The following is a 72,089-nucleotide window of genomic DNA, read 5'->3' as shown; positions in this document are numbered from 1 at the left end:
TGTCAGGCCATCTGAAGTAGTGCTGGAAGCCTGTATCAAAGCATCCAAAAATGCACTTTGATATGTTATTTTAGGGAGAGAAGAATGTCACCTGCTGAAGTATGCCATGTGCACCCTGAAGAAATAAGAAGCTGTAAAAATACAGGCACAAGACAGAAACTCTAGTTTCTGCTTCCTGACCTACTACAGCTTCTCTCTGAACTCACAAGGAATGTGTACCAACACAGCATCTAGCAGGTGCACCCTGCCCTGCTGGTGGACTTGTCTCCTCCTGCAAAGGATAATTATGAAATAAGACCCAAGACACTCTGGGGCTTTGGCATGCTTCCAAGTGCCTGCTGCCAACCATGCCTTCCAGCAGCACTACAGCTCCCTGTGGCGGGAGGCCTGACCGTGGCTGTCCTTCACCGCCTGCCTCCATTCCCACAGGAGACCTGCAGCTTATTGCAGGAGGTTAGGTTCGACTAGGGAATTAAGATAGCAGGAAAGGTAGTTATGTTTGCTAACTGCTCAATCTAAATCCAGCTAAAATTACCCACTGAGGATTGTATCTCGGAGCTATTCTACAAACCAACAAATCTGGATAGAGACAGAAAAGCTGGATTTCACTTCACATTGGCTTCTTCTGTTTCAGGTACGAAAAAGCCACTGCGTGGCATCTGGTTTGTTGTTCCATTGATATGCACTTGTCTAGCAGAAGTTAATATTTCTACTCCAACCTCTTTTATTCCTATTCTCACAGAGCTGCCTCACCACACCTGCAACATAAAATATCTGCCATTCCAGGTGGCAAAAGAATCAACTCCACAACACAGGCAGTTTGTAAAGCCTGTTACTGTGGACAGTCAATGTAGGTAGAGAGCAAGTAGAAAGCCAAGTGCAGGGTCTTATCTGTTTATGAATTTTCAAGAGAACAAAAAGCAGTACAAGGAACCAGGACTCTCAATTCAATTTTGTTTCTCTCTCTGGCCTCCCTGGTAACCTTCTGCTCTCTGTGCTTCACTTTGTGAAAAACAACTCTGATATCCTTTATACAACACGGCCAGAGGTATTGATGAAAACCACCTGCCATGACTTTCCTGATTCTATAGAAAAACCTCCATTTGTGACATTTTTACAGAAATCCAGACAGCAGAAAATATTTCCTGAACCAAATCTTCAGACTTTCCGAGTGCATGCAGCAAAAGAAAGGCAGAAGGAGAACAAACAACTCCCCAAACCTTCCTGTTGCAAATACAAAAAAAAGACATACATTTTCTATGAAGGTAAAGGAGTACTCTTGTTTCAGTTTGGGGCTGTTTACTTGAAGATAGGAGGTTGCTTTAATAAGACTGTTGTATTTTACAGCTTTCACTATAAATCACTGCAATTTTTCTTTATATTCTTAAGCCACATACACACAATTCAAATTAAAGATGTTTTTGCCTTGACATCTTCAGTATAATTGTCTCACAAAAGACGTGAATGGGTTGTCATCAGGCAAAATCAGAAATTCTCATTATTTTGATTAGATGAACCATTAAGATAATGTATCTATTAACATCCATATAAAGAAACAGATGAAACTGAACTTTTAGCTTTGTTGATTCTTTGTATGTACACATCACTATGAATATAAGTGGTTTTTCTTAAAACACACCTTCCAATTTATTGTTGGGGATAGGGCAAGGAAAGACCAACCAGCCTTTAAGCAAATTTATAACCCAATTAGAATGTTCTTTTATAGTTTTGTTCTGTTTCTTTGTAATTCAGCTCCCTTTAATTGGATGTCATCCAGTTTAGAAATATCTATGAAACAAAGATGTATTTTAGATAGAGTTTGGGGTTTTTTTTAGAACTCAGTGGAAGGTATCATCTACTACTATTTGTCTTTATAAATGTATAAAATACTCCTTTTTCAATATTTGTAGACTTAAAGGGGGCTGCTTAGTTAAATACTATTCCATTAAAAGATGAAATAAAGTAAGAGTTCAGTGAAAATCATGTTTCTGTAACATGTATCAATTTTACAACTTAAGTTTGTAGAGAGAGAGGTTAGCATGTCAATATTGTCTCAAAATAGAAATATTATTTATACACTTGTTAATTAATAAAAATCAGAGATCTATTTTATAATTAGTGCTAATTAATCAGATTCCTCATGCAATAGTATTTACATAGTCATTAAATATACGTGCCATTCACTTCTTAAATTCTTGCATTTTTTCCCTCTCCTATATCTGTTTACCAACAGAAATGGCGAATCAGATGATACTTACAAGACAGCCTGGAAATTTTAACATGATTTTTCTGTAATTTCTTTTTTCCTTTTTTCCAGTCCTCCTTATCTTTTTTCTCCTAATGTTCATTTACTTCTCACTGTAAAATTGAGAATTAGAATCTTTGTCTTCCATACCATTTTAGGCTTTTGTATATAAATAGCACTACGAAACGAAGGTGCTGATTTACCTTTAACCACAGAACGGGCAGTGAGAGTCAAAGATGATAGGAAAAAAGTGTGTAGGAGGAATCAATGACTTTAAGAAGGAGATTAACTGGGTCAGTCATATCTTATGCATTAGAACATCATATAGTGATCCTTAGAGACATACTAATATGGATATGAGTTTCTCACATCTCCTCAAGGCTGCTTTTGAAGCACAGTTGTTCTGTTCCCTCAGCATATTTGACCTTTCTACATTATGATCTTTATGTTTTCCAGAAACATTAAGTCGTGTCTGGACAAAGAGTACCATGAGCTAGTTTCTCATGCATCACCACAGAAAAACAGACATTTAATTTACTTTCAGAATTCTTCCAGCTTATTAGGAATGGCAACAGTGAAATAAGAACCCACAACAAGCACCTTGTACCTACAAGACTAATATCAGTACCTGCTACACTATTCTGAGCAAGTGCTCATGCTGCAATGTATTGCATGATCCACCCAGAAGTATCAGATCTGAGTTTGGAGATTTACTGAGTGATACTTGTAAAACTGGAGAAAGATACCTTCTACAACCTTTAGTCATGCTGGGAAGAGAATGATATTCTTTCTCAATCTCAATGTAACAGTTTACTGACACTTTAAAATTTTCAAGGGGGACATTATTGATATGGTAAAAAACAAACAACACCCAACATTACCAAGAAGATCACCCCAATTAGAAAACTGCAAAATTAATATGTCCATTTAGAGAAAACTGTGTATTTGCCTCCTTGCCCCTGAGAAATGAGGACATGACTCATCACAGAGGTAGAGATAATTCAAACTGCAAATACATCCTTAGTGAACCACTTCTTATTGATTTGACCATAGGAGTGGAACGATTAGAGGTCTACTCCTGCTGCATCCGAAGGTCTTGGGAGGAGGCAGAACAAAAAGAAAGAAAATGTGGGACATAATTACCTCTGTGTTTCTTGCAACATGAGATAATACAGCATAAAAAAAACTTTCATTCTTTTAATAGGAGAAGTTATTACTGGGAAACATATAACGTAGATTGAGTGAAAGAAGATTTATTCAAACAAGAAAACTAGGCAAAAAAGACTAAATCCCTTAAGGAGTAAAAAGGAAGAAAATTAAAAACTTTCAAAACAAAACATAAAAAGCAGTTCAAGAAGTTCTACTATAAAGCTAAGCAATGGTAGCGGTGTCCCCTCTATTCTCTTTCCACAATCACTGCAGGACTCCTTGGATGCCTTACTGCCTCCATTAAACTTTATGACCATCAGACATGTCAACCACTTTACCATATTCCTCATTTTCAAAAGCAGGAATCTTAGCACTGTTCAGATATGGTTCTGTTAGCTAATTGTTTTAAGGTAGTGGAGAAGGTGTTAATACCTATGGAGAACAGGCACAGTGGTAAACTGTAGAGGAGGAACCCAACATCCCCAAAAGAAAGCTTCTCACAGATTACTTTCCTCTAAACCACACAACTGTACTGCCTGGTCACTTGAGGGGAAGACGGGGAATGGTGATATGTATGCAATCCTCTGCACCAATTTGTTCTCTTTTCACTTTTGGATAGACAAGTAGAGCCCTACAGAGGTTCCTTCCTCATCATCGCTCTGTGGATGGAAGTAAAGGAACATCTCCCCAGGAGAGATTACATCTATTGTGAGCTACATTAAAACCAGAAACTGTTACTGATTTATTTCAACACTTGAGTTGCAATAACTGCATTTTTTCCAGCTATCCGTAGCTTATATTACCAAACATCCTTAATTTATATTAACATATCAAACATTTTCATCTCTAAATGGGAGACATTGTAATTTTTCCTTACTCAGTAGTGCCCCATGCACTCTCCTAACTCTGCACTCTTGGTGTTATTTTTTCACTTAATGTAGCCCCTTATTGAAAGAGATCTTTTGCTAGTCTACTAATAAGATTTGTGCGATACGAAAATACATTTAATTTTCATGTCAAGAAATTATATTGATTAACCACATTTTTTTTACTTGCCAAACCTACTATTTAGCAGAATGGTCAAGGTACTGTCTAAACTAGTACTGTTTTTTTACCATTAAAATTCCCAGACTGTAACAGTGTAGACATTCTGAAGACAAAAGAACCACTAGACTTCTACCCTGGAAAGGTGTATGACATAATTTTCCTTAAAAGTCTCTTCTTTTAGAAAACTTAATGAAGTCAGAATCTTACTTGAGATGGCATTTGCAAACAATTATCCAGTGCTGGTTTCTAATGAACTGTTTATATTTGTCCAAGAGCAGATGGTCCCAAAAATATAACTGCATTGCCTTCTTGTGCCAGGTGTATATCTAGCAAATTTCAGAGCTCTTTACTAGCTTCATTGTCCATGTATTTTCACTGCTGCCTCTCAACAGGAGAAAGTCGACTCTTATTTCTATCCAACCTTGTACCAGCATAGAAATATCTGCTGTGTTTTTTGCACGCAACCCTTTTCACAGGCAGCTACCTATCTTGCATGTCTTGCAGTATTCTTTCTAACTGGTACTCACTAGAGCTCAGAGAGGAAGAGCTCCAAAAAATACTGATTTTCCTTATCTTTTTATTTTTTAACTAGATCCCCTTATCCTCTTGAAATTCCTGAGGCCATTTCCCTTCTATTTACTTGCAGGTCAGTCATTCATGGTCATCTCCTTTATGGAAAAACTTGTCTCTCTGTCTTTCAGGAAATAGAGTTATTTTGAGATTTTTAAGGTTAGAAAGACAGACAACCTTCAGTTTACAAAGAGAACCATTCCTGAAGAATACATTATTAAATGGACTAATTCAGATATGATATTACAGTTATACCATAGATAAACAGTGACTGGAATCTTGTCCAAGTTTTCAAAACAGAAAGTCAAAATACCTAAATTTGTACATCAAGGCCAGGCAGGACCTTTGAAAAGGAATACTGTCATCAAGTAATTTCACAAGGCCACTTCTTTACAAAACGTGGGGAAATGAAAGGAGGTGAGAATGGAGACCAAGCTGACAGCTGAACTGTTAAAAGCTGAACATTCATTCAAACATGATTAAGTGGTAGTATATGCAGAGTCACTGATCAAATGCGTGATTCAGTGTGCAATTTTGCCCTGGATTAATATTTAATAATAGATTAATATTTAAGCAAAACACCTATGGCAGTAGGTACTATGACAAACAGAACTGTGATGATTAAAAAAATTGTGTCATGGAAACAGGACTCTTTCTCTTGTCTTAGAGATGAGTTCCTAAGTCTCCGTTTGATGTGTGCTGTTGCAATTCAAATACAGGGTAAAATCACAAATAATGAAGTAACGCTTCTGTCCTACCCAAGCACAGTAAAAAGTTAACTATGACCTTATGTGTTGGTGACACTTTTGACAAAGCTTTGGGGGGTTTTCCTTAGTCTATGACAAACTCATGAGCAGAGCACATGTACAGTTGGAATGCCATAAGATTTCATTAAATATCTACTACACTTAATTCCCTTATATTCTATTTGCTTTTTTGCATCTCATAGCAGAAAAGGTTATCCATTTACTCAGTATGCATGCAATTTTCCAATCTGACAGCCTAGACTTCAATTCACATTAGACACTCCAAATAGAATGTAACTTTCGAAGATACAAAGGCTTCACAGCTTTAGTTTCAAGAAATAATTTCACGATATTGAGGCAGAAACCTTACTGAACCCCCCCCCTTATATATTGAAATAAATATTTTTAATATATAACGAGAGATATATTCAAAGAATTGAAAAATACATTTTTTTTTCACAAGCTCACTGAGTTTAAGTTTTCTTTTTCCCTACCAAAGAAGGTGAGGAAAAAATGAAATATCAAAAATTACCGTGAACCAAAATGACAAGTGGGAAATTACTCAGGGTACTACAAGTATTTACTCGTAGCCATTCTAAAGTGTTTTGTTTTGATTTCTAGATTCTTTTGCCTATTGTGAAGTGAAAAGAGAATTTCAATTCAATAATGACTTGGAAACAGCTCTAAAATTATCAGAATACCCATATTCTAAACTGAAAACAATTGTTTAAATCAAAGCTACCCAAAAAAAGGTTTGGCTTCAATGATTTGGTGTTTCATTATGAAAACTTTTTTTCTCCGAAAGCAAAACAAATACCTTTTCAATATACTTGTTTTTCATACCTTGGAAAAGTTCCTTATTTATCTATATTCCAGTTTATTATCTCCACTAATTTGTGAAAATGTAGATTTTTCTTTCATTTGCAAAAATAATGTTAGATATTATTCTAGCTATTTTACTCTATATAGGAATTCTAGCATCTTATATCCAAATAAGTTTCACTGTTCAAAAAACTATTTCCAAGAAAACTCTGTCTTTTGTGGATTAAAACCTGTCTGAACTCCATTTTGAATAGTAAAAGAAGATAAGTCCTAGGATATTACCTCTAAAGAGAAATAAACAAGACAATTAAGAGTTATTTGGTAAGAAAAGGACGAAGCATTCAAAGGCTGTGAGTAGCCTAAGTAACAAGATCAAACTGATAGAATATTCATAGGACTTACTAGAAGGTTTTGCCTGATTTCTTGGTGTAATTTTTTTCCGTTGTCATATCCTCTTTGTTTCTCAGTCGCTCTTTTTAAGTGTTCACCTTAACCTTTTCCTGGGTAACACCCTCACTGTGCTGCTCTCAAGCATTGTACTAGTAGAGCTACTCCATAACCAAAGCCAACACACAAGGAAGCAGCAATGGGAAAACAGCTTAGGTATGGTCATACCAGATTTAATATGCTATTACATAAGAATGGAAGCACAGGAGTAGTATTTTACCACCAATAATATTGAATGTAGGTGAGCATTTCTTTAGCCAGACTACAATAGACTTAATGGGAAGTCATGCCTCAAATCCTGTGTTCAATTTTGGGCCCCTCACTACAAGAAAGACATTGGGGTGCTGGAGTGTGTCCAAAGAAGAGTAACAAAGCTGGTGAAGGATCTACAGAAAAGATCTGAGTGGTTGAGGGAACTGGGGCTCTTTAGTTTGGAGAAAAAGGGGCTGAGGGGCAACCTTGTCACTGTCTACAGCCTCCTGAAAGGATGTTGCAGCAAGGTGGGGGTTGACCTCTTTTCCCAAGAAACAAGCAACAGCAACAGGACGAAAGGAAACAACCTCAAGTTGCATCAGGGGACATTTAGATTGGATAGTAGGAAAGATTTATTCATGGAAAGAGTAGTTAGGCATTGGAAAAGGCTACCCAGGGCAGGGAAGTGGTCTAATCACCACCCCTGGAGGTATTTAAAAGACATGCAGTTGTGACACTGAGGTACATGTTTTAGTGGTGGACTTGGCAATGTTAAGTTAATGGGTGTACTTGATGATCTTAGGGGTCTTTTTCAACCTAAAAAATTCTATGATTCTAGAGGATTTTATGATCACTTTAAACATAATTTCCTTGTTCAGATGTTGCAGCCATTTGTGAATGGTAGTGTCTTGATCCCAATGCAATTATCTATGGACTGCAGGGGTTCACCATTGCATAATCATCTTTTCGTTAAGTCAGATACAGGATTTGGAACTTCCTTTTAAGGAACATCTCAGAAAAAAGCTGATTTTACTTTCTCTAAATAATCTTTTACATTTCCAACCTATTTCTCTATACAGAAACTGAAATTTTAAGAATGAACTTCCACTGAATTTTTCGAGACAGTACTTAGCAAGGCTGCACTCCTCCACCTGACTGAGTTCTTATGTGTTCATAAGAAATTATTTGCTCCAGGACTGTTGCTTCCCTCTTTTGTAACTGTAGTACTAGCCAAGAGTAATTGAGGTTATCTGACGCTGGGATACTCAAATGACTGTATGAAGTGGGTAAGTAACTAGGTCACAAACCAAGGGACAAGACTGATAAATTTGAACATTATATGAATGTTTCTGTCATTCTTTTCTTTTTTAATACTCCTCTGCTTTGTGTAAGTAGTGTATCTCTCCTAAATCTTTTTACTTTATTCAGAAGCTACATAGTTTACTACACATGAGCCTTACAGAAGATTGGAATATGGATAAGACTGATTCAGAAACATTTGCTTATCAATTAATTCTGCATCTAGGTTCTGTGAGTAATATAAAATAGAATAAAATCTATTGTTATCTAGCCTTAAGAAAGGGGTACACTGCAGAAAGAAAGAGGATTTGGTGAATAGTGAAATACATCAGCAGTCAAGAGATCTTATTTTAAGAGTTTATTGCCTAAAACTGCCTCTAGTACCCCCAATATTTACATTTTATAAGAATGTCGTTTGATCTATGCCATGTCTCAATTTCCTATAAGCAAGTAGGAAATCCTCCCTTGCCTCTCACACATATTTTAGTTACACTTCATCCAGAATTGCAAGATAACCAACTATTGCAGTAGTGAGAGCAAAACAGGTAGAACTATCCAATTACTCATTCCAGCACTGTAACTTATTTAAAGACATTTAGGCAAAAATTATGACACTACCATGGATAGCAAAGAGAATGGCATTTCTTTTAACCAGATGTTAGCATTATGTTACTGTTATACTATTTACATATCATTTTTAAGGACCTTAAGCCCCCTTTTCAGAGAAATGTCTACTAAAAAAAGGTCTCTGGCTTGCAAAACTGTTGCTATTGCATCAAAAATGCTATAGCATGATACTTGCCCATTGAAAATATTTTTACATCCGAAATGGTAAGATAGGTAAAGTGCATAGGAAAATGATTTTTTGGAAATCACATTCTTGTCCTACTAATCAGACAACCTGACTCTATGAACAGCCTAAATTCCTCATCCCTATTTGTTCCAAGGCAGTAAAATATCCTTACATATTTGCAAGAAAACCAAGCAAAACTATCGTATTAAAATAAATATGATGGTGATATTTGTATTCCCTGACTGTAATCTCGTCTCCCTCTCAGTGGTCCAGAAAATTAAAACCACCTGTCAAGTCTTACATTACCAAATTAATTAAATAGCTGGAAGCTAGGAACAGGGAGCAGTAAAAGAAGCTATAATGTACGTGAATGGACGTTCATGAGCACATTAATTACCATCTATTGACAGGAATTATGCTGACTCTTTCTATGAAATACATTAAGATGATTAGGTATTGTCCTGAATCATAATTGAGTATTTACCTTTTTGACAAGAGGTATAAACTACTTTAGGAAACCATTTTTTTAGCCAATCTTTTTTAAAAGGAATGGGAGAAGAAAAAGAGGACAGGTAAATAGTTGATATTTTTAAAATATTGGCCTGTCTTTAAACATTTAATTCCCAATAAGATTTATTCTCAGGCAAGGTTGGCTTTTTTAAGCATTGAATTAATTAAAAAAAAAAAAAACCAAGAATGAGAAATACCCGTTGTTAGCAAAAAGAGAGAGAACCAATGATGAAACTATCAGTTATGGTGCTGCAAATGTTAAATCCAGTGGAACTGCTATGACTGGTTAGTATGAACTTCAGTATAAAAAGGAGAATCAAAATAATATTTTTTTAACATTTGACTCATCAGATCGTACAAAAAACACTACCCACAGAGTTAAAAACATCAGTGGGGTGTAAAAATAAAGAGGGATATTTATGTGAAACTTTAATTGAGCTCATTTATTACAATAATTCTAAATTAGCTGATTCTAATATAATTCTTAACATCTTCCTAACAAGTGTTACCTTGGAGTTTTTTGATTTTTTTAATTTTTGCAGATTTTAGAAGTAGTTGTATTATATTCCTCACCCTTTAGCACAGTAGTTACACATACTCAACCCTATTAACCCATTCTATATCAATTCCCCCAAAATTCTAGTAACATATTTAGTCTCTTTTTCAAGGTAGGCCTTCATTCTGTTTAAGAACATCTGCCTGGACAACAAAATATAACCCAGGCAAAGCAACCTTCAAACTCAGAACTTTGGAAAACCTTCAAGGCCAAGGAAGAAGAATATGAGGAAGAGGGTGTCCCAAAACTCCCCTAAACTCAATTCCTGAGGGGTGGGTTGGGGGTAGAATGAGGTAAAGACTGGGAGGTAGATGAACAGGGATTGGATGGACATCATTATAAAAATTGTAACATCTGGGTCAGGGGGTATGCATGGTTTGTATTCTCAAAGCCTGAGAGCCTTCATTAAAACCCTCCCTTATCTTACCTCCTACTTAAATTTTCCTGGAGTTTTTTTCTCCCTGAATCATTTAGGCAACACAAGCATTATTTTATAGTAGGGGGATGTCTTTCTGGTCATAAACAGTGGGATAGGGATGATTTGAAGCTTCTGAGAAGGGCATTTTCAAAGGGTACAATTGCGAGATGTGAACACTGAATATTTAGAAAGGAATAGTGAAATAAAAGAGTAGCCTATCAAGAGTTCATTTCCAAAATTATTGAAAGTCCCAGAGGTACTAGTCAGCAATGGTGAATTTCCAAAATGTCACAAACTTGCATATAAAAAAGAGAAATTTCTGAAAATTTAAAATGATAATCAGAAACACTGTTTCCTTCAACTCTGTAAAAATGGGAGCAAAATATTCCAAGACTGCCAGCTCAGTGTCACTTGAGCTCCTTTATTACACTGCAACAACAATAACAACAAAAATCAAGTTTCTTTAACAATCTTATTTCAGGGCTGGTTAATATTCAAGGTAAAGAATGATTTTTGTTTTGTCTGGGGCACTTTACATTCAAAATACATGCATATTCTTCTTTTAGAATAAGAGATGTTTCTGTTGCTAACTCACAGAAATTCCTATAAAAGTAGTGTCTTGCTCAGAGCCCCATCCAATCTGGCCTCGAACATATCCAGGTAATTGTTTTAAATACAAAAGTTCCTTTCAGTACACATTTCATTTCCTGGCCAAAATGAGTATACTCTTATCTTTCTATACCTTTTTACAACTCCACCTAGTGAAACCAGGAAATTTTCATATACCTCATACTTTCTACCTGATAAAACTCAAGATCCAAAGGTAACTTAGAGCAGAGTGGTCAGAACTGCAGAAGGTCCCCTGAGCAAGGACCAAGGAAATTACATTCTTCTGGAGAAGAGAAGGCTTAGAGGTGACCTCATCGCTCTTTTCAACTACCTGAAGGGAGGTTATAGCCAGGTGGGGGTTGGTCTCTTCTCCCAGGCAACCAACAATAGGACAAGGGGACATGGGTTCAAGTTCTGCCAGGGGAGGTTTAGGTTAGATGTTAGGAAGAAATTTTTTACAGAGAGGGTTATCAGGCATTGGAACGGCCTACCCAGAGAGGTGGTGGATTCACCATCCCTGGAGGTTTTTAAAAAGAGATTGGACGTGGCCCTTAGTGCCATGATATAGTAATTGGAGTTGGATCAGGGGTTGGACTTGATGATCTTGGAGGTCTTTTCCAACCCAATCTATTCTATGATTCTATGATTCTATGATTCTATGATTCTTGCTCGATAATCAGCAAAAATCCTTCCTATAAGAGCTGAAATCTCTCAAAATATTGTGGCACATATGCCCTCTCCTGAAAGCAACTTTCTAAACTTCTAATTATAATGGTTATACCATACACATGACCATTCAAATAAAAACCCATCACATTATCAGTGACATGTATGGGATTGACTTAAGATCATGGGACAATTCTACACATTGGTTCTGCACAGAGATTTTCCAGATGTTCAATGGCAGTCTTCAAAATTGCATTTATTTTCTTCTTTTTCCAATATCCTTTTAAAGAAAAACAGGTAATTCAGCTCAGCTCAAGTTCAAAAATATTTAATTTTAAGCAAAGACTAATTATATGATAAAAACTAATGTTTCAGGTGTCCTGCCAAAGAAAATAATGAAAAAAATGTAAACCAGTTTTGACAAGGGCAAAGTTGGCTCCATTTGCAGGTTGACATTCAACCAAAAATTTCAAAATTACTTGCTATAATAAAAGATTTCCTAAACCCTTGTAAGCATATAATACTTTTTGTAAACATATTGCTGCTAGATTTATTTCCCTAATTACTTGATATTTACAGACTCTAAAGAAATGTTTGACACTTAAAAGCTGACCTTATATTTTCCTGAATTTACTATCCTGACATATTAAAGGGGATAGTAATTGCTCTGTATTACAATCTAAAGTGCTAAAACTCCACCTTAAATGCTAATATCTAACACATGCCTTCCAACCATGACCAGCCTTGCTTGTCACCAGTGGAGAATTAGAGGCCATTAGTAACTGCTATTGAGCAGATGATGTATTACGAAGCTGCTTAAACGTGGAAACCTCCTACATAACACCACATTTGTCATAATTCACTTGACAAAAACTGATAACATAACTGAAAGTTATTATAAGAAATCACATACTGCACAATTTTTCTTGCATTGTATCAGTGTGAAGTATTATTTTCCAATCTCAAAATTTTATTGATAACTGAAATGAATAAGGTGTTAACAAGAACCAATATTACAGTACAGTTCAGTTTCATTCAGTTCTTATTAACATTTTCCATTGACACATGTAGCAAGGAGAAGAAGGAACCAGACCAATAAAGTACTTGAACCTTCTACTCAGCCTCAGAAATGCCTAAGGAGCACCATCAGACGGAGGAGGAGGGGCTGGAGGAATTCTAGTGAAGAACAAAGCAAATGACTGGAAGAGTATAAAAAGAGGAGAAAACAAAAGAAATGGGGTTAGTTTACAGGAGGAAAGACTACAGGAAAATAACAATGGCTTTCAAATTAAAAGAAAAATATGCACGTGTTTTGTATTAATAACTACATGGATGACAAGTTATAATTCAAAATTTGATACAGATTGAAATAGATTCTTTCTAGTGGGTATTGCAGACAGTCCAAGATGATCCATACTGCAATTGTCAAAGATTCAGGTTTGGAACCAGATAAGACTTCCAATTGCTAAAGATTAAGTCTTTACTTAAAATACTGGAATATCAATAGAAAAATTTGCTGACCTTGTCTTGGAGGTCTTTCAAAAAAGACACGTCCATCAGAAATAATGTGAGTATAAAAAAATATGTTTTAGGGAGGGAAATAGACCGAATGAATTTTCGATGTCCTTTTGTCTCCTTAGTTTTAGGGGCAAAGATTTTTTAAATCATATCAGATTTTGCTAAGACTACTCCTTCCCTATTCCTAATTTAGTCACAATTTAGAGTCAGGTTTTCTGACTTCAGCACATAAAATCAGCCCCTAATTTGATAGGGAGGTAACTAAACAAAATGTTTGACTCAAAGTGCTCAAGTAACCAAGAACTCCTCACAGGACTTACGCAGCACTGAGCTCCTACCATGTTCTACAAACATACTCGTGCAAATTAGAACAGGGCACCAACGAGTCAACCTTAAATCAGAATTCATGATCAGAATCAAACTGTATATCAAACAAGATTCATTGCCTTCTTCCTGCATTGGAAAAGCAAAGCTGAATTCTTCCAACTACACGAAATTCCTGTAATAGGAAGTAAGCAAGTGAAAGCATTTTCCAAAATCAGTACAGACATCTACACTCACTTGTTCACAGGAATGTGAATGGAAGAATATTCTGTAATGCTTCCTATTTATTGCACAGGTTCTTCAAAGGGAAATAAACTTTAAACTAAAAAATTATATTTTTAAGAGACAAACGCTGAAGCTTTTCCAGATCTTACTGATTCATCTCACCTTACTATGTTTGACTTTTTTTAGTTCACACAGTGGTCATGACCTATTTACAAAGATTGACCATTTCTGACCCATAGGAAAAAGACATGTCTTCCAAAAGGATTTGAATTAAGAGATAGGAAACATTTCATACAGGGAACAGAAGGATTTTTCAAACATATAGGAAATTACGGAAAAATAATCTTTGACCACAGTAGGAAAAAATCCCCACTCCAAAGCCTGAGGAGTCAAGCTTAGGTAGAATAACAGAGGAGATAAAGGACAAGGAAGTCAAAGTTCATGTGATGCTCCAATAAAAAAGCTGGACTTATTTCAATAGACCATTTTTACCTACTTAAGGTTTTGTAAACATATTCAACTCCTTTGAATTTGATATCTCAACTAGATTAATGATTTTTTTGAGAGTAATCATCTTTCACTCTCCTTTTACCTCTAGTTATAAAATTAAGAAATAGTATGATAAAAAAACCCAAAACCAAAAACAACCAAAAAAAGGACAAGAAAAAGAAAAACAAACAAACAAACAAAAAAACCCCAACAGGTTTAAACAAAAGAAGGTTAAGAATTTCAGAGAAAAAAATATTCCAGTTCAACTCAAGATGATCTATGGATAAATCTGCAGCAGATTTGGATTTGAACCAACAGCCTCGAGTTGTCTCCAGTGTAGCATCACCCTGCCATTTGTTAAAAAACTCAGTGAGTTTTGGAAAAAAGCAATGAGCAAATTTCTTCAATAAGAACACTTCTAGCTAAGATGTAGCTTTTCTGAATGAATAATACAGAAAACCAGTAGCATTTGGAGACAGTGAAAATATATGGATATATTTTTACATAAGGGTACATATGGAAATACACAGGAAATGTAAAGTAATTGTTTGCTGTGAAACATATCAGAGACTAGGGTCTTTCATGTTTGTCATAGTGTGAAATAAAATATCAAGTACCTCACAGAAATTCAAATTCTTGTTTGCTGAAATAATACAAAAAAACCTTTATATGTATTCCAGTAGTACTCACAACCTCTAACAAATCAGTTATTCCTTTTCAGTCAAGAAGTGTGTGTTCCCCAGAATGGGTAGGATAAAAATATGTAAGTAGAAAGGTCTCATATGTGATGCACAGTCCACGGTTTAAAATTAAAACCTGTGAGATCCTGGAAAAAATAAAAATGTAAAGAACCATTCAAGTAAGAAATAGAACAACAGATCAGCTGCCCCTCTTATGTTTATAGGCATCCTAGCAAACCTGAATACTTAGGAGTGATTTCCAATTTACTGCTGTATAATGAAATTCAACATCAAGAAACAGCAAAATGTAACAGCTATCTCTGTGAAACGCGATAAAGTAATCACTTGACTACCATCGCAGTAATAATGGTGGGTACCAAAACCCACCTCGCAGGCATTTGGGGCGTAATGAGATACAGGGATTTTTGGCACTGGCTCACATGACTGTGAAAGCAACCACTTCTTGACAGGGGAAGAAAATTATGAACAATCTATACCCTGGTGTCAGAGGAAAATGGTCTGAATGAAGAAGGACGGAGATACTTGTATCTCAATAGGCTGAGCTGCTCTTGAGGAGGTATTTTCTGTCATCTTTTCTCTATGCAATGAAATCTTTCCAGGCTTTGTCCAGGCCTGGGTAGTTAGACATTCTGATGTACAAAGGTTGACTGATTTTTGCCTCCAATAATCTTACACAGGCACTTTTCACACTCTGCAGGTCCCAGGAGGGACATCTTTCAGGGGAAGGCCAAGGAGCAGTCACAGCTGAAGCGAAATCAAAGGAAGTGGAGTTAAATAAAGCCCTCAGGCTAAGCTGCTAGTTCATGTATCAGGTACTTACCCTAGACTCAGAAAAGAAGGAACTAAAAAATCATATAGCATCTCGTTATATAGCATCTTACATAACACATACCCCTCCTCTTTCCTTCTCCCTCTCCCTTGAATGAAATTCACAATCCTACAAACCAAGTTGTAAGAGCCTTTTTGCCACTAATTCTGAGCGTGAAGCTGCCTAGTATACCAACCATCACTACAACCTAATCACTCAGGGAATAAAGCACAGGAGACAGACTTTAGGGCCATACAATTTTTTCTTTCTATTCATTTACCATCAGTATAGAAAATTGCACAGCCCTGGGGCTCCCTGCTGAAGAGTTCAAAGCTCTTTACATATAAAAGGGAATTAAATCCTCATAACTACCTCTCATTTTATCCTCCACTACATAGGAGAGGAGATTCATTATACTACTTTCTTAATTTGCTGCTCAAGGATAGTGTCTTCTTTGCCTGAGGTAATCTAGCCAGACTGTGAAGTACTGCTCTAAAATTGTTGCATAGAGCACAGACAAGAGTATTCAGAGCAAGTGTACAGAGAAAAAAATCAGGTGGAACTTCCAGTGCACCAGTTTCTGCCCATTGCCTCCTCTCCTTGCTCAGCACCACTGAGAAGAGCCTGGTTGCATCCTCTTGACCTCCTCTCTTCAGTTACTTACAGACATTGATGAGGTCCCCTCTCAGTTGTCTCTTCTCGAGGCTGAACAGGCCCAGTTCCCTCAGCTTTTCCTCATATTAGAGATGTTTCAATTCCTTAATTACTTCTGTAGCCCTCTGCTGGACCTGCTCCAGGAGCTCCACGTCTCTCTTGTCCTGAGGAGCCCAGAACTGGACACAACACTCCAGATGTGGCCTCACCAGGGCTGAGTAGAGGGGCAGAATCACTTTCCTTGACCTGCTGGCAATGCTCTTCCTAATGCACCCCAGGAGACCATTTGCCTTCTTGGCCACAAGGACACATTGCTGGATCGTGGACAACTTGTCTTCTACCAGGACCCCCAGGTCCTTCTCTTCAGAGCTGCTTTCCAGCATGTCAGCCTTCAGCCTGTACTGGTACATGGGGTCACTTTGCCTGTATTTCTGGAAGACTGTGCCTGGGTTGTAAAAGCACAGAAGTTTAATGTTCAAAGCCTTAAGCCAGGTGAGCCAAGAGGCAAAGGCTTCCACAGGAGTTGTTAAATAAACACGTTTTACCTATATTTTTTTCATTATCTTAAAAGGCTTGGAGGATATAACTTATTCTAGTGTTAGTCTTACATTTTCTCCCTATCAGGAATATTCTCCTCAACAGTTTTAAGAATAAGTTACCTTGAACTAAAAGACCTGAGTTTAGTTAGTAACTTGTCCTGAAGTATTTTCAGCCTAGATCTTAAAAACTCCTCTGAATTAGCTAGCTAGGCTTACACTAGTTGCATTGTCTGCCTGTATACCTACAGTGGGTTTTTGGTCCCTCACAGATAGATGGAGAGAGAGAGAGAAAGAGAGAGAGAGAGAGAGAGAGAGAGAGAGAGAGAGAGAGAGAGAATGAGAGAGAGACAAAGGACACAGCAATTACCATTTGCTTGCCCTTGCTTGTGCAGAAACAATTTATGATGTGCTCTTTATTTCCTCTATATACAGAGTAACATCTAGAGAGATACAGGAAAATCCCATTCATAGGGTATTGATGAATGTATTGCTTACAATACAGAAATTCAATTTACTTGTCAGTTGTTTTTCTAAGAACACACTTTGGGAGGAAAACTGAACCATGAGATGTATATAGTAAACACAGCAGACATAACAATGATCTGGCATTGGTGCTTATTCCCAGAGTAGGATTTCTGCATGCTCACAATATATTAAATTGCTAAAAATAAGGCTGTTAGTCTTGGTGCTCACAGGACTGTTGTTTAGTACCAATTTTAACACACTTTCACTCTTCTTGTCATTACTGCAATACTTGTAGCACCTGGGTTGACTACAGTGTGTGTCAGACCCAAAAAAACCCACTTCAATATACCCCTTCATTTTAAACATAAGTTACTTTAATCCTTAAACATAAATTTGTGCATATGCATTTTTCCTGAAATGGAAGAATATATTTTAACATGAGCACACCTAGGTGCTTATAGAAGAGAGAATCTCAGCTTTATAAAATCTAGTAAGTTTAAATATTTTGGAAAGCCTACATGAGTTTTAAAAATATCCACCATTCACAGTCCTGACAACTGTGTCATATGAATAGCTACCTGCAAAAGTTTGCATAAGTGTCTTCCCATTAAAGTTATGTAGGTAAAAAGGTGAAATATAAATAAATTGAAAAGACAATGTTAGGTAATTTTGCTAATCCTTGACTTCTAAGATGATTTAGGAGCTCTTTATTGTAAATGTTTGTGATGGAAGGATAAAGATGCTTTTCACATAAATAACTTGCCTTTTTAAGGCCCCATTTCATCTCTCATCTTCTAATGACAGACACTGAACAAAGTTTCTCTGAATTCGCTCAGGCTGATGTACCGTAACAGAAATTTATATTTTCTTTATGCACAATAGGGCCTTATAGGGGCTATAGGGTCAGGAAGATCAAACTATTTTCATATGAGGAACAAATGTATTTTTTCCTCTCCTCCTACAACAGAGTCATAGCTCTCTTACTCGTGTTTTCTTGTAACAAAAACATTATTTCTTTTTTTATTCAAGTTTCTCTTCAAAAACCCATAAAGAAAACATGCTCTAGGCTTCACAACTGGGTTTTATTTAGTGATGAAAACCTCCACGATCAGCTTAAGGTAGAGATTCATGTTATACGTATTCATGTTTGCCTAAAGGAATGATGGAACATGAGTATTTTCTAAACTTATCCCCAAATCTATAGCTCACATTCTCCCTCAAAACACTCAGATTTTATTATTCATTGTATTGTTTCATTCCCTGAATAGCTGGTTTTATCTACGTACTTTTCTTACCAGGTTGGTATGTGTAAGTGTTAATTCCTTTGCTTACTTTTTTAGATGCATTTATGATGATTCACCCTCTCCTCACCATGACCAGCATCTTGCACAGGTGTCTTATGGAACCCACCCCATGCGGTGAAGTAGAAAAAACAATCCATGCAGTTACATAGCACCAACCAGTCCTCCAGTTTCTATCCTACTGATTTTTTATTTCAAGCAATGATATTGAAAAGCATTAAAAGAGATTAAAGTCACTTTCACAGCAAAGAAAAACATGCTGCAACATTAATGCAACCCTATAGCAATGCTCAGTGTAATCAGTTGTGGGAGGAGGAAAGTATTTTATTTTAAAAAGAAACAAGTTTAGCTCATACAACCAAGCCCTCATGTACACTGAATGTCCAAGTAGGCTGTTCAGCATACAGACAGATAAATATAGCCAGTGATCTGTCCAGAAATTCTTGTAAAGACATAGAAAAGCAAGGGGCTCTGGCTATCAAGGCTTCCTTACAACTTGTTGGTTTTTATTTAGGGAGGAGACTGCGTGTTTGTTTTGATCTGATAATGGCTACTGTAATCTTCAACTACTGTGAATTTCCTTTAGTGTCCTGAAGTGCATATGTTAGGTCTCAAACTCTGTTCTCTTTCTTTTTGTCATTATTTCTTAATGGCTTGAGACTGTTCTGCTCTGGATGCAGGCTGTCTCGTCTTAGTTTCTCTGTGCTTTCCCAGAGTGGGAGCTCTGAGAATTTGCATGCTGATATGCTGTAATCTTGATAACATGGGTAACCTAGTGTCAACCATACCTGCCACTCTGAAAACCTTCCTTCTCTTCCTTCTCTTGCTTCCACATCCAGGCATTCCCCTTCCTTCACCACTCACACCAATTTTAGTATTTCTACATTTAATGCCACTACAAATCTCAACAACAAAATTTGCCCCTACAGCTTGAAAGAGGTACTTCAGAGCAAAACCTTGAGAGGGGCTGGTGGTTTCAGAAGAATCTGAAAGGGGAACTGGATTCAGAGTATTCCTCAGAAGTGGAGAAATTCTGGAGGAACTGGGCGGAAAAAGTAGGTCTGTGCACAAAGACTTCCCTGCTGATCACAGGCACGATAGAGATTAAATTTGATGCATTTAAACTTTTTGCTAGATTTGTTTATGAACAGTAGCACTAATTCGTGGGGTTTTTTGAATCATAGATTAAACTGAGCAGAAATTACAAGAGAAAGCTAACATTCATTATTACTATAATCAAACAAGTATGTTTGCAAAGTAAATGCTTGGTGATAATTAACTATTCCTTTCATACTTAAAAGCTCTTTACCTGGCATGACAAGATGATCAAGGGACATTCAGTAATGTGACCTTGTATAACAGACAATCTCACAAACATAATGACTTCCAAATAAATATAGTGTTATTTTCTGAAAAAATTTTGTGGTATCTTTTTCATTCTTTAAATATACACTTATTTGCATGAATGTTCCTAGCGTATGAACATTGTTTGGACTGCAGTGATCTCATGAACAGCATAAAATTTCAAACACTTCAAGCTCACAAATAGTATATATTTATCTCCCAACCTAAAAAAATCTACCAAACTCCAGACTCAGAAATTAGCATGCTCTTGTGCTTTATTGTTTTACCACCTCGTGTTTTAGATTAATGCCTTATTCTGCATTAAAGTCATCACAGATATAGTTCTATTCCATTTCCATTAAGTCAATTAACAAAGGTCTTGATTGGGTAGAAATTGTACCTTTGAGAGGTCTTTCCACCTACTCTGTTGCCATTCTAAGAAACCTCAGTATCACCAATAAGATTAAACTTCCTTATATTCTGGATGAGAATCCTGTGGCAATATCAAGAATCAGTAGATATCCTATTTATGTATATTTGCATATAAATAGCTGACACTCAGTAATCTCTTATGTTTTACAGACTACTCAGCTCAAAAAATATCCCCAGAATATTCTGTATCATTATAAAGCAGTGACATATTTTTCTGCCTTGAGTATCATCCATCACTCCTGCCTGCAAAAAATACTTGCTCAGAAGTTTCTCAAAAATCTAACAAGGATTGTGAGATTCATTCTGTACAAATAATTGTGTTAGTTTGTCTGATTGATCTGCTTTTTCTGTTTTTCACAAGTCCATAGAATGCATAATGTGAAGATACTTGCATGTTCCTTAAAAAGCACGGACCTGTAGCAGGAGAAACACATAGAAAGTGCCATCAACAAGAGATATGAATCAGGTAAAAGGATTTTTGAAGCCGGATTATGCTGTGCATGATACAACATGTTACTAACAGACATGTACAGATGATATAATAGCACAACACAGAATGAGGTGGGCTTCCAGTAAGAATTGTCAGTAGTGTTTACCTTACACACAATTAATTTTCCTCTATTATCAAAAGAGTCATTGCTTGACAATGCTAAACACTGTTTTTTGATGAGAGGCAGGCATTTGCTCCTTTGTTTTGTTACCAGGATTGCAGTCAGGAGATAGCTATAATCCTAAAATAGAGTGCTGCGGTAAAAATTAGGTAAAATCAAATAAATATAAAAATATTAATTAATCACCCTAACCACTAGGAATTTAAAAAAAAATCAGTGATAATACAGATGTTTTCATGTTACTTATGTAGTGTTTAATAAAATTTTAATCAGACAATAGAACATATGCCTTTTGACAGGACAAAGCAGGCTAAAGCACAATTTTAAAATAATTGGCTTCACAGTTAATTCATCTCTTTTAGTTATTAGCAGTGCAAAATATGTTGTCTGACAAGTCTGAGATATGTTCTTATAAAACCTTTAAATACCTTCATCAAAGAAAGGTAGTTCTCTGAAAAACAGGTAACTATTTGCAAGGTTGCATCAACAACTAGATTACTAGTTGTCATCTAATAATACAAGATTAAGACTCTTCTAATTAGGGGCATTTAGAGGCAAACATATAACTAATGTTATAATTATTAAATGACCCCTGCAATTAACTCTTTTCTTTTTTTTTTTTTTTTAGATATAAGAAACTCTAGTAAAGACTGGGACAAGCTCATCAATTCAAAAATAAACCCACCTCCCTTGAAATCATCACATCCCCATGTGCCCCTGAGAATCCCTGTAAAAAGTGCCTCTACATGTCCCTTCCAACCAGATACAATTACATTTTGTAGAAGACAAGTGTGAGTTAGGATACAAACATTTTAAACATTTTATGAATGTTGGTAGATAATATGAATAGCCGTAGATTTATTTTTTTAAGAGAAAACATAAGCTTTCTCTTGCTATTCATAACAGGGATATCTTACTACAAGGACAGGCTGAAAAAAACTCCGAAAGACCAGGTGAGACAACAGGAAAAGTCTGTGGGTTTCGAAACAACTTTGTAGTACAGAATCTATGTGTTTCTTCTACTCCCAGATGTCCTATCAGTAACCACACACAACTTTTTTAAAGTCCTCAAGTGTTAAGGTGCTAGCATTTTTGGAACTGTTTAAATCATAAGATTCCTGAAAACTGAAATTTAATGTCTTTTAGAAAACAGATTTTCTTCTTGTTTGCTTACAAAATAATAGCTTTTGAGTTGTATAGAATAACCCCTTTAAGTGTTTTGCACTGAAATTGTGGTATATATTTAATCCACTGATCTTTTTGTTTGTTTTGCTCTAATTTATCTTGCCCAAGAAACATACAAGACTCCAAGGCAAATGTTTCCGGTTTCATGCTCTGTTCCAAGGTTCCATTCCAAACATTCTGATAGAAATTTAAACATAGATTTTGTCCATTTTTTAAGGGTGTTAACATGCAGCAATACAGTAATACAAATTGCATAAAACCAGTGAAGAAAAATGACAGAGGCAAATTTTGATGACCTTTGTTAATTTTTTATTTTTTTAATGGGATTGTTTGTTCCCACAGTAGTAAGACTTAACAGATGATGGGGAAAAAAACATTAAGAAGCAGAGTTATTTTCTATTCGAGACCATGACTTTACATCACCTGGTACCAAATTTTGTGCTCAAATTGCATTAAAAAAAAACTTTTACACATGACTTGAACAAGGACTTTGCTTTCAAATACTACAGTAATGCAATATTCAGGAGAGCATACACAAACTGGTTAGCTTCTACCACTACTGTAGAACTGAGTATTGTACTGCCAATTCTACGTTCCAATTTTTGTTAAAATTATATGAACAAGTTAATTCTTATTTTCAATTTCTTGAGTTTTCTTTTGTTTTCATACCCTGTAAAAGATTCTTAAAAAGATAAATGTTAACAGGTATCTATCTTGACAAGAAATATTATACAGATCTAAATCTATGCAACATCAAGAACCAGAACTACTTTTTTTTTAAGCTCAAGAAGGAAACAAATTTAAAAAAAATAAAATCCTACATTTTAAGGCAAGAAGTAGGTGTCCTGAAAAATCTCAGAAATAAGAAAACCCTCGATAGTTATGATTTACCATTCTTGCCACTATAATAATCTCAAAGCACGAGGGGACGGTTTAAACCTTACTCGTATTTTTGAGATCTTGGGATTGGCAGCTGCAGTATTATATATCCCGGTTTTGAGGAGTAACTTAGATGAAAGTTCCTTACAAATACTTCAGTGTATTTCAAAAATGAATTGTATGTGTGAAATAAATCAGTTCTCAACCAGTTATACACTTATAGGTGACAATTTACAAGAAAAATAAAATACATATCTCCTTCTGTAGACAGACTATATATACTGACTTGCAATCTAATCTCTGAAGCCAACAAGGCTTAGGAAATACTAACTTTTCCTCTTCATGTATTTCTGTGATGCCTGCCACTCCAGAGACTGCAGTACCGGCTGGGCAGGCGGAATCTTCTCCCTGTTAGCAAATACACACCTGTAGAACTGACAAGATGTGGTTAGCAAAGCAGTCATGTATCCACATGAAGGCCCTGAGTCAGTCAAATATACTAGTACCTTCCCTCTTCTTGAATAAGTTCCTTTGGCTTCAGGAGGACCTGAAGTAAAATATGTCCATACCTAGCATGAAGCAATAGCGCACATCTGCCTTCCACTGGGCAAAAATGGATGCTTTCCCACTCCTTTGGTCCCACACTCTTTGTGTCATTGAGGAAGGCCTCAATGGGTAGGCAAACATGTAAGAAGTCTTTCAGTAAAAAAAAAAAAAAAAAAAAAAAATTTCATTTTTGTAGCAGGAAAAAGTGGGTTTTTTTCTGAATGCAACTCTACTATGAGCAATGACAGAGGAAGAAAATGTATTTGCTGGATGTGTGAGCTAACACATCCCTCTGAAGCAGAGGCAGTTACCTTCATAGGAACCTTTTCTGAACCCTAAAAATAGGAGGCTGAACTTACACATACAGGACTGAAAACCATCATGAAGAGTGTGTCTGACAGTTGAAGGGGTATGCAGTCTGGGACAAATAAATAGTGATCTGATATTTACCTGTACTGGTCAACATTGAAGCTGTATAGGTTACTAACTTCCTAGCTAATTCTGGAGGATCAGGCAAAAACATTTTTTACCTCAAACATTCTGTTGTGACAGGAAAGTTGTGAATGGAAAAGAGAGACCTGAGAAGGTGGGGCAGCGCTGTGCTGAGCCAACTTCCTTTTCAGCCGCTAGGCTTGCAAGTCTGCCTCAACACTCATGCTCAGTTCACCTGTGTCAAGAGAAGGGACAAGTCCCAGGCACCTAATAGAAAGGGCTCCAGGACCACCACAGACCCCCAGCTCCCGTCTCTACTTTCCAGGAGGGCTCTAAGGGGCTGACTGTGCACTTGCAAACAACATGGTGTAAAAAATCTTTTATGTAAGAGAAGTATACCACGGAAACTAAAGAGGAAGTGCATCAGTCTCTTGCTCTCTTTTTTGTTAACTCCAGAACTGGATCATTCAAGGCAACAGGAAAAATATGGCATCTGAAGACTGGTGACCTTTCTCCTTCTCTTTCTCTCTTTTCTGTCTTTATTTTGCTCCTCTCTCATTTTATCTCAGCAAGTGTGGCAATCATTACCCCTTACTCCATACCTGAGGTTTGTTGGGAGCAGAATTGGGAGCTAGTTAAAATTTGTGGTAAAAGTTGAGAGCTTACTAGCCAACACTTCTATGACTAAATATGGGTTAGTTGCTGGAATTAAGACAATTATACAATAAATCACAACAGTTCCCTGACACTTGGAGCAGTATCTTTGTTCAGTCCAACAAGAATTTATAGCAAACATCATGCCCACATCCAGGTCGTGGCACTAATGTGCCAGAGAGATGTGAAGAGTTGGTTACTAGAGGTGAAACACATTTTGTTTTGTTTCTTTAGAGTTGGAGATATTTTGTCTGAAGTCTGAATTAGAGGACTTACCGCAAACACTGTGAGGTGCCTCAAGGGTACCTAAGGTCCTTTGGTAAACAATTATGATCTATAAGAACATTGTAAACAGTAATAATTGTCTCTTTTAGGAAAAAAGTACTTTAAATCCTTGTTAATTGCTATGAGAACATGAATCTAGGCTTCCTACTGTTAGTATTATTATATTGGCATTAACACATCACATTAAGAAAACAAAGTTGCCACCTTCAGGGGATTAGTGTTAGCTACAAAAGGCTCAAACAGAGTAAGTAGGCTCACCTAGAGACGAATTAGAATAGCAATAATGATAAAGTTGATCTCTCAAGTTGAAAGAAATCTGTAGTGCAACAAAATTTATACATGAATGGTATAATTTTAAAAAGCCAAGTAGGAATCAGCACTGCAGAGCAACAGAACAGTGCCTCATTTCTTAGGAGACATAGAAATTTAAATGCCCTAAATACTGTATTTCCTATTCCACCCTGTCAGTTTAACAGAGACAGTAACACATACTTAAGCAACCTTTGTCACAAACAACTGAGAAGAAGTAGAAAAAAATATGATGGCTGACAAGGGAATTAGAGAATGTCATTTTAGTTAAACCTTACATGGCTTCTAACTAAATTATTACAAAGAATTTCCAGGATGTTTTTACCATTCAATTTTTCATTAAAAGATTTTAAATTCTATTGGATGTCTAAAAAATTAAACTCTATCTTAAGAGCTTTGCACATATACGTTACTAAAGAATTTCAAATTGGTGTATAAGAATACAAACATGAATATTTTTATGAGGGTTATTTAGTAAAATTGTTAAATATCACATTGGAAAAAAGAACTATTAAAGTGTAATTAACACTTTCTAATTACGAAGAAATATAGCTTTTCCTCCTTCAGTCACTGCAATTATGCCATGCATTTCAAATCCCTGTATTGCAACAAATGCATTTTTAAATCCACTGTTGCCCTGCAGGTAAAGAAAAGACGGTGTGTAACACATAATGTGCACTGCATATGTGAAAGGCCTAATCCTGCCCTTCCTAATTTTCTGGTGTTGATGCTATTGCCATAATGAGCTGATGTTCCCCTCATGTGGAGTCTGACAGCACCAAAAGATGTATAAATAATTTGGTCATCCATCCAGGAAAATGAGATAGGTACTCATTTAAACCTGTGGAAAATTTTGTTCATATTATTTTGAATCAGTGGTAGTCACTGAAATATCTATTTTGTCATTTACATGACTATCAAAAGCCTCTTAGTGCTTCACTTGAGAAAGAAATTTAGCAACATCAGATTTATCTGAGACAGATGAAACAGTGTTCAAACTGTTCTCTGCAAGGGAAATATTTTTTAAACCTATTCTGAAAATGCCTGAATCAAACGCTCACTGAGGTCAAAGGGTACCAGAGTAACGTGCAGCTTCAAGACATGAATATTGTCTGCATAAACATGTTTTGGAGCACAGTACAATTTTGTAGCAAAAGTTGTGTCCACTGAAACAACAAATCTGGCCTCAGCATATGAATTCATAGAGTCAAAGTTGCTGGAAGAAACTTAATTTAACTTTCGTCTGATTCAGTAGATATCAGAATTAATGTTCTGTGCTTAACTTGTGTAAATAGGCAAGAAGCAACTCTATAGAAGCATCACCTTACTATTGCAGATGTTGTTCTGTACTGGCCAAACTATTCCATTTCTCAATAAGATAGTTAATATACCACTGATCATATTATTAAAAAAATAGTTTTCTATTCAATTATTGCTTTAAAAATATTTATACTAATTATTCCAGAAATTAATTAATATTACTTGGATATGAAAAAGTGTGTTAACACTAGAATTACAATCTGTTTAGCTAGGACTGTCCTTGTTTATTTTATTATTTTCTTCAGACAAAGTATACATATACTGATTTAACCAGCTAGTGTTGCAGAGCATGGTGATGATTACAATGACATTGTCTGTTGGGAAATCTCGTGACATGTTGAAATACACTATATTGTGTGATGTTTACTTAAGAGAACTCTTAACTGTGCTATTGCTTACTGTTATCTGAAAGAAAATTACAAAAGTCAGATAGATGTGTATATTACCTAAAAAAATGTATCCAAAAATGTAGAAAACCCCCTAATGACAAGCAAATGATTCACATGCTTTATTAATTTGTTTTATAATTTAGAGAATGCAGTAAAAAAAGAAAGAAATTTGCTTAAGTATCAATACCAGTGTCAAAATCTCTCTTCAGTGAGAAATCAAAGGAGAATGTGATACTTTCACATTTCCTTAAAATACCAAATCAGTCCTCCATCCCTTCTTTCTCTGTTTCTCTTCTTTTTTCCTTATGCTTCCCTACTTTGTAATTCATTTTACAGCTGAAATAGCATCAGCTACAGTGAGCAACCAAGATATCTCCCCTTAGAACAAACTATAATAACTTTTGGATAAGGGAGACGCAGTGACTGACTCAGTAAAGGACTTTTTTATTGTTGCTCTTGATTGACATTCCCACAAGCTAACTATGGAAATGTAATCCTGACGAAACTACTACAGGGTAGGTGCAAAGCTCAGTAGTAAGTACAAGGAGGTTGCTTGCCTGTGAAAATTAAAAGATGTACTGAGCAGATTTTTTGAGATCTATTTTAGGATGAGGGAGGCCAAGTACTTAACTGAGAGAGGAATAATTAATCACAAAACTACAGGACTAGGATCAGATACTTCAACCGCAACCTTTCAGAAAAGAATCGACAATAGTATGAACAAAAGATAAACATCCCACTCAGGAGTATAAACAGGTAGTTAAGAAAGAAAACCTGAAAGAATGGAGTTAGCCTCAAGAAAAGACAAGGGGGAATAATGATTACAGCTTCAAATACAAAAGGTAGCTGCAAAGAACAGAGTAATCTTTTTTCTGCGTCTGTGAACAACACATTATGGATTTTAAGTACTGCAAGACTGATTTCTGTTAAACATGAAACAAAAGTTCTGGTGTAAAGACATGCACAGTAACAGCACGTCTGGGGGCTATCTTCATGAGCCAGACAACCTTTTCTCAGAAATCATTTGCCTTCAATGATTTTTGGACGTGCAACCACAACTAATCTCAATTTCAGCCTCAGACAAGTGACTAGGAAGGACTCTGAAAGCTGTGTGGAATGAGCAGATCTTATAAAAGTGTTCTTAACACCAAAAGTGTCTGACAACATATCTCCAGAATTCATGATGGCCATATACTGCACTGCCTACAGAAAGAAGACTATATTTCTGACATATCAGGTCTAAATGGAAACCAAATGATGAGAAGCTTCCTGAAAGATTAGAAGATTTTGAGTGCACCTACAAGAAGTACCAAAGTTCTCTCAATTCAATCCTGTGGCACCAAAGCCATAAAGGTCCCTTGACAGCTTCTGATAAGATTTCTCATTTTCCTTTAAATCATCCATAACACATCTGGCTGTGCTCTAAGGATTTCTACTCAGCCAGAAACCCTAGATCATATATGACTAGAGCATAAAAGGATTGACAGATTTATATATCATAAGGATAGAAAGAGACATTATTATAACCTAATCTGATCTACACCTACAGGAAGGAATCATAAACATTGTTGGAAAAAGCGCATACCGTTAATATGACACAAAACTAAAAGGTACCTGCTACATGATATCATCAAGAAATGCTTATTTAGAAGAATTCTACAACCTTGACAATCACACTTTTAATATGATTATAGTTTAAAGTTATTAAATGGAGATTGATGTACCTTTAGTAAAAGAAGAAAAAAAAAGTACCCTGTTCTTCATTGTTTTTCATTGTGGGATACACCCAAATCCAACCTCCATATAGATATTCTGAGATACATGTAAAACAATCTGCTGATCAACAATCTGTAGAACAAACCTAAATTTATTCAACTTGCCTTCAGAATATCAATACTAACCTCAAATGAAACCTACACTATGTATTCTATATATGCACTCTCCTCACAAGTGCTTTGCGTGTCAGGGGGATGTGTTTCTGATATTGCATAGTCAGCCACATCCTCCCACCAACCTGTAAACGTGCAATACTCACTTGGTAAATAGGATCAGGTGGTTCAATAGAAGAAAATAATTTAAAAATAAATGGCAATCACTGTATTCCTTTTATTTTTTAATAGCTGTCTAGAGATAAAAGAAAATCATCAAATTTTATACTTTCTTATATCACATTCCTATTGGTTGTTCCATATGGGACCATTTCTTTCAACAGGCCATCATTCTGAAGTATGCTACCAAATATGAGGCAATGCAGAGAAAAAAAATCAAAATATTATTCCAACCAAGGTTACTGTATGAATACCATTTCCACATTGCAAATTAAAATTATTGTTTTCACATGGTGTCCCTACAAGTACAGACTTTCTATAGAATTGTTGTTAGCATCAATAATCCAGAGTCAGCAGAAAATTAACAATATTTGGGAACAAAAATATTACAATTCACAAAATGAGGGACATGACAGAAACAAGCGCAGGTACTCGGCTCCACAGTAAATGGGATCTCTACTGACTCCTAAATTTCAGTAAGATTAAGTACTGTCACCTGTTTTCATATCCATTCATGACGGTTTAAGCCAAGATCTTTAAAAAACTTCCTTATGGTTATATATGTATATTTTTTATATCCTATCTGCTATTATATTAGTCTGTTTCTTTCAGTAGTTTTTTTTTCATGTATTGTAATACTTTTGTTTCCCCAGTCCAACAAAGCAAGACAAAACCATGTTAGGACTGTCTGCTTATTTTGGGAGCGTGTGGCATTTTTCAGCATGCCTGCTGCCCAGCTGAAATTGTCTTTTTAACACTATTCACAGCCTTGCTCAGTAGGATGTTTGCATCTTTTTCCCCATTTCTTCCCAAGTGCAGATAAAGGCAATAAGTGTAGTCAAGATATTCTCCGGATTTTTCTGCAGGTAAAAAAAAATAAAAAAGAAATAAAACTGCAATTTTCATGCAAGAATTAATTTTTAGGATATCTGATTCTCTATTCCTTTTTGTTAGGGGACTACTAAAAAAGGTTTCCACTAAAGCAACTTCATTCTTTCTAAGAAAAATTAAGATAAAGTTCCTTAAAACATCTTACATTTTAGGGACAGTATTTGCTAAATGACAAAAACACTAAAACTTAATGATGATATGTAAGAACTGCAGGTTTTCAGTAATGAAGCACCAAAATTTTGGACATAAGTTTACAAATGAAAATTACAAGAATTTGCAACTTAGTAAGTGAAATGAAAAACACGTAAAAGTGAATAGAGGTTTCTACTGATTTCAGTGGGTTTGAGGTTAATCAGGTACTAAAACTGCAGGCTTCTAAAACCAATGATGCAGGTAAATTTAAGAATAGCTACCTGACAGTAGGTCACAAGTTAGAAGTTGCAATACCCTGCAAGCTGCATTTCGTACTAATTTCCAACAATATTTTGACTCAACAAAGAAACCCACAACAATACCATTGTGTATCCATCTACATTTGAGACTCTGTCAAAGAGTGAGGTGATTCTCCCTCTTCTAAATAATTACACAGGGTCTGTACGGTAATTAGGTTTCTAACTCGGACATTTCCATTGTGTCTAAAATAAGATGAGGAAAATCTAGAGGTAGGTTGCTGTTTTGGTTTTTTTGGATTTTTTGTATTGCATCTATTGTCAATTTAATAGATGATCATTTATCCTGAAGGTTCTATATGTCTCTGTGAATTCCTTTCTTGTTCTCCAGAAGCATCTTGATATTTTATGTTTTAAATCAAGATTTAAGACGAACTTACATAAAGGAAAGGTAGCGCCTTTCAAGCCCAGTTATCTCTGAAGGATTGCCATCATAAAAGAAATGCTAGTGCATGAAATAGGCTGAAAGGTAGCAAAACTGATAGTGAAAATAGTAGACATTTGAATAAACACTGTTGTTTCAGTTAGTACAGATCAAGTACGTTGTGCAGCATATTGGAAAAGATATACATCAGTCAAAGAGCTTTCTTTAATTAGCAGTTGACTGCCATATGCTTGGCACCTTGGCACTGCAGGACAGTTGTGAAGCTCAGTTAAGTAAAAACTAGTACCAGTTGCACATCATTTCTTCTCATTATGTTAATCAGCAGCAAAACATACTGTAGAGCAAAAAAAAGTAAATTATTTCTTCCCTAAAAAGTAAGCAGGTGGGAATACCTGAGGAGTGTCCAATTTATATTATGCTTGCATTACTATAAAAGTCTTAAATATGAAATGACTAATGCAGTTAAAATATTGTCACTATTTGAGTAACCTAATATCAATGGATCAGAAACCTCTGGTTGCAAAACTTGATCATCCTTAGAAAGCATTAAAATGTTCCAATAGCTTGCTCTCACCAGTGTCTGATCTTGATCTGATAAGGCATTAAGCAGTATGATTCATCTCTGTCACATATGCAAAAATACGGTTCTCTATTTTCCCAAGAATATCACATACACACAAAGCATCCCATAAATAACAAGACCTTGGTAATTTTTTAACCACAACTCTAGGGCACAGCTCTACTCCAAAAAGTTTTTGTTTATAAATGGCATAACTTTGTTATCCCTCAACTATTATTTTCCACCTACAAGTCATAAGATGGAGTTTGACTCATGACAGGGCACTACGTTATCAATAAATGGGAGAGCAAATTACATCTTATAACACACCTAAATAAGACAGGAATTATTCGGACAAAAATCTCAGTTATACCTATATGTATAGCTATTTATGTACACCAATATACCTAAATTTGTAGCGAGCTGTGCTAGGGACTGATGATTCAATCCTCAGCAATATTCTAAAATTGAGATTTTTCCACAGAAGCAGTGTTTCCAAATTCTTGAGGACACACATCCAGGTGCCCAGGATTCACCAAGTATATTCTAGGTACTCTTTTGAAGGAGGGTGCTGAGAAAACTTCATTAAGTATCATTTACAAACAATCAACTAGTCCTCCCTACTTGAATTTTCATAAAGCTTTAAAATTCCAATCACTAATGTTTGCTTAAAATGTTAGCTGTCTGGAGACAAAGGAAAGGTCTATTTTAATTTAGTTTTTTAGAAGAAAAGAGTCTAGGGTAGAATTATATGACTGCTTCTCTCTGTGGAGGAAGAAGGGCAGTTACCAGGACTACCATATATGAACGTGTTCACCTCCGCATCTTTATGAATGATCTGGGAAAAGGTCTGACTTGTGCAGTGAAGACAGAAATTACTCAGGATCATCAAAATATAAGCTGAATACAAAATGTTGCAAAGGGTCTTGCAGTGCTGATGGGGCTGAGAGGTAATATAGTCATAAAAGCAGTAGCAGATGAAATTCAATATATAAAAGTGCATAGTAACACACATGGAAAAATAACATTAACACTGTCTCTACAGTTATCCACTCTACTGGTATTAATTAGAAAAGACATCTTGTCATCCTGAACCCTTTGAAAATTCACAGTTCCACCAAAGAAGGGCAAATGAAACATTGACAATTGCTCTGAAAGGAACAGCAATCACCACTGTCATTCTACTACTGTTTAAGCCATGATGTGCCTAATTCTGATCACCCTGTACAAAAACTGTGTAAAAGAACTAGAAGAGATATGGTAAACTGCAAAAAATATAAAAATGATAAGATGTGTGGAAAACCATATAGCTTAGTTTTGAAAAAATACAAAGAGAAATATGTTAGAAGTCAATAGAGCTTTGAAAGAAGTGGAGAAACTCAGCCAAGAATAATTTTGCTATTTCTAGTGAAACAAGGACATATGAATGATCAATGAAATCATCACAGAGCAAGTTCAAAACAAATAAACAGAATTTCTTTTCCATGGAAAGGAAGGGTAACTGCTATGGAGTATGGAGGCCAAAGGTAAAAATAGGTTTGAAAAGGAATTGACAAATCCCCAGATGACAAGGTAATCAGTACTTTTAAAATAAGGTGCTTCAGACAACACCCCACAATCCAAGCTGATTATGAGAAATGGATAGGGAAGGTCTCAAAGAAGTAAATTTTTTCCTTTTTCCATGTCACAGATTTCCTAGTCTGCAACTACACAGGCTATTGAATGAAAGAAACTCTGCTTTTTAGAGGCAAAAAAGGTGGGGTTATACATTGCAAAAGTATATATATTGTTATACTTTTTCTCCTCTGCCCAACTGGGGAGGGGAGTGATAGAACAGTTTTGGTGGGCATCTGGTATCCAGACAGGGTCAACTCACCACAGGTTACAAGAACAGGATCACTGTCCCATACTTTAGGATGGCTTAATCCAGTAGACCAGTTTAAGGCAGTTGAGTAGAAGCTCAAATATCCCCTGACTGGGAACTATTTTGCACACACACACAAATGTACATAATCCTGCAAACACAGGAGGATTCTTGTGCATGTAAAATTTATGGAGGCATATGAAACTGGGACATAAATGTTCAGTTCCTCACAAAAAATCCAAATGAAACACTTCTGAAATGAATGCTGCTATGGATAGGACCACAGCAACCCCACCCTTCCCATCTATCTGCCTCCATTACACAAGAAGCTTCCCACAAACTTGAAAAGTAGCATCATTTCTATCTAGAAGTGAAAGGAATGCAAGACTGAAAATTGGCACTTTTAAAGGTCATCTGTTGCAGACATAGAGATACTTAGAGAAGAGGCAGGATCTGCATGGTACAGTCCATCAGAAGTAATCAATTAGCACCAATGTATCCACAAGCTGACCTACTTATACACCTGAACTTATATTTTTGGTGTAAATATCTACATCACAAACAAAAAACCTGCAATTGCCAACATTCCTAGGTTCAAGACAGGAATGAAAAATAGCTTGGGCAAAATGCATTAACCACTCCTAAAAAAAAATCAGCATTCAAAAGTCAAAAAACAAGAAAAAGGAGGAAATAGAAAAAAGGAGGCAAAAAAATCTGATGTACTTGAAACAGCACAGAGAACAGAAGCAAGAAGTTACATAAATTGCAGCATGAATAAGCAGCAATATTTTAATTGAGAAGCTAACCTTAGGCTTTCCCTTTTGTCTCTACCCATATACAGCAAGCAACTGGTTCTACAGCTGGGTCAGTAGACTTGCAGTTTTTCAGTGCATCAACAGTTTATGGCTCTTCCACTTGTGTACATACGTGTAGAGTCAGCAAGTCCTCAGCCGAACCCTGTGTTAGCAGGGGTGGATGGTTGGCTTTCTGGAGAAGTAGAGAGCTAGGAAGAAAGTCACTATTATTGATTATAAATGCATATGCTCAAGAAAAGGGCATATAGTAATTTTAAAAGCCTGTATTTCCCCTTAGAGGCAGAAGGCACACAAAGAGATATATAATCTGGGAATGTTTCCAAGATTCATCTTAAAAACGGATGTGATGCACTTTATGCTAAGAACCGTCATTCCACCCATGACAACGCAAAGAGGATGTGCTTTGGGCACCTGCTGGTACTCAGTAAGTCATCTGAAGAACAAGATGACTTGACCACTACCTTTTTGAATCAAAACAGGTGATGTTTGCAAACACCTCAGAAACCCTTAGCAAGCCATTTTATTTATTTAGCTATTTATGCGTGGCTGGAGATACAGCTGATGTTTGTTCCCATTGACAAATGAATTTGTCTGGCCTAGACACAGACAGTGATGTTTCCAGCTAATGTGTCACTTAAAATATATTTTCATTAGTGCAATTCTCACCCAGGAAACTGTTGATTAGTGCATTCAAGCTGCGCTCACAATATACCATTTTCTCTTTTACAAAGTAATGGATGAGAACATTGGAAAGGCTTAGTTTAACCCCTAAACTTCTTTATTACCTAACTTTATTCCTCCTATTCTCACATCTTTCCCTGCAAGCTAATAGTAAATCTAGTTGTTCTCTCTCCATAAGCATATACCAGGACTCAAGGTGGCAGGAACATCAAATTAAGATGACATTCTCACAGTTCTCAAAATTACTGCGCATCTGGATTAAAATGTCATTGCTCGTGAACTACACAGTTCATGAAATACACTTCTGTAATAATTCTATCTTAATGCAATGAGGTGGTAGATTCAGCTGAAAATCTTTTACTAGGAGAGTCTTATGTTGGAATGCTGACTCTACAGTATCTGGATGCTCTACAGCACAATGCTGACTCCCTAAAAAGCTTTGATATAAATAAGACAAATGATTTCCTGATGCCTTACAATTCCGCAATCCCCTTGACTGGAAAGCTAAGCAGCTTTGCCATTGAGCTTAATAGGCTCTCCAGCTACCAAGCTCCCATCTAGGCATATTCTGGGAAAGGACTAAAATTTCGTCCCAGTTTTCTGTCTAGTGGCACAACTCTGGAACGACAGAAACCAAGAAAAAATTAGAAGTAACCTGAAAGATTAATGATGGTAAACAGTTAACAGCAATAAAAATTGCAGTATACAAATAGACGCTTAGGGAAGTGAAAGGAAGCAACAATGTTTCCAGTGGTTACTGAAAAGAGTTGGTTCAGTAAAGGAGGAAATGATAAAAAAATCTTGGCTACTTTCAGTCCACTATGACTTTTGCTATTGACCTTAGGAATGACAAGGTTTGATTTATTCCTCCTGTGGTGAAAAAACAGGCGTGCATTAGCAGTGCATCTGCTTTGAAAGAAAGTCTCCAGATACACGTATATGGTAAGTCTTTGCAGGATCTTAACCTTGATAAATGCCTAATATAACAAGGACCAGGAAAGGTAGGGAGATTCAACATGCTCCTCCTCATTCAATGGTTTTTACTATAATTAGTGACTGGTATTTACCTCAAATAGCATAATAGAACCTATTTTGGCAAGTTTTCTTTTCCTCTAGCAGTACAGTTTGGTTTTAGTGTTTTTCCTTTCATGTTTCCTACTCTTCAAAAGGTAAGCAAAAAGGAGAATTATGCCACTTCAGACGGATCATCTAAATGCCATGTCATTCTAGGGAAACAGTTTGGTATTAGTGGACTGAAAAAAGTGAAGTGCCACAAAATTAAAGTTGTCAGATCATCTGACACATGGGGACAGAGTGAGGGAGATGGGACTGATTAACCTGGAGGAGAAGGCTCACAGGACATTTTACCAGTGTGTATAAATACCTGATGGTGGATAGTAAAAAAGATGAAGCTATATTCTCCTCTGTGGTGCCCATGACAAGACAAGAACCTCTGAGCATAAACTGGAAAAAAATGGAAAAAAAACCCCAAGAAAATACATTTAAATGTAAGGAAAATCTTGGTTTACTGTAAGCACGATTTAACAATGGAACAGATTGCCAAAGGGGATGTGGAACCTCCATCCTTTGAGATATGTAAAATCTAATTGTCCACAGTCTTGAGTAACCTAGCTTTGAGCATATGAGGTGCACTAGAGTACCTCCTAGGCCCTTTTAACCTGTTATTCCATGTTACTGAGTCTGTGTAATAGTGTACACTTTTCTTCAAAGCAACTTAGATGAAAAATTCTTATATTATCTACTCAAAAAGGCCCAAACTCCTTACAAACAGGGAAAGAAGTTGTAGGGTGAAAAATACAGAGCACTACTGATACTCTATTGGTGACTTTGATCAGATTGAAATTTGAGTACATTAATTCCTTGTAAACACATTTTGAGCACTGAGCTCAGTGGTGAGTGCTTCAGAAACAAGTATGACATTTACCCTTACTTGAACTTCTTGCAGTACAAGAATTAAAATAGTCTAAATCCCAGCCCAGGAGGTTGTATAAAAACTAAAACTAAGAAGAGTAACACTTAATTTACAGTTAAATTAAAGCAAGAAATATTATCCAAATTACATTTTAAAAGCTGTGAGAATAGTGCAAATGTTCCAATTATAAATCACCTGGGTTTATTAATTTTTTCTGCAAGTAAAACATGCTTATGTAAAGTCTAGTCTTAGACATCTTCAGGTAGATACAGAATAATGAGACAAGCTGCCTTCAAGAAGCCAGCTTATTTGGCCACTGCTAAGTTTTTTTATTAAGAAAAGTATTTTCTACCCTCTGATTTTTGGCACTTACCGTTCATTTACTTCGTGTTTTCATAAACGTCCTGCAATTCCATTGCTACATTCAGTGTGGGAATAAAGAGTTCCCTCTAGTAGAGAATTTGGTTTGTACTCTATTATCTATCTTACTTTCACCTTAAATTTTATTAAAATTTTGAAAAAAAAAAAAATCCAATTTTCCCAACGAGCAACTTCTTCAAAAAATAAAACATATACATTCAGATAATCTTTTTGTATGAACTTCCAAGCATGAGAGTGTTTTGAAAATTAGCTTTAAAGTCAATTTCCACATTGTTTTCCCTTCAATTTATGACCAGTAAGTACACTATATATAATTCACTGATAAGTCACATGGCATAGGCACTGAACATATGAGCATAAATATATGCATCACTGCCTGTTAAATACTGACCTGACTACACAGTGGAGTTTAAACTCATGGGCCACCTATACCAGTTTCGCATAAATCTGTGATCATGGATCAATAAGATGAAAATATCGAGGGCAAGTTGGAAGCCATGGAAAGCAATCAGAAGCATGTTTCTATACAGCCTTTTGACAGACCCAGGCACACACCAGTAGCAAAGGAATGGTCCAGCTGCTTCTCATCTGGTGTCCCCTACTAGGCAATAAAAAAAAAAATAAATCCTGGTTCTGGACCAAAGGGATCCCAGTGGCACTTACTGAAAAGGCAGATAACACCTGTGGGCCTGAACCTCACATGCCACAAGGTATAAAAGTGACTATGCTGCTCCCTGGTGCAGGCACCTCAATACCTGACAAACATAGCCAGCCACCAGTGTTTAATTTTTATTTAGTGAGTAATATCAAAATACTTGTTTGTGTAGTGTCAGTGAAGATTGATGTTGAAAACTGTCACTTTTAAAAATACTGCTCAAAAACATTCTTTTGACATTTTTTCTTTTGATATACCTGCTTAATACCACATAGGTACATGTTTTAGAAGAAGCACAAATCAGTATTTTAGGAAGATAAAAACTGGAATCCTAAAATGCACACTTCTTCATAATAAGAAGACATTAAATCAAATGAGCCTGAATTTGAGATAGTTTTGGGCTCTAGTGACTTCTAATATGACTCCTCAACTTTAAAAATTAGGAGATTTTTATAGATGTTTAGATATAGATTTAGAGGTTTAATTTTAGTCGGTCAGTTTTTACTTGTTCTCTACTTTTTGCAATGATCATACTGAGGAATTACAACTAATTACAGAGGAGAGACTGAAAGCACAGCAGTCCAATTACAGTCTTTTTCAGCTAATATAGTCTTTTATTGTTAATAATTTATATACAAGATAATTTTTTGGTTGTCACAGTATTATGCATAATGGATTTTAAGATGGGCTTTTAAGAAGGTTAGCCTGTATAAGAAAAAAATTACGTAAGAGACAACATGAAAATAATGAGAGAGATTAAGAGAAATCCCACAAAACAATCTTTAGATCTTCATAATTACCAGAACATGAAGAAAAAGGTCAAATAAATACATGGAAATGTTACTATATAAAGGTTTTAAAGTAAGTCTAGAAAGGTCAAGTGTAATGAGGTAAAAGATGCCTGACTAATGAAAACAAATTCAAGACTGAAAAACAGTTCAGAAAAAGAGATGAGGAAGATTTTTTTTACTGTGACTAGCACCACCAAAAGCTACTATTTGGAGATTTTCTTTCCTCAGATGAGAAGATGATCGATGTTGCTAAGAGATATTTACAGGGCTGAGCCATGAAACACTTTGTCAGCATTAATCCAGAAGCAGGAAAATGTGCTCTTTTCCTTGTGTCTAATTCAAATCAATTCTTAGCAGAGGTACTCACTTGGAATGTGGCTTAATAACCAACTATATGTAAACTTTGCTATTCCAACATATAAAACTTGCTAAACTCAAAAATCAACAAGTCTTAATTTCTCCTGTTTTGGGAAGCAGCCTAAAAGACTGTAGTTATCTACATCTGCTGGGAAAAGTGAAACATGGCAATCTCAGAAGCAGGGTGTGGTAGGTACAGGTTAAGTGTCAAAGCGCAGATCTCTCACATTTAAGGTACTCTGTGTTATACTTCTTACAGAGTCACTTCTTACAATGGTACGTAGTTGTAGGACGAGGGGAAATGGCTTTAAACTGAGAGAGGACAGGTTCAGATTAGATATTAGGAAGAAATTCTTTACTGTGAGGATGGTGAGATACTGGAACCTGTTGCCCAGAGAAGCTGTGGGTGCCCCATCCCTGGAAGTGTTCAAAGCCAGGTTGGATGGACCCCTGTGGGGGCGGAACTAGATCATCATATAAACCAGACTTTATACTGTTCCCAGGTTACCTGTCCTTGTTTCCAATGTCTGTGCATTTGCTTCTTTCTTTTCGGTTTCACTAGCAGGCCCCTAGTCAGTTGTACTCATCTTTTACCTTCTTTGCCTGAATTCTTGCTCCTGCAGATTGCTAGCTCTTTCAGTCTATGGAAGAAGACTTCCTTAAAGATCTGCCAGCTCTCTTCCAGATTTTCGTCCCTGAGTGCAGTCTCCCAGGAACTATCTCTTTGAAGAGCTGGAAGTTTGCCTTCCTAAATTTCAGGGGCCTAACTTTACTTCTTACCTGACCCATATCTCTCAGGACTGCAAACTCCACCAGTGTATGATCACTGAAGCCCAGGCTGTCTTCAGTCTTGATGTCCCCAATGTCCCCATTTAGCTCTCTTACCTTGATGACTCTCAGATCCAGTATTGCATCCCCTCTGTTAGACCTATTACCTGACTTAAATAGTTATCCTCCACACATTCCAGGAGTCTCCTGGATTGCCTACAGCTCACCATACTACTTTCCCAACAGATGTCAGGGTGATTGAAATCCTCAAGACAAGAACCTGCGAGTGCCATGCCTCCTGTAGCTGGAGCAAGAAGGTTTTTTCAATAGGCTCCCCTTGATCAGGTGGCTTGTAGTAGACACTGATCGCGAGGTTCCCTTTGTTTCCTCGGTCTCTGATTCTTACCCACAGGCTTTCAACCTGCTGTTCTTCAGAGATAACTTCACACTCAATCCACCTCTTGATGTAGAGAGCAACCCCTCTGCCACTCCTTTCTCTCCAGTCTCTTAAGAACAGCCTGCAGCCATCAATAGCCATCAATAGCTGAACTCCAGTAATGGGATTCGTCCCACCGTGTATCAGTAATGGCAACTATGTCATAGCTTTCTAGCAGCACAGTGGCTTCCAACTACTCTTGTTTGTTGCCCATGATGTGTGCACCTCAGCTGAGTTCTCAGACATGTCACCTTCCTTTGAGATATTCCCCTGATGTTTTCCTGTTGGTTTCTGTTACCTCGGGAGTCCTTGGCGTATCTCTGTAAGACTGCAAATGTGCTCCTGTCTGTTTCTTCCAATGTTGCTGCCTTCAACTGGAAGTATAGAGGAGAATAGAACTTATTCCCTAGATTCTCTTACCAAACATCTCAAGATCCCGAAGACCTTTTTGATTGCACTCAGACTATGTGTTGCCACTTCATCTAGGTGATCATATCAATTATCTATGCGATCCCTTCCAACTCAAACCATTCTACTAGTCTATACTAGATATGCACACGGAGCCAATCAATATGACACAGCACCTATGGGCGCTTTCTGAACTTGCAGTGGGAGGTCAATCAGAAAATAAATTAAAAAAAGAGGAAGGGAACAGAAGTTGTCAAGGCGGGAGTGCAAATTAAGCACAAACCGAGTATGTTGGATTAGACAGACACATTTCTGAGAAGCCAAGCCTATATAGGTAACAGAGTACAAAAGGACTATAGGTGCATGGCTTCGTTTTAACATTGTCTGTGCTCTTGCACCAATACAAAATGGTGAAGCTACAACGGGCATGCCTCCTTCTTTCACATCTTTTCTTTTTCAGTAAAAGCTTGAATAAAAACCATGCCTGGGAAACATGGAGGATGAAAAATTATAAAATAAGCAGGATCAAATCCTCCCAGAAGAAAAAAAAAAAAAAGAAAAAAAGAAAGAGTGAAAATTAGCATTAGCATTATTTTAATGTGACTTTTCACAGATGTGCAAGTGTATTTTAGAAGGCATTATTGTTGGGAAAAAACCAAAAACTGAAGTTCCTATCCTTGAAATACATATTTTTGATAATATCCAAAAGCCTCACATCTGTCTAATAATTGGAAAAGCTTCATAATGCAGCTTTTCAAGTGGGCAGTTCACTGTTATCTCTTCTTTCCAAAACTCTGAAGTACTGTACTGACTTACCAGTGGAGTTCCAGATCTGACAATATTTTCAAATCAAAACTGGTCTTCAGTATCACTTGAAAGCTCTCCTCTTCTGAGTATGGTTGAAAGAACCAAACACTGCTGCTGGTAAGGGGATGTGTCACCTTGGCAAATGGACTTCAGAAGATGGAGGTTGTCAATCAGCACTGCAAAGCATACGCTGATGTTCTTTCCCAGCTCTGTCTCTCCATGATGATAGCTGAGGGTAAGGCTCTAGGAAAATGCACACAGGTTGATACTGGTACTTCTTCCATCAATACTAATGAGATTTTCACTGCTTAAATCTCATGCCATACACTGAAAATAGACTTCCTATTCACTCTAGTTTGTTGTATTGGTTAGGGAGAGTTTTCTAGTATTTCAGACAAGATTGGTTTCACAGAACAGATATCTAACCTTTCATCCATGCTCCCTGTGTGAATCCCTAGTTATCTGAAAACAATGCCTTTTGCCAGAGGTCCTAACAATTCATCAGCTATTCCACGTCCAAAAGTTAAGCAAGGCCTGGGAATACATACTTGCATGAACCCAGGCAACATTTATCACAGGTTTTTGCTGAAGATTCATGTAAGAAGTAATCCCTCAAGAAATAGGGCAAATATTCAGGTCTTTTCAAATTCATAAGAATAAAATTAATTGATCTGGAAGGTGAAAATAAAACACCAATTGACTCTTCAAGAATATTAATAGCGTAAATTAAAATAAACAACTTTTCCTTGTGATTCTCAAGTAAGTAAAACTGGTCTAACATGCAATAGTATTGCAGAAATGAACCTACTGTTTCGGAAGTTAAAAATAACTTTTTAGTTTGTGTGAATTACTCTGAATCGCAAAAGAAAGCGAATCCATCTTATAAGAAAACAATAAAAAAAAATAATTACCTGACAGATATTTCAGGAAAACTCTTCACACAGTGATTACAAAAAGCAATCATTAGAAATGTTAGTGCTAAAAATACTAATGCAGAACACGAAATAATATCCCATCATTATTAAATTGTCAGGTAGTTGCCTGGAGAGAAGCTTAAGAAAATGTAGAAGTAAATCCATTCTTTTCAATTAATATTGAAACTTCTTTAATTTAATAAGAAATTTTAATTTCTTTAATTTCTTTAATTTAATTTCTTTAATTAATAAAAAATACTTCTTAAAACTAGTCTTGAAAACTTTGCTAAAAGCCAACTCCATGCAGTTACAAATTGATTTCTTAGCAATAACTGTGCTACCATACTTAATCCACAAGGAAAGGGAGATCTAATGCCATGTCTTGCATCCATGCATGCAGATCTGTTTCATATCAAATCTGATATTGAAGCAATTGGGTGTATTTGCTATTGATATGAATTGACTATAAAAGTGTGCAAGGGTGGTCAATCTGCAGCTAGATGGTTTGTATCTTTGCACTGTAATTACTGGCATTAAATTAATGCATGAGATTTCAAAAAAAAAAATCAGTGAAAATTAAATTAATGTTCTTCATACAAAACATTTTTTTCTGGAGCATGAGCTGAACAACTGCATTTCTCATTAAGTGTTCTGATTTTGTCCCAGATTTCTTTTTTCTTTCATCTCAGTTATAATACATTATACTTTACAGGCACAGATATTAGTAACTAGTCATGCAGAATGTGGACCTCAATGTCCACTGCGTGAGTAAAGACGACAAAAACTGTCGTAAAGAAACAGAGAGTCAACTGTAAGATTTGTTGATTGAGCCACAATGATTTAAACACAGTTGTGGAAATCTGTTTGCCTAAATTTTCCAGACAATCAGACCGACTGCCATCATGCTAATAGTGTCATTAAATAGAAATGTTTATTTAATAGAAATGTAGAATTAGCATTGTTTTTAAAAAAGACATGAGAGTGTTGTGTAAATTCTTGTCAACTCAGAGAGAAAAACTTTTGCAGTCTTCATATGTATTTTATTTTATTTGCCATAGTTTTCTTCTCTAGGAGGTGTTACCTCATACAAGAGCTTTGCAGCTGATGCTTCTAGAAATGTCTTGTCCATTGACAGGCAGAACTGGCTGTACTCCAAACAGCTACATGATGGGGCTAAGACAGAAATCCATATCCAGAAAAAAATTGCATAAGTAGAAAAATACTTGGACACGCATCCAGAAAGTTGTCACATAAATAGGAACCTGTGAAGAAGCAGACAAACCTTGAAAAAGAAAAAAATTACTTTGGGTCTGTTTTGAAAACAATTTTAATACTGGGTAAAAGTACAGAGAGGAATGATTAAAGAAAAATGTAATCTTCACTGTGAAGCGTGAGAGAATCCTTCAATCAAAAGAGAATATCACAGAGATGTCCCAAGTTATATTTTGTATAATTATTCACATTTTAGTTACATAATGAGCCATGAGAAGCATAAAACAGGAATTTAGATGAAGATAGTTTGAAGGCATGAAATTTTTTCACGACTAAGCAGTCCCTGGTCCCAGTAATGTCACAACCCTATTTTCAAACATACCAAAGTAGTTACCATCATACTATTAAATGGTATGGTCAGACTTGGCATTAACATTTTGCACAGTTTTTCAGTTTTCATTTTCCCAGAAGCACTGAATATTTCATCATGACATAGAACGTTTCTGATTTGTTTCCATGACAACATCCTGTTTGAGCCTAATTTTCTCAAATTACGTGTCTCCAAGATAACAACTAAGATACTAATCAGGTGGAAAATAATGTGATCAAAGGTAAAAGATGGTTATTCTTATCTACATGTTACATATACCAAAAGTCAATATACTTACACAAAAACATAAGTATGTTAGAAAATATAGAAAAGTTATTTTCACTTCTTATATTTCTATGATGACAGATGGAGTGTGAATCCTTCCCATCCCATCCAGCTTTTAAGCTTTTAAGCCTTCATTATAATGATTTTGAAGGATTTTGTACATCATATAAAGGTTACCACATGTTGCTATTTTTACTGTTCAAAAGACAGTTATAAATAAAAACACTTAACAATAATTGGTGGGGGTTTATTCTAAATTTCGTTACTTTCATTCAAATTTCATTGCTGATTTTCCCCTTTTTCCTACTTCTTTTCTGCTCATTACTCTTGGTTTTCAAAAATATGTAATATTCCTACACATTAGTATCTCCTTCCCCCACTTTTTCTCACTTTTTCTCAGTTCTTGTAATAATTGTTCAGGTTTTCACCCTTACCCTGCATTAACACTCACTCAATTCCAAAGTTTTTGTCACAGCCCCTCAATTAACCAGCTTTCACATCTGTGTCATATTTTTCTCTCCTCACTCATCTTACCCTCACAATCTGTCACATCTCTGTCACTAGTTCTCCCTTCTTCCTATGTATTCAATAATTGATCCTGCAATAATTGACCCTCAGAAGTGTTCTCTCCTTACAGAACAGACAGCACAGAGGAAACAGAAAATCTGAAGGGAAACAGTGGCTGCTGAAGGTTTTATAAGAGCCTGCCATTGAAAATCACCTCTTTTGAGTCCTAGTTACCCTGAATACTAAAACCATAGCTTTCCTGCTATTTCCACTTAATTTCTCTTCCATTTTATCCTTTCATCTTATCTCTCCACATGTTCAAAGAACAAAAATCCAACACCCTCTTACATGGAAACCAAGAGATGATTATGCAAATTATTTGCATTATTTCTTCTCACCTGGAGGCATGCAGGACAGGAAGGCCCTAAGGTACATTGAGAACTGTATTTCCTTCATTGCCAATATTATGGAAACCCCTTCTCTGAAGCCAGGTCAGTGCTCACCTCAATCCTCACTTTGAGATTAAGGAGTTTTTTTTCATTTTGAAATTGCATTGCTTAAATTTAATAGAAACAGTAGCATATCAAGGTGAACATTTAGTTTCAAAATAACCTCTAAAGAAAAGTCAGCGTTCAGCTCTTAGGGAGATTGTTTAATTACAGTCCTAAACTTATCTTCTACCTCAGTTAAAGAAGTTGCCAAAGGACCGTATCTGTCATGGCCATACACTTCTCTCAGATCTTGACCAGCATATAAGAGTGACAGATTGCACTAATAGCACAGTTTGTCTACTTCATTTCCCTTTATTTTACACACCACTGTAAATCTGGAATAAGTAATTCTGAATTTGCAATAATTTGAGTAAAACAAGGTAGGGATAATCCACTGATTGTTGTAATTTGCCCACAGACTTTTTCCAGGAACACATCTCTAAGCATAACTTCAGAATAAATATGATCATTTCTTATTTTGTAGAGTGTTTGTAATATTATGGTAGGTCCTGCAATTAAGAATTAGAAACAAAAGTCAGCAAAATATACACACATGTGGTGGTTTTTGTAGCTGTTTTTCTTTTTAAGAACAAGCATGCTTATTTCTGCTAACCATAGACTAGTCTGAAATGTAGGAAGATTTGGGTTTCAGTTTTGCGCATTTTCATTCTATTTTGCCTTTCCAGGTGAAAGTCAGCAATTAGACAGGGACATAACACTGGGAGACATAAGGCTTTATTTTTAATATTTCAACCTTAAGCAGATATAGGTAATTCAAACAGCAACAACAAAAAAACCGAACCCCCACTACTTACTTCTGAGGCCTCAAAAAATAATAGATTGCACCTCAGGCTTCAGACCTCATCTTAAACCCACAGTCTCACAGCTTTTAAGGCAGAATAAGCTTGAGCGCATCTGGCAACAGAGACAGTGCAAATTTGATTCTGTCCACAAAATTCTGCAACAGAGATGCCTTTGCCTATCCCCTGGGAATAATCAGGAACATAGTTTTGCCCCATGTGTCTTAATTCATCCCTTAATCATTGTCTGACTTGTCACTCAAGGACTTCTATCAGGTTGTTCCCGAAATCCTCTGTGTATTTGGAAACCTGGCAGTAAGTGAGATAAATTTCCTGGACAGTGTCTTAATTTCTCAACCACTGAATAGGCATTACTCTTCAGGATCAAATCAATTAATGTCTAGAGTCCCATTTATTTTCTCAGAGACAATCAAACAACTTCAGACAGGGCTCTGACTGAAAAAGCTTAAGGTATAATTTTCCAAGTCACCTCTTGGTAGCCTCACGCACAGCCACTTTAGTGATTATGATGTATGCATTAAAGGAGACCTCCCCTTTGAAGTCTTCAGAAAGATTCAGCTCTCAGTAAAATAACTGAGTTTATTTAAAGATATTAGCCTTTAAATGCTACTTAGTCTTGCCCATGCAACAATACAAGCAACTGCAGTAAAACATTTCTTTTTTATCTTCTCAGATATTTTCCTAGTATTTTTTATTTTCTTCTATTTTCATACTATCCACTTATCTCACAACACTCGACTACTGAATAAACAGATGTAAACTTCCTTTTTATCTGGACAGAATAATACTACAGTCACACTTAACCATGGTGTGGTTAAACCATAGGTTTTGTGATGAACATGCAATTATTCTTTACTGAAAATATATCAACAGATGTGAGATACATCTTTTGTATCAATACACATTTCTTTGCTTATGTTGATGTGATGGTTTCACACTAGGCCTTCCTGGAGACCAACTTGTAACCAGGAAGGAACTAGGGTAATGACTTAGGAAGTATTCCATGCTATTCCTTTCCATAACACAACATATAAAAAGGAGCAGATAAGAGAGTTCACTCTCTTCTCTCTTCCGGTGGCTGAAGGCGACGGGTCTCTCTGTAGATGGGCTTTGCTTATATACGCCAGGGCCTGCTACTCAGACCTGCCATTATCTCCAGTCTCTCCAGGAGGCGCGGGGGAGTTGGCTGCTGCCTTGCACACCTCTGCTGTCCTGATCAGTGAAGTATTTAATTCGTTTTTATATTTATTGACTAGCTCTCGATGAATGGGTATATTTAGGAGATATTTGTTTTCAGGTTTCTTTTTATCCCTGTTTCCCCCTCCCTTTTTTTTTTTTCCTCCTCCAAGCCCCCCTCCCACATCTCAACCCAGTGTGAGATGGGTTTTCGAGACACCACACAAGACTCAAAATGGGGGGAAAGGGTTATATATTACAATGACTGTACAAAATAAATACTAGAATACATTATATACAATCTTAACTATCTCTACCATGACATTTTTGGTAGCAGAGGATGGTTTTGATCCATCGACCTCTGGGTTATGGGCCCAGCACGCTCCCGCTCTTTTTAGAATTAGAGGCATGATTCAGTACCTACAGGAATCAAAGAATATTCTGAGTTGGAAGGGACCCACAAGGATCATTGAGTCCGACTTAAGTAAGTGGCCCAATTCAACAGAAAGCTTCTCACTGATTTTGGTGGATTTTTGTTCATACCTAAATGGAGGTTGGCAAAATAGCCAGGTCCTCTCCCTCTTCAGAAAGCCATGATAGAGTAAAAAGAAGAGAAAAAGAGACAGAAATATATATAAAAAAAAAAAAAAAGGAAAAAAAAGGGCAATTTGTAGATCAGTTTCCTGCAAAAAGAATACCATTCTCATGTAGCAAAAGTACTTGGTAAATGTAAACAATGCCTAACAAGGCCTAGGTTATTCAAGGGGAATAACCATGAAATTTATTTTATTTCTGGAAGCTAATTTCTGAGTTTTCATGCAACATTTATCTCGTGTTTATTTGTAAACTCACTGCTTTGCCATTGCTTGGGTTGTGCAACTGCCCTGCCAACTGATACAGCTGTGCTACTGCTCAGTGTATGAGTTACTTTGCTGGTAGAATAGTGACTAACCAAATAAAAAACATCTACTAATCAATGAAAAATAAAAATTCATATGAAAAATTCTGAAACAGATTTTGAAAAGATTCTTTAAACATAATTATTTAGATAGGATGCATGAGGTTTTCACTGATTAATTCTTTTGTTTCAGTTGCAAAATAGTAAATGGCTTCTTTTCTGTTCAGCTAGTTCTAGCCAGTACTAAGCAAAATATCAGTATGATAATCTTTATATTTCTGTTATACTTCTTTGGAGTTCCCATTTCCAGATCTTGCCATATTGACAATCCAAGAATGCACTAAAATTTGTATTTAGCTTCAAATTTCTGAGAATAGGCCCTTTCAGCACTGAATTTCTGCTCAAAATACAGCTGATGCTGAAATGCTGCATGACTACTTATGAGAAGCCTCCACAGCACTTCTGATGTTAATGTGTTCACTGAAATATATTTATATCTAGTGGCAAAATTTTGATTTTCAAAAATATTGCTTGGAAAAAGGAAAAATGTCACTCTTCTAATGACCATGGATAAAAAGGATTGTAAAAAAGAAAATTTAATTATCCGGTTTTATTTGCAATATTCTTTCTACTTTTGCATTAGGATTTTATTCAGCAATTCCTAGTTCAGATTTCATGATAGACAGTAAGAACACACGGAGCTCTACACATAAATGAAGTAATAAAAAGCAATCATAAAGACTACTCAGACAATTATAAGCACCCTAGAAGAATTATAGCGTATTAAATAATATGAATCAACATGATGCAACATTCTTGGGATTAAAAATAACTAAGAGTTTCATACATAATGAACAGAAGGTTTTAAGAATTTTCAGAGTTATTTAACTTGTTTTATTTTTTTTCTCATAAAGCATAATTGAATACTATTTTATAGAAAATTTACAGGGATTCCAGTGTAATAAGTAATTAGCTGGCAGTACAAGCCATAGTGGGAGAGGCTCCTGCACCCTGCTCTTTTACTTTGACACAGCAGTTACCCAGAAAAACCTTTTCCAGGGAATAAAGTGTAAATCAGACATTTTTTTTCCCTTGGGACTATCAACCATGTTAATCACAGAGGAGATGCATTTTCCTATGGTAACAGACCAAAAACATAAAATTTTCATTGGAATTAGATGACCAAACAGCATTTATTTTCTGAAGCCACAAAGACCAGGGTATTTCAGTGGAGAATAAATGTTGGCCAACCTCAAGCTATCTTCTTTAGAACAGAAATGGACTCATTTTGGTAGATGAGCTTGACAGCACACATAAAACACACAGATTTTACCAAGACTACATGAAGAATTCACTTAATAAATAAGTTAATATTACTTATTAAAAACAAAAATATGTATCAAAAGCCGAAGTATTTATCACACTTCCAAATCTACTTGTTTCTTTTTTTTTTTATTATTTTAATCTAGAAGCAATTCCCTTCCCTAGAATCAGAACAGCTTTAGCAGCAAATGAAGGGAAAAAAACACCTGTCCTTGTTTGACCTATTCATTTGGGTCCTGTCAAGAGGAATTTTATTGATTCTGTTATGTTGTTGTCATGTCTCACACTATTTGACAGTCTTTAATGTGGTTTGAATATAACTTGACACTTTGAGGCATTGCAAGGCAGCAAATAAATATTTTTAAATCCTCACAATCTGCTATTGTTTTCAATATGCATGTCAACAAACCCACCACTGCTCAGCAGAGCAACACTGCTAGGCAGATCAGAAGGGGTGTTACCTAAGGCTGGAGATGTACTCCTTAGCACAGAGATGAACTGACCTGCATGTTGAACTCATCTGTTCTCCCCACAAAGTAACTACAGTGCCAGTCATGGCAGAGGGGCTTTTGGATCCTGTTCTGCCATAGAGACCTTCTTCAGAGAAAAAAAGTGCAAGTTAGAACTTCCCCTTTCCCTTGAGACTTCCAGCAATGGTCCTAGTCTCAGAGAAGATGCGTTTTCTTTGATAACAGAACAAAAGCACACACACTTTCCAAGGAGGCCATTGCATTTCTGTCAGGTGCCTCTTCTCACATGACACTAACCTTCAGAAGCTTTGGAGCAAAGGCTGAATTGTCAAGTGTTGAATATAAGCAATAATAAAACTACTGTGAGGATATATTGTGTGAGATTTTCACCTGATGGAAACCTGCATTGACCATTGAAGTAGCTATCCCACTTTTATACCACTTGAATGTATGAATATATTTACAGATTTTTTTAAAGAAAAATTAGTTTCTATATACTCCTTGAGCAGTATGTGCCAGTTCCCTGAACTTATAAATAAGTCTTGAACAGCCTAGACTGCATGCGTTCACATTATTGTTATGAACATTTTATTTAAAAAATTGTTATTCAACTCAAATCACAGGAAAATCTAGACAGATATACATTGGATTCTGCCTTGGATTTTCATGCATTTCACGGAGAACTCTGGTGACTTCCCTTTTCAAAAGACATTGCAGTAACAGGAGAGCTCTTCAGTAAGAACTTTACTAAGATGTTCCCCTATGTCAAAATCTAAACACTGTCACATAAGAAATTACACAGCTGCCACAGTGCCTGTTTGTCATCAGTAACATGCAAATCATATATAAAATTGCATTACCTCAGGATAGAAAGACCATAATTCTTTGGAAAAGGAAAAGATTGTTTCTGATTGTTTGTTTTGTTGGAAAAATAGTGAGTGATTCCTTTAGTAACCTCTCTAGGTTCCCGATAGACTACTCACATGTTACATGCTTCCTTTTCTTGATCAGAGTAAGGATAATGTACTGGGTCTCCTGCAAAGGTCAACAACTGTAACCTGGTTAATTTTTCAGAATATCTGTTTACCTTCACACACAGCACCATGGTTTTATGCCATAAAACTGAGACTGATAGTCAAAAGGTTGGACTTCAATGGAAATTGGATCTGAAATCCCTTTTAAGTTCAAGCTGCAGTTCTCAAATCTGAAATCTAAAGAAAAGGAAGAAAACTTCCCCTAGACTATAAACCAAGCCAGATGAATATCCAGTTTAATACCTGAATATCTAGTATTTGTAATATGCAGAACTCCAAACATAAAAGCATGGAAATAGAATAGAAAATGAGAAAGATCACCAAAGAAAGCTCTGAATAAGATCAGGAAAGGCAGGAATGAAAAGAAAACATGAAGAAGTCAAACTGAATTAGACCACATTAAGGAGATTAAAATGAACAAACAAAAAACCATTAGTGGAGTACTAAAAGAATCATGTTGGGGGAAATTTTGCTCCATATTTTCACTGAGGACATTAACCCAAAAAGTAGACATGTGATACCTACTGAGGATGTGTAGCATCACCAGTGAGAAAGGAGAATAACTGCAATATTGTATAAAGCTTAGAAGAGTGTTTTCAAATTGGTCACTCAAGGAACTGAGTGGAAATAATAAAGAAGTATCAAGATATAAATTTGTCAGTCCTTCATCACATTGGCCCACCAGTGTGATGCTACCATAAAGCAGTCAAATAAGATAACAGTAGTATATCCACAGAGATATTTTTAACACTGATACCATGAGTGAGATCTATTTCAAAGCATTGTTCTAGTTATGCATTCCCAAAATGGTGAATCTAAGACACACCTGTCTTTATAAGAGTGATAATTTATTTCTAATTAGGATGCAGTAATTGATGAAGTGTTGAACAGAAATGCTGCATTGTTAAGCAATTGGTAGACTGTATGGTTTCAAAATTACTTTTTCAAAAGCAGAGGGAAAAAATTAAAGTATTCAAACCATTTTAAGTCCTCACAAGAACTTAAATTCTCTTCCTTCACATGTGACTCCTTTAGCCAAAGATGGCTAACATACAATAATTAGGGCAAAACCAGCATGACTACTGTTAAAGTGAGTCTTTAGGGAAATAAATTAATAGGTTTTATTAAATTTCTCTTTTCTATTTTTCTGCTTATGAAACTGAAAATATTGAGGAGCCAGTAGGATATCTCTTGAAGTCAAATATTTTAAAGAGAGTGGATATTTTAGAGAAGAAAAACAAAATCTTTTCAGCCCTTAGCATTAGCAACAATGTGAGTAGACAATGGATAGGAGAAGGGATGACCTCTAAAGGAAAGCCATGCAAGATATCAAAAATCAGAAAGAAAAGCCTATACCATTCTCCACAAAGGAAATACAAAGACGTTTGGGACAGAATCAAAATATATAATTTTAACCATTTCAGAATGTTTCATTTGATGCTAAAAAGGGATATCTATCATACATCAGGGCAAAATCTTAACACTACCACTTTTGGGACTCATCTGTAAAGACACTGAGGAACCAATTTTGGATTTTTAGTCTTGAATTCCTTTGTGCTTTCTATTCCAAGGCTATACTTGCTCTCAAGACCAACTTTCCCACCCTCCATCCAGAGAGATCCTGTACTGGTGTACTGAAAATTAATGTGACTAAGTGTACCTTTGCAGAGGAAACAGATGTATGAAGCATTGCTGAGGAGTAAGAAGAGGTAAGGGCTCCATCTGGGTTACTTCTGGATAGGACATCATAGAATCATAGAATCATAGAATCAGCTGGGTTGGAAAGGACCTCTGAGATCATCAAGTCCAACCTTTGATCCAGCATCACTGCGGTTACTAGATCATGGCACTAAGTGCCACATCCAGTCTCATCTTAAAACCTCCAGGGATGGAGAATCCACCACTTTCCTTGGCACCCCATTCCAATTCCTGATTACCCTCTCTGTAAAGAATTTTTTCCTAATATCCAACCTAAACTTCCCCTGGTAGAGCTTAAGACCACGCCCTCTTGTTTTACTGATAGCTGCCTGGGAGAAGAGACCAACCTCCACCTGGCTACAACCTCCTTTCAGGGAGTTGTAGAGAGTGATGAGGTCTCCCCTGAGCCTCCTCCTCTCCAGGCTAAACAACCTCAGCTCCCTCAGCCTCTCCTCATAGGACTTGTGTTCAAAAAATACTAATGAGTGCTTTCAGAGTCAGTGGACGAGCCTAAAGTGACAGGCTCAAGCTACCAAAAAAATCTCAGCTCCGAAGATAATTCAGTGTTTGGAGATCAGCCTGCTGTCCACAGAAGAAGATAAATATTAAAATCCAGTTGCTAAGTTTACACAGAAAAAAAGCACTACACAGATGTCATAAGACACTGGGAATCTGGAACTCTTGCTGCACCTTGGATTACTGACTTTCAGCAACATGAACCTTGTTCCTTGTTCATGCTTTGCATCTCTTCTTCTTTTTCCCTCCTGTCTGTTGCAATTTAATGCTTTTCATACACCCGGGCTGGCAATAGGTGCTGTTGTAAGCCAGACCACAGCCATCTGCATTCCAAACACACACTGGTTGATGGGCAAGAAAACTCCTCCTGATGCATTGCTGGGAGAAGAATCCTTTCCAAAGCACATTAACAAAGAAGGATTGGCCAACTGAATCTCCATCCTTGACTCCACACCATAGTGTCTGTTGTGGTTTTTTTGCTATTTCTTATACTACAGCACCAGTACAAAGTCTCCTCCCAGGGGAAGGACAAGTACCCACATTCAGTACTAGAGCTTTTTTTGCTCTCTACTGCTGCAGCACCAACAACAATATCCACACTCACAATAATCCACAATAATATCTTGACTGCTTAAGGGTAAACACTAACACCAAAGCTTCTTCCTCTGCCAAAGTATTCCCCCCTCCTTGTTCCTTCCTGAACAAGGCACAAGTACTTAGTGGGTTCACTGACATCAAACAGCAGTCCTTCCACTGAGGACTTTCATGTGAAACACTCAATGAGGTTTCTGACAGGGATTTCTTTAGTGTGTTGCTTTCTCAGCACAGTGGTGCTGTCAGAAAAGTCTCACCCCGTCTCAGCTTTCTCCCTAAAAGACCATAAAATAGGATTACTTAAATGATTTCCATAAAAACTTCACAGAGAGAAGTTGTGTGAAACTGACAGTCTACTATTAGAGTATCAGTCTATCTGGAACTGATACTCTAATATCCATAGTTCTTTTAAGATCTGTATGCACAATGTCTTCTCAGTAAAGGATGCTGCCTCTTACTTGTAGTTGTTTTAGACTATGATGTGAGTTCCATCTCCCATGTTTCCTGGCCCACCTTCAACTGTTCCAGCAAGGCCACATTCTCAAAGCAGCACAGACATTTGATACTCCCAAACAAGCTATCAGATGTCACTATTTTAATTATGGCAGAAAAGAAACATATCTCAAGAAAGTGGGAACATATATAAAGCCTCCATTCTGTGTCCTTTGCAGACAGTGTCACTGCCTTAGGCTACATGCAACCATGTTTTTTCCACTTCAGATATGCTCAGTAAAGACTGGAAATGAAATCACAGGCCATATGTTCTTTTGCAGCCCGTAAGAGTTTAGGTTCCCACTGTCTCTCCCTACCTAGGCTTTGTGACTCTTACAGTTCCTGTCACTGTTTTCGGTATGGGCTGCAGCAGAGGTCGTTCATTAATATGTACCGCTGATTCTAGGTACTGTCCACATTACCAAACCAGACTCCATCTTTCAGTCCTTGACAGAAGGAAAAGAGGAATGATAACTACCCTGGTGAAGGTGTCCAGCAGACATAGAAGAAACAAACTCTGTGAGTCCAAAGTCAGTCATGACCAAAGCAGTAGCAAAACTTTATAGAAACTACCCTCCAGAGGCCAGTTCCCACATTAGCAGTGTTCTAATGAGGTACTAGAGCAACTGACACCAGGCTAAGCAATTCCTCACTTTCCTCCACACACCTGCATCCCCTCCCTGAAGCCCTGACCAGCTGTGCTTCTGGGACTGCATTTCTTATAAAAGGACTGCCATGATCTAACATCAACTCTGCTCACTCTTCCTCATTCAGATTGCCCTCACCTCACTTCCTGGTCCTCATCTTGCAAAGGCTCCACAGCTACTGCTCTCCCATAAGAATCAGAACTACCTTTTCTTCCCCCACTCTAAAGAGGTCTACTGAGGGAACTTATTTCAAAGCAGTCTGCTGCCTCAGCCTTTGTCTAGAAGTAGGGCCCATTTGCTGTGACTTATCCTAGTTATCATTCAGATATTTTCTCTGACTCTGTGGTTTGAAGACTCCTTTTTCATCTCACAGAACTAATGCTGAAGGCTTTCTGCACTGAAATAAATCAATAAATAATTACCACTTCATATAGCAGGACACCATGAACCACTAGCACAGCTACTCGGATGAGACAGATAAGTACCAATGATGTTGGAAGAATCCTGCCTTGATAGCTCTCAGCCTTCTAAATATCTGTCATCAAAGAACAAGAAGCATCTGTCTAGTGCTTCAAGCCAATTCACACAGAATAAGGGCACCTTGCAAAGCAATGTATGTTCATCCAAGGAAAGAGATGTAGAAAAAGGGAAAAAGAAGAAATATATGGAAATATATTTACATTGGAAAAAGCTGTGTCAACACAAAAGACTAGTCAACTTCAAAATCTGTCTTCAGGGTCTAACTTCTAGCTCTCCAAAAAGCCTTTAGACCCAAACACTGGTCAGAGACCACTGTGACCCCAAAAACTTTTATTAAAGACTTGCAATTCATCCATTTGCTGCAGGACATTAGAGTTTGAACAGGGCAAATCCTTCAAGTTCCTATCACCAGATACACATCCAGTATCATAAAACATAGAAATTTATAGTGAAATAAGATTAAAGTATGAAAGCACAAAGGAAGCCATAATTATTCCGCAACTAAAAGCAGGATCAACAACAAAGTTCCTCGCTGAAGGCTGTAGGACCTCCTCTTAAAAAACCTCTGCAGACAGAAGTTCAACAGCTTACCCATGCAAAGCTCACAATCTTTGGCCTTCCCATCTATCAGGTAGTTTAAACTAAACCTGTTTTGCTGCAAGTACTTGAATCTGCACTACAGATTATTTCCCTCTCCTGTGTATTTCCTCTTACATACTAAAGTACACCCTTTTCTCCTTTACCTCTCTTTTTACCCAGAAAACTCATTTCTCCAGAGTTCCCATGATTCTCATTGTCTGTCTCTCAGGTTTTTCCAAATGCACTTGTAACAAATTGCCGAATCTGATGGATCGCTACAGGCAGCCCAGGCACAGCAAGCAGCAAGGTGACGTACGTATTCTGAATAGGCATATGCACAATGCACATATAGATATACATGTGGCTGGCCACACAGATATATGAACATCAGCACTCACAAAAAATAAAGAACATCAATGACCTGATCTTGTTCCCTTATATGGATGAAAGCCCATTAGCAGAAAATATATGCATATATAGGCACATATATACAAAATATGTACTGCTCCAGTAACTGACCTTAGACATTCAGTCTATTAAATACCTGTGTTCTTGATCCTTTGGCATCCCAGCTGCCTCACTGCTGCACAAACATGTGCAACCAGGTCACTCTTCCTGAAGCTGTACCCCAGAGGCCATTCTCTCTTCAATAACTGGCTTGGACATACTGGTCCCTCCAGTAGTCAGGTCACAGACCACTCACGTCTCTCCAGACTCATGGCCAAGCCAAGATATGACTCCCAAGCTTCCATCTTACTGAACAACTAGACCAGTTAGGTGTTTGCTAGTGATTATACACTGACATATACATCCGCAAGTATGGACACACTTGGGTTTCTTCAGCTACTGGCATCAAAACCACGCAGGCCCTCCATGGTCCAGTTTAACTCTTTGGCACTTAGACCTTCCTAGAGAGAAGTGCACTGAAAACAAATAGTTTTTTTTCCCCTGAAAAATATTGCAAAATAGAGCTGAACAGGAAGACAGTATAGATTACACCAATCAGGCTCAGGGCACAGCTAGGCAAGCACTGATCGGCAACCTGCTTAAATACAACAGGCTCATTTTATTATCCTCTTATCTCTCAATTTTCCTAAGCTTCTTCCTCCCCAAACCATGAAGATTCCTTCCTTTTCCCCACTTTTGCTTCCTTCCTTAAACATATCATAGTAAGATATGTTCAATGCTGAGATGCTCTTCCCCTTGCATTTCATAACGAGGTCCATACCTCCTAAACAATAACTTCCTTCAGTCCAAAAGTTGCTCAGGAGAACCTGTCCCATCGACTCATCTTGATGGATTTCACACTGGGACAAGGGTTAATAATTTCTTTGTGACTGACCCGGGAGGAGCCAGGCAGAAACTCGTGCCTCTAGATGGATTAATGGAGTTCCCTTGCCTATCATCATGTTTCTGTGGTTTTTTTGTGCTCGTGTATGTGTGTGTGTGTGGTGATGAGTCTTTAGTTCAACAGTCCAAGATGTTTTTCTTGTGTGGCAAAATCTAAAACTGAGAGCACTTCTGCAACTGTAGATTTACAGACAGCAAAAGCAGTGGGCAGATGGATTCACATATCTGAAAACGATAGTCTTATTAGCACTTCCCAATACAATATTGCTTTTTCCTTTCTTTATCTGCACCACCTTAGTCACAGTTCAAAGCTGATTCACTGCTGCCTGTATCCACTTTGGCAGAGCTACTATCTAGCTATCCTGCATTTACACAATTGATTAGTCCTGGTTTTCCAGAAAATTTTGTGCTGACCCTAATGGATTTCACTATATTTTTAGGATATTTTGGTAAGTTGTCAATGTCACCTTGAATCCTAACGGTCTCTTCCAGCATACTTCATTCTGAGAGGCATAATCTTCGCATTTAATAAAGAGCCTCTCTTTTCCAATATCCATCTTTGAAATATTAAATAGTACCAGTCCTATAAAAGGTCTGTGGAATTGAATGTACCCCTGCTATTTAGCAGCAATCCTCTATAAAACTCATTTTGCTCAAAGCCAGGTTTACACTTGTGCCTCAATCTTTCAGGGTTTATTTCTGTGTATCTACTTTATGCATGTAGTTTATAATTTGACCTAGTTTCCCTTGCTGTGTACTACCATTTCTCTACTCTGGAGTGCAAGAGTTAGCACCAATAATATACTTTAGGGAAGTGTCAGCTACTCTGAACTCCATATATCTTTGTGCATGCTTCTCAGACAATTAATTTATTTTTTTTTTTTTAGTTTGTTAAAATTGTCTTTTTTTAAGTCTATTGGGTTGGGATTCTTTTTCTGTGGGTTTATATATTTATTTAATGTTCTTCCACATGCCTTTTCTAAAAATATATTCAAATTGCCTACATGAATTATAAGAGTAAGCCTAAAATTTGTAGTTAGCCAATCACAGAAGGGCCTGAAGAGTTTCTCCCGCTTCTGTACGAGAAAACTCTTACCAGCAACTTGCAAGAATTTGCTGTAAGCAGTATCCTTTTCAATTACTGCTCTGGCTGAAGTCCCCCATCACTACAGAACTCTGTACTTTGGATAATTGCTCCAAAAAATCACCTTCTGGTCTCCCTTGCTAAGTGCTTCACAAGTAACTCTAAATATGCCTTCTTTCTCATTTTCCCCATCCCTTTTCCCAAAGGAAGGAAACCTTTCCTCTTCCTGCAACTCAGAGCAATTGACACGGAATGCAATGCTTCTTTCTGCTACTCCTCTTTCCTAAGTAAATTGTAGCTTTTTAAACAAGCTCTCTGTACCTTACTTGAATTCAAATGGTTATGATGATCCAGATGACTTTGATAAAAATATGGATTTCAAAAAATTGTCAAATGTAAAAGTAAATATTATAAACATTACCTTCACAGCACATTTGACAGTGCTTCAAGTACTTTTGCTACATTAAAAATCTACATATACAAAGAATCAGAAAATTTGCAATCATGAAAAACTCAGGGATTTGACAAAATGACCAAAGTAAGTAGAGATCTTTCATTTAAGATCTTTTATTGCTTGGATCTTTCCTAGAGATTAACCAAATTAAACCAAATTAGCTCACAAAATATTCTCCAGAATGAGCTGAATGCATATATGTGGCATCATCTTCCTCTGCAAACATGAAAGTAAAATACTTAAAATACGGAATAGAGTGTGCAGGGCAGCAATTCTTAAATGCTCCATTTCAGGTGTTGAAATATACTATAGTACCCTGTATTTCAAATAGGACACTCAAATTCAATATGTCAATTCAAGTACCCCTTCTAAGAAATAGCACTTTGGTCTTACATGGAGTTTTGATCCAAAACCCTCTTAAGGCAGAGAGAATTGACAGAAATTCCACTTGCTGAAATGAAACCCTCACTGAAAAGGAAAAAAAAGGGAAGGATTGGAAAGAGCTGAGGGTGAACATAGAACTTGCAAGAAGAGAGAAGATTGTTGCAGAAGATAAAAGCACTGATAATCAAATGAAAATATAAAAATGTATCATTATGCTAAGTATTTTGTATATTACTTCTCTGCTTCTATAATTTCACAATCCCTGTGGACAGAATCTGAACAAAAATAATTAAAAGACAAACTTAGCAACATGGCAACAGATATTTCATCAGAAACTGTCAGTTATATGATGAAAAAGAAACTGAGCAAGTTTTAAGTTAGGTTATTATATGTAGAATCAGATGTTAGCAGAGACATTGATTAGAAGATGATAGTACCATTCAGAATATTAAAAAGAATCTATAAAATGTTTCAGATGTATTTTATTTAGAGATTTAACTACTCAGAATTAAAAATAAACACTAAGGCTAAAAATTCTGTATCATTCCATTCATGTATGGAGCTAGCTGACAATGAGCATAGTCCATTCTATCAAATAATTGTGCATGTTTATGATGATGTATAATCAGTTTAAGAATATTTACTAATGTACTTTATATATAAGAACTTCTAAATAGGACACCCTATAATGACTCTTCCCGTGCAAAGCAGTCAACCTAACTAGACTAACACAATAACTGAGCAACTAGGCAAAATGTAACAGTTTTCCAGCATGAAAAAGAGGCTCACACTGCTTTTAAAATTCACAACCTGCAAGTTTTTAATGGTATTGAAACAGGCATATCTGACTCAGACTTAGCCACCCACAACAAAGTCTGCCTTCCTTGTTTTGTTTTTTCACTAAAAGGATTGATAAGAACACCAACAATTAAAAAAGAAAAGGGCAAATGTTTTGCACTTTGCTCATCTGAGTATTAAATGCGGATTTCTGATTGCTTTTGTGACTGATGTATGCCTAAATAAAAGTCTGTCGTTATACTTACAATGACAACTATTATGTATTTTTCTTTTGAGAAGACTAGTAATTTTACTTTTATAGAGTTAATTAACATAATTCTGTGTGGTTCAGGAATATGTTAAAGCACAACAGAAAAGGGGGGAAAAAGCATTTTATGTAGTTGTTCAAATGTTACAATAGAAAACAAAAACACCACAATTGGTGTTGGTTTGTGGCCAGAAAAATCAAGCATCTAGAGTGTAAATTAGGAGGATCCCATGAGATGTAAGTGGATTCAAATATGATCAGACATTCTGGTAACGAAATTAATTATATCAGAATACAGGCAATTATTTCAACCTACCTGATTGCATAAACAAAGGTGTCCCTATCACAGTACTGGGAGTGAGAAATGCCCTGAGCTTTACTGAGGGAGGTTTATTCCATCCCATGTCCCAGGTAACATGCGAACAGCTATTTGTATAATACTTTGTTATTAAAATGCACAGCAGACAGGAGCAGAGGACAGTGAGAGCATCTCATTATTTAAACTACTGTGTGTATCAACATCCTGTCACTGTCATATTTTTTGTATCTTTCCTCCCACACAGTCACCTCTTCTTGCAAATAAAAAAGAACAAGGACAGAGTGGGGGGAAAAAAGCATGTTCAGAAAGCTGGTGTTAAAAATAGTAAAAGGGGATGATGTGACAGAGAACAGAAATCTCTCACCTCTCAAAAACAACTGAATGATGTTAGAATGAGAGTAGGGCATGGTGTGCTCTCTCAGCAGACTTTCATACATCTCCAGTCATGAAGTGATCACTGACCCATGAACACAGCTTGCTGGTTCGTGGCTTATGCCATCAACAACCTAGCTAAAAAATTCAGTTTCCTCCAAGTTCTGTGAATAATTTTTTTTCTTTTTCAGTGAGTATAAAAAATAGATTTAAGAATCACGTAAACACTTTTATAGAAAGTGTTTTTATATATTGACAATAGAAGGCAGAAGAATATCATAGCATAGCTTAATAGCAATAACCACAAGCTTTCCAAAGTTATTCCCTCTGAAAAAAAAGAAATTAGCCACTAAACAAATTATCTACTTAGATTTACTGCATGCACATTGGAATCTCTCAGCAAAGAGATTATATGCAGGTAGAGATTTAAAAGTCAATTGCTGTTGTTAAAGGAGATGAATTTTCTTTCCTGTTTGATATAATACATGGCTAAAGATCTACTGAAGGTAACAGAGCTGCTGCTGACATAATAGCTTGAAGAATTTGACAAAGATGATGACTGGTCTGATCTTTGGGTCTAGATTATGGCTCTGCAGATGACTAATTTTTATAATTTAATGGCCAAAGTACTGAAAATATTTTTCAGGCAAAGTCAAAAGTAAGATTTGGCATGATACTTTGTATTTGAAACCATGTGTTTTGATAAATTTAAAGAAAAATTATTTCATCACATTTTCAAGTTTTTTGGCTTGTGGAGCACTGGGTGAACAAAGAGATACACCTGCACACCCAAGAGCTACATCTAAAACTTCCAGAGAGGAAAGTTATAATGTTCTCTCTACTTTACGAACGTCTGGTTAGATGATTCTTCTGAAGAGAAGGCTAAAAATTCCCACTGTGCACCTTCAGAGCTTTTCCCCAAATTTTAAAATGTCTAAAATATTCTTGTGCAGACTTCTCTCTACTTCCTTTTAAGCAGTTTCATTTTATGGCATCTAACTAAATAATCATCGGAATAGGGTCTGGGACCCAGATGTTCCTGGCATCACAGACAACCATTCTCATGTCATATCCTGAATTATAAGAATTAAATTATTAACACAAAACAGATTCAGCAAGAAAGAACAAATAAAAAACATTCAAAGGTCTCTTCATTCATAGTTTACCCATATTCTTAGATGTGGAAGATTACTTCGTAAATTTGGTGACTTCAAGAAGATAGCTCCTCCAACTGTTTTTATAAATGCTGCTACATCCCCAATGAATCCAGATTGAGAAATACTTTGGAGATATTTCAACAAGCGTTATTGTGGAACCACTTTTTAAATTAAAGGTCTTAAAGTATTCACCCCATTTTACAACTGTTGCAAAGGTTTCATATTGACTAAAACTACATTTTTCACTGAATAAATCACTTGGAAAACAGTACTAAACCTTGTTAAGATATGAATCAGCCAAAAAAAGACACTCTGTGAGGAGATACCAGGAGCAAAAGAGAAGGCATCAAGAAGCTTATGAAAGATGAAATATGAAAATAAGAACAGAGTAGATGGATGGCAAAAGAAAGTGAGATGAAATTTAAAAGTATTATTAGTCAGGAGGCCATGCATAACACAGACACACACAAAAAAAAAAATTAGTTAAATGCACCAGTTCAGAGTCAGAAGGAAAAAAATTCAAAGCCAAAAGCCAAAAGGAAGAAGAGGGTCTAAAGTAACAGGAGAGAATGAAATCCAAAAGGGAATAATTTGAATTTGAAACAGAATTGTGTTCTCAGCTAATTCATGGTTTCTAGTCATCTAATCTACCAGTGTAAAGTAAACTTGTAATTGGTAGAATGTAACGAAACTAAGTATTTAAAAAGAAAAGCTTAAGTGAAAGTCACTATAAAACATGGAAGAAGACTTAGTTTTTTTTATTTTTGACTTTTTATGCCTTTAAAGAGGTAAATGAAAGGACTTGTGACAGAAAGTATTTAGGAATACTTAGCTATTCAATAATATATGATGTCAATATCACTGCTATGCAGCACTATAATAGAGAGAGCCATATTACACCAAACGTGCATCATGAAAAGCAGTACCTGTGTGTGCTTGTACCATTTTTCAAGTTGGTAGAACTCGCTAATATTTTGAATAAAAAAAATTATATTTTTTTTTCCAAATCACAACATTTTTGATTGATTTCTTTTTTTACTGGTACAATTGCTTAGGAAGTACTCACTCCTGCAGCAATCAATAAGCTTCACTACAGTCCATGCCGCTTCCCATACGGTAAAATAGAATCATTTTTAAATTAGACAAACATTACACTTAGAAAGAGATGATTTTTAGTCTATACCATTTATCTCACATAAGACAAATTTCCTTTGCAGGAAGCCACATCAATACTCAAATAAATCTTGGGTGTAAATTTGTTGCTTTGAGAAAAACCAATTAACTACTGCCTAAGCAATGGAACAGGTCTCCTTGAAAACTTTATTTGTGACTTCATAATCTAAGTCTTCCAGTCACCAGCAATTTTTTCTGCTTATCCATTCATTCAGTTGAATATTCTTTCTGTGACATTTTGCTCCTTTGTAGTGATTTTTTCATGCTATTTGTCATTTTTTGTAAATTTGTTTCTAGATGTCATAAATAAGTTGTTACAAAGTAAGATATAAGATGCATGTGATTCACTACTGGACTTGTATATAGCATGAAGATTTTGCTCACACCAAAATTTGCTGGACCTCAAAGACTCCAGAGAGACCAATGTCCAACTGTGTTATGTTCTGTATGAGTTCTGGAGAGACACAGAGAGCTACTTAGCAAAGCTTACAATTGCAGATGCTCAAAATGCTAAAGGGATACCAGATCCCATTCCAATGAATTAGTAGAAATCATGTCAGATATTCAAACTTAATTCACACACACTTTTCCACAATTATTATTCTCATTTCATCACCATATTCTTTCTCCCAGTTTTCAGCTTAAAAATGTATTAATGCTTAATTTATGTCCATTTGTTTCCTAAGCTTTCTGTTTTGCCTAAGGAATTTATTCTTCCTCGGTATTTAGTGCACTAATTTAGGGAATTCAACATACATTTTCTCCACCTTTGTTCCACTAGATGCAAGCCAGATTTTTCTCACCTCTTTCCACAGCAGCACTACCTTTACCTTCTCCTGCTCAGCTTAGCATCTGGGTGAGTTTTAACCCACTGTTCTCAAATGCAGTTGATCAGGTTTTAAGTATTCCCACTCTCCACTAGAAATATATGTGTGCTGTACTTAGATACAAAAGTGAAGTGCTTTTCTGGCAGCATAGTGGTCTACCTAGGAGAAGAATTTAAGCAACCACATCTACCTGACATCAATAATAAGCCTCACAACAAGATTTTTGAGTAATTAAATGTGTGATGTGTTAGTGTGTTACAATTTGACCTCCGCAAAACCACTGTAACAAAGGTCACTGTGAACCCACTCAACTGAAAACTGTTGATTTTTTTCCTGTGAAAAATCTTTTATCACATTGAATCAGATGTAAAAATAGGCACTAAATTAAGGGACACTGAAATAAATATATTTAAAAAAATTTCCAACTACAATATCTCCTTATTTTTCAAACTCAGATTATTATATTTAAACATCCATCTACAGCTGAAGAGAAAAGCAATACCAAAGAAGCAGATACATCTCTTAACACAAAGCATACATGCACAACCCCATCTGTCAAGAAATACAGGGATCTCTTAGAATCACTTTCTGAAACAGAAACATATATTAAAGTTGGGCTGAAAGTACCAATATTTGCTAAAACATCATGAGTGTCTGTCATTGTTATCTCCTATTCCAAACAGCTAAAGTGGGATATTCTTAGCCTGTAATAATATTATTCTAACATTCAAAAAAATTCATACTTTCACTACATAGGAAAGGAAGACCTAAATAAAATCTGTTCCAGTAAAATTACTTGTCAGCATATGATTGAAAATGTATCATACATAGTATATGAATGGTATGTTATGCAGTTAATTAGTTCACCACAAAGAGTTTGCTTCATTAAAAAAAATTAACTAATTGCTAGACTACGTCATTCAGCCCTTGAAACTAATTCAAGATCAATCTATTTTAAATACTGACTTGGTAATTCCAGTAAAAAGCATTGAATAATCATAATCCTCCTTTCTGGGCAGTGAAGAAAAACTAGTTTAAATCAGAGACAAGTAGACTAGCACATAGCTGTAACAACAGATATCTCAAAAGTTACAGCACATTATCACCATCCCCATCCCCATCTTCGTATATATCTCTCAAGTGACTTTATTTTTCCAAGGGGTTTCAATAAACAGAAGCCTTCAGAAGAAATCATTGACAATTTAACACTGGGCTAGGTACAGACAGATTTTTTTGATCTTAGGTTCTTCTGAAATCAAAAGAAATAAAAAACTAGAACACTTTGAAGTCTACAGACCAGGAAGGAATTTAAGGTGTTCTCAGCATCATTCCCATATATGTTAAAAACAATATTCACACTAACTCTACTCTTACATAAATATTATATGCATTTCAGGTGAACTCTTTATTGCCTGCAAGGAACACAAGAAGGCTCACACTGAGGAATCTGTATTGAAGAAACGGGTGGATGCATTCTTCCGATTTGGCTCAGCCCATAAACAGTAATGTTTATCGCAAGCTGCTCCTGTTAAAAGATGCAAGATTAGATCTGAAGCTGACTGATGTACCACAATTTATTAAAATCACAGTTTTAGTTGGCTTATACAGACTGTAAGTTACTCTTGGACTTTATCAAATTGTTTTATTCTACAGTGCTTCAACTGGACTGTAGAGCCAAATTGTTCTCTAAAGAGTTTGCAGATGTGTGAGGAAGTAGGAAGACAGAGAAAACAATAAAAGAATTACCTGTAGTTCCTCTGAAAGATTAAAAATACCATTTACTGATTTTGTTGGATTAACTAATGCTTATTCCCATAATAGACTTCATTAATTTGTATATTCATCCTCATCATAATGGTCATATTTGCATAAAATAAAAAAACTTCAGGATCATTATTCAAGTGAGAAAGTATAAAGATTAAAGTTTTGTCTTGTTTTATTTTAAGTAAAGTATGTAGCTTCCCTATTCCTCATTTCTTCAGGAGCTTGAAAGTTTTACTATTTATTTTGTAATTAACTTAAATTCTGCAAGTTCCACTGCAGAATTCTGCTTTCATGCCAAAATTTTATGAAAAAAAGAACCCCCTCCACTAGTGCTTTCCAACATGTAGTCCATGCTCTGATAAAAGGGACAATAGTCATAGTCACACATGGCAAAATGTAATTTGAAGGTGTTATAAATAACTAATCTCCTAACAGGCCAATTGCCTTACTCCCTTTAAACATCTCAAAACCAAGATCTGAACTAATTTAGTCCCTTCTGAAAATTTTATTAAAATCCCATCTCTGTCACTAGGCTTCTGAGTACTTCTGTCCACTTTCAGCTTTGCACTTTTTTTTCTGAGGCTTGGCTCTGAGCTGGCAGTGTAAATGCATTTATACACATACAGGGAGTAGTCAGTGAAAATTCACCAGGTGTACCAACGTAATACCTTTCCAAAATGAAAGTGAGTGTTCAGAAGCCAAGAAAAAAAACAAAAGAGAAAGAAAAAAAAGAAACATACTGATGTGTATTACATCTGCAACACTGAAGGCATGGTTATGGAAGTTAGTAGTGACAACAGTTGTGGAACTGTATAATTTAATAGCCCACCACAAGAAATTACATCTTCACACTTCAGTAATCAGATAAAATCTACTGACCAGTAAATACGTCCATAGGAGGACAGACATGAAAAACATCTAAATGAAAATTTCCAACACACATTAAATTTTCCTGGAATACTAAGTCCTTGGCATCTCTCAGAATTTGACTCCAGTGAGGGGACAATGTAATAACCATTATCTGCATTGCCAGAACTGTGGAAAAAAAGTCTCTTTTCTTCCATTTATTTCAAATTCAGACAACTTTATTGAGAAATTTATTTTGTCTGGTTTTAACTGTAACTCAGACCTTTGTGCTATGTTTTTACCTTGTCACAGGCTGGCAGACAAAACCAGAACAACTAGTTGTAATGTGACAATATTCCCTTACTTCTGCAGTCTGAGTACTTGACAAGCAGCTGTAGGACAAGGTTTGGAACCATTTTAATCTAAATCCAAATGTCAGAAGAGGAATGATACTACTTAACTGGAACTTAAATATTTAAAATTCAGTGAGCACCTTCATGAAAATGAGCGTTGGGTATCACATTTCCAAAGAGAGTTTAATAAACTTTGATTACTTTTTTAACTAAGATAAAGGAAAAAAGGTCAAAATAAAGATTTCTCTATTTCAGATGGAGAAGCTGTTCTTTGATTCTTAATCATGCTTCCACCATCTACCAAATATCACCAACTGGAAGGCATTCACTGTGAATGTAAGTGTTCCTATCCTAAGAACATCATAACTCAATATCTTTTGGCTTTACATATAGATGTGGATCACACATCAAAAGGGTTCAAGTTCCCTTATTTAAGATAAGCATAAAGCAATTGAGAACTGAAAAAAACCACCTTTGTTTAAATCTTACAGAGTTCTAAATATTGAAGTTTAGAATAATGTTTTTACTAATACAAAATTACTACAAACTTCTTTACTGCAAAGTTACTTTGATCAATTTCTAAACAGCCAGCAGAGGAAGAAACCATAATAAAAGATTGTAGGATCTATTGTCTTTACTATTTATATCAGACTGGATGCTCAAGATCCTCAGATACACCTGCTAGTGAGAAAAAAGGAAACAATTTAGGAAGAACTTAGGGAAGGCTCTGGGAAGACCTTATAGCAGCCTTCTAGGACCTAAAGGGGGCCTTCAAGAAAGTTGGAGGGGAGGGGAGCTTTTTACAAGGGAATGTAGTGATAGGACAAGGAGAAATGGCTCCAAACTGAAAGAGGTAGTTTTGCATTAGATATGAGGAAGAAATTCTTCACTCTGAGGGTGGTGAGGTACTGGAACAGGTTTCTGAGAGAGGCTGTGGATCCCCCATCCCCAGGAGTATTCAAGGTCAGGTTGGATGGTGTTCTGAGGAACCTGGTCTAGTGGAAGGTGTCCCTGTCCATGACAGGGGAGTTGAAACTAGATGATCTTTAAGGTCCTCTGCCACCCAAATCATTCTGTGACCCTCATCCTGCACAGTACAGTAATCCTTTAAGCTTTGAAAAGGCACAGCTACACTCTTTTTCAGCTAAATCCTTTTATAGATTTCTTAGTGTTAACCTATAATAGAGAACATATACTTCATCATTTTAACCCATTTAATTTGTATTCAATAAAGTAAATTTAAAATAATTTAAAATAAATTATTCCTGAAGTTTCTTTATGGAATTGCACTGGGCCAACTTAGAATCACAAAACATTTTATTAAGTGACTTATGGCACAACCATTCACGCATTTGTGCATTTAATGGTATTTGACTTCTAGCCTTATACTTTGTAAGTGTTCTATTGCACCGTAATTCACATCCTGTCACATCCATGGCAGACTGAGAGAATTTGAATTTAAAGACACTAGGAGACTGGGCAAAGAATGACAGATAAATTGTAACCTTTAAAATGCATAAAGAAAAATGTAATTTGTTTTTTTTTCTGTGATGTTCCTATAACAGACAACACCGAGTAAGTAGAGAGAGCAGAAAATACAAATGGCTAGGAGCAATAAGAAAAGAAACAGAAGAAAGGTTTATTTACAGTAAGTATGATAATTCAGATGCTGAAAAGCAAACACAATCCTACCTATCTTGCATCTGGGACAATAATGCAACCAAGACACAAGAAATATCAAATTTTCAACTTCTGTTCTTCATTACTGCTGTAAATGCAATATGCACCTCATGTTCAGACACTATAGTCTAACTATACTACTACCCTCGTAGAATACAAGTGTGTCCTTACATTCCTATCTTTTCACCTTTTGGAGCAAAGAAATGACATCTTCTTTTTTACACAACAGAGAAAGGAACTGTCTAGTGAACTTCACTGATATCTCCATAAATTACGAAAGCGTGAACCATCACAAATCACAGGGACACAAAAGCACAATGCCAAGTGTGAAGAAAAAAGTGAATGGTAACAGTTATCACAACTGGAGCTTTGCAACTCTTTTCCTATTGATAATCAGCAGGGTTGCTCATACACCTGATTTACACAGAGAGTATAATAATCTACATCAGTTATATTTGTATATGATGGCTGGTTATTTACTTTCACAAACTCAGTAAGTTGTTTCAATCCATTTAATAATGCGTAAGAGTGTTATGTGCCCATAACAATAAAGTTGTTTATGGTACTAACACTAAAAACACTCAGAGCAGAGGACAAGCACTGAAGATGCTCTATCCACAAGAGGGTTGGTACTTCATAAATCAATTATAGATAGTTATCGAGTTCTGAAAACCTCCATCTGGGAGGGAACAAATATCAACATATACTAGGATCAGTGCTTTCTGAAATTAAAGATATCAACATACAGTTTCAAAAAAACTTGATCAAGAACAGAGTTTCTCAGAAATCAATACAAAAATATGATGCTGAATATGTAAGGGATTATTGTCATAAATAGGAAAAACAAATCTTTTCAGTTTGCAGCCAAAAACTCAGCATGACAATGAAAAAATGAGTCAAGCATTCAGCCACCCCTCTTCTTGGAATAATGACACTGCACACTAATTTAAGATAAAAATCCATAGTAAATAGTTTAGGGTTTTTTATAGTCTTGTAATTTTGGAAGTCTAATGAGCATGAATGGACTCACACATATATTTACTTTATCACACAAAAATTGGATGTCCCAAGTTAGGAAAAAAAAAAAAAAACAGAGACCTAACAAACTCCATCTCTGAAATTTGAAATCAAAACAAAACAAAAAAAAAAAGCAAGAGAAATATATCTTTGTATAGGAGAATATCTTCATATTGGGCAATTGTTTATGACGCATGTATAACTCTGTCTTCCTCACTTTTCTTATTATTATATTATAATATAATAACTCATGAATCTTCTCGTGTATGCTTAAATTTCTTCCTAAAATTGTAAAAACTGATAGGTTTAAATTTAACAACCTGCTTTTTTAAAAACCTTACTCTTCCTCTCCTGGTGTCCTACAGTCCAAAATGTGTGTCACCTTTTGTGCAGTCTCATTAGAAACTGTCAAATCATGACAACAAATGATTAAGAGCATCAAGAGGTAGAATAATCAGTGAGGTAGAGGCAGACAGGAGTCAGCAGGAAATAGGAGGACAGCTAAGGACAGTACCTAGCTACACATGATGAGCCCACTTTGACCCATTTGATTTCTCTACGTATGTGATGCATCTATATATGATGTCTGCACTCAGCAGTTGTGTCACCAGGAAAAAAAAAAAGTAGTTAATCTAAAGTATTTCTCTTCTTTCTTTAACGTACAGAGTAAGAAGTAACATACCTGCATTGTGCTAGGTAATTTTGCCAGTAACAAAGACAGAAATACCACTACATGATGTGTTTCTTATTCCTGTCATCTGTCCCTTTTGCAGTCCGTCAGATTTAAAGAAGGCCTTACTCCTTCATTAAAAAGCTCACACTGTGATGAGTAATGTTCCAAATTTCTCTGTTTAGGTCTATTCAAATACATGTGCTTGCACATCTGCAGCTGCACATGTCAGAGGCCTACAGTATCCATTTAAGAAGAAGCATACAAGAAAAATTTCAGCAGATTGAGGATTGGGCCATGATTTATTATACAAGTCAATACTGTACGAAACATGGAGAATGAAGCTTACGAAACATGGAGAGTGAAGCTTACAAGAATAAATTTCTATTAAACAAGTACTAAAAAAATTACATAAATCATACATTTTGATTCCATTCTTTGCCTAAAAACAAAATAGCCTTCTGCAAGAAAAATTCACTCATGGAGATGTCAACACGTCTGTTTCCAACAGCAATAAAAATACACATTGGATAATTTAAAGCATTACTTCTCTTCTAAATCCCATCAATCTAGTTTTAAATGTACATCAGATTGAGTGGGCCAGAAACTATAAGGCAGTTAAATGGCCCTGCTGGTACTAACATTGAATAAATGTGGAGTCACAAGAGCATTTGTTAAAAGGATCATCTAGGTTTATAAAGCTTATAGAGACTGGTTTGGGTTCATTTAGCTATTATTAAAGTAGATCAAAACATTCAGAATGAGTAGGTTTTTGAAATTGTACAAATACAAAAGTTATGAGGGTCAGGAGAAAACCATGAAAAAAAGGTTGCTCTTTGCATAAATTCAAAGGTATATAGTGTCTACTTATCCTCTGTGAATACACAGTACAGTTTCATAACATCTCAGAGAGTTAGACATACACTGCCTTGTATTTTCTTCCAGTTTCTCAATGTGTGTTGAAATAAAAGTGTACTCTTCACCAAAAGGTTGTTGAAATTAGGGGCATCAGAGAGAATGCAGGAGAAATTAACCCACTTATAGAGTAAAACCTTATGGATCATTTGTTTCCAAGTGATGAAAGGTGTTTGTCCTAGTTAGAACAGCTGTGACCGATTCATCATTGGATGGGTGTAGCCCAAAACTGTGTATTCTATAGCCCTCCATGCCATTTCCCAGAAACTGTTGTCAGTAGAGGCCTGTGAGGTGCCCCCCCCCCCCATGCTCCTGTCCTCATGCCCTTTTGTGGAATTCCCTGACTGAGCACCCTCACACCCTTTTATGGAATTCCCCACTCTGAGGGAAGGACTGAACATCCTTTTATGGAATTCCCCACTCTGGGGGAGGGGCTAAGCATTGCTGCCTGAGCTGGAGAATATATAAACCTGGAGTTTCAGAACCTTGCACTCTCTCCACTCGTGGGATCCAGAGGAAGACTGCAGCTCACCGCTCTCAACCTGACTACAGCTCACCGCTCTAAACCAGACGGAGACCACCATCCTCAACTGGACTGCAATAGCTCTCCCACCAGTAGGTTTTTTTTCCACTCCTCCCTTTACTTTGGACTCAGGGGGGGGCCCGGGGAACCCTGCTTGTTCA

Source organism: Corapipo altera, unplaced genomic scaffold, assembly GCF_003945725.1.
Source record: "Corapipo altera isolate COAL_440 unplaced genomic scaffold, ASM394572v1 24b, whole genome shotgun sequence".
NCBI lineage: Eukaryota > Metazoa > Chordata > Aves > Passeriformes > Pipridae > Corapipo > Corapipo altera.
Note: the sequence above shows the minus strand (reverse complement) of the source record.